This window comes from Gymnogyps californianus, chromosome 15 (assembly GCF_018139145.2).
Source record: "Gymnogyps californianus isolate 813 chromosome 15, ASM1813914v2, whole genome shotgun sequence".
Classification (NCBI taxonomy): domain Eukaryota; kingdom Metazoa; phylum Chordata; class Aves; order Accipitriformes; family Cathartidae; genus Gymnogyps; species Gymnogyps californianus.
In genome coordinates, this window is record NC_059485.1 from 19,025,935 (window position 1) to 19,086,882 (window position 60,948).

The 60,948-nt window shown below is 47.3% G+C and overlaps 1 protein-coding gene across 3 annotated transcripts; it reads left to right on the plus strand.

The window, feature by feature from the left end:
* Positions 1 to 25,402: 25,402 nt before the first annotated feature.
* On the plus strand, positions 25,403 to 53,787 carry TBC1D24 (TBC1 domain family member 24). Of its 3 annotated transcripts, XM_050905904.1 has the most exons (9): positions 25,403 to 25,444; positions 29,152 to 29,205; positions 38,825 to 39,859; positions 42,168 to 42,185; positions 46,685 to 46,843; positions 47,816 to 47,879; positions 50,003 to 50,098; positions 50,533 to 50,767; positions 52,247 to 53,787. In XM_050905904.1, the coding sequence occupies exons 3-9, from the start codon at positions 38,901 to 38,903 to the stop codon at positions 52,399 to 52,401; spliced, it is 1,686 nt and encodes a 561-aa protein (XP_050761861.1). In that variant the 5' UTR covers positions 25,403 to 25,444; positions 29,152 to 29,205; positions 38,825 to 38,900; the 3' UTR covers positions 52,402 to 53,787. The 3 variants fall into 3 exon arrangements, with proteins under 3 accessions (XP_050761861.1, XP_050761859.1, XP_050761860.1); XM_050905902.1 differs by lacking the exon at positions 42,168 to 42,185; XM_050905903.1 differs by lacking the exons at positions 25,403 to 25,444; positions 29,152 to 29,205; positions 42,168 to 42,185 and adding an exon at positions 37,015 to 37,070.
* Positions 53,788 to 60,948: the final 7,161 nt, after the last annotated feature.

Sequence of the window (60,948 nt, forward strand, 5' to 3'; positions counted from 1 at the left end):
GCTTATCCTAGAGCAGGCGGGAGGCGCCAGGGATGGACAGCCATCGGAGCGTGCAAGAGGAGCAACTTCTGACAGCAAACCCTGACCAAGAGAGGAGCACAGCAAGGGCCAAGCAACATTTTCTAGAGTGTTTCTGGGCAGAGGTCCTGGGGTTCACAATGGAGGAGGGCAGTGTGGCACCCAGATGGCTGCGCAGGGCAAATCCCAAGCCCCATGGCAAACCAGCTCCAGTGGCTGCAGGGTTTACACCCAGGAGCTCAAACAGGCATGCAGGTGCCTTTCTCCTTGTCTTTGTTGAGCCCCTGGTCTTTGCCCAGCCCCAACTCTGCTCCCATTAGCACATGCCTCCTCAGCAGGCTGCCCTGGGGTGGGATGATGCCATCATCCCACAGCAAGAAACAGAACCCAGAGAGCCAAAACGCCCTGAGCCTCCTAGGCTGCTCGCAGCAGGCTGAAGACCACATCTCCCAGGCATGAGCACGAACTCCTCGGCCATCCTCCATGCCCCTGGAGGCATCGCACAGCCTGGAGGCACTGAGGGGCTTTGCTCCCCCCAGGGGAACCAAGACCCAGCATGGGACAGGATCTGGGAGTCCCATGGGAGTGGAGAGCGGGGCCATGGGAGCGAGCTCACAAATGAACTCCCTGGACCCCAAGCCACCATGCAGCAGGAGGGCCCCGTGAGAGCACCGGAGCCAGCCGGGCTCTCCCATGGCACGCTGACAGCTCTTCAGCCACTGGGAGAGTAGTTGACGCCAAACGGAGCAAAGCAACACCCCACAGAGCCGAGGGGTCAACGTAACCTCCGGCTGTCCTGGGCAGCCTCACGGGGACACCGCCAAGAGTGGCCACAGTCACCCTTGCACCCTGGGAAGCGTCCCCCATCTGTGGACCACGGCACCCCCGGTGTGGCCCCAGGGATGGGCACAACACTGCCCGCTCCCCTGGGACCCCAACCCTCCCCGACTTCGACAGCTCCCAGCTCTTTTTCTCCCAGCACAAGGAGTCCTCAGAAAGGGTCCAGGGCATCCAGTCTGGAGGGGAGCTACAGCCAAGCGCCTCGGGCAGGCCACGAGGATGCTGAAGCATTTTGGAGTGCGGGGGCAGGCCAGCGGGACCTGGCAGGCGATGAGACGGGAGGACAATACAACGGCCTGTTTGTGCTCCCAGCCCCCTCCACCCTGCCCCATGCCATAGTAAGGCTGGTATTCAGGAATTAATTGATGTAATTAAAGTGTGGCATGACTTTGCCACAGCCTCTGAAGGCAGTGGCGGCAGGCCAGGGTCTGCGGGTGGAGGAGGAGCCCCTCGCGTGCTATTCTCCCTATAGAAAAAGGGCAGATCTTGGGCAGATCCAAGGCATGAAATTGGTATAAAGAGATTGTCAGGGATGCATAACAGTGCCGGTCTTGCTGCCATCAGCAGCTGCAGGGTGATAATTCATCCCGGCAAGCTGCTGCATCCTGTCCCACCACAGCAGCACCTCTGGCAGGAGGTGCCGGCCTTGACACCGAGCGGTGTCCGGGGATGTGCCAACCTGGCTGGGCTCCGTGGTTGCTCCGCTCCAGTTCTGCACCATGGCTCCTGAGCACGGACAGGGCTTGGATATGGGGCTGGGGGCTGCACTGGCAGGTTGGGGTCCCCTTGCCTCACCCCAGAGCATGCACTACAGGACAGGGACGTCTCCAGCCTTCCCCCTTCCCCTGCCCTGGCTCTCAAAGGCGGCGCGATTCAAGCAGTGACAGTAACAATATCCAAACACTGAGCACACAGGGCGAGCGAACAGAGCCTGGCCCTGATTTCTGACCGCTTGCCCGGGTGGGAATAATTTTCCCACTGGGGTTCCTGTGTCAGAGGGCTGCTGAGCCTGGGGTTAACCGCAGCACGCCAGCTGGAGCCTTCCCAGCTCACTGCCAGCCTGGCAAAGTTGTAAGCAAACCCCCTGGTACTTTCAGCAGCCGGGGGAGAATGGAGTGGCGTGGCCCGGGGAGAGCGAGATCCCACATGGGGCTCTGCAGCAAGCTGGTGACAGGGGACGCCTTGTTGTTAATGAGGTGCAGAAGAGGACGCAGACATCCACCCCCTTGCCTCCCCAAGGGCGCTGGCTCCGCAGCCGCCCCAGCAGCTTTCTCTGGGTATTGGAGCAGCAGCAGGCCAACCCCAGCGCTCCTCCGCATCTCCCCATCCAAGCACCGAGCATGTCCGTGCCTGCTGGAGGGAAGGCAAGGTGCAGGTTGGGGTGCTGGGCCACAGGCAATTGGCCTGACCCTGCTAGCACCGGGCTCTGGTTACTGCAGGACGGAGGAGTCCATCCCCATCCCTACAGCACAGTGACAGCATCAGGACCAACCTCTGTCCCCTCCCGAGACCTCCATGGCTCTTGCACTGCAGTGTCCCCTCCATCCGCCCTCCTCAGCATGGTCCAGGCAACAGCCCGATCTCCTGGCCAGGAAGAAGGACAAACCAGGAAGCCAGGAGACGAACGGCTCTGGTGTAATCATCTCCCCAGGGTCTCCATCGCAGCGCCGCTGCACCCCCTGCAGCCTCAGGCGATGGGCTGCGCTCTGGTTTCCCCCGAGAAAGGGAGAAACGAGCCGTGTGCCAGCTTATTTCAGACAGCCATAGAGGGGTGATGGTTGTCCCTGTGCCAGAGTGGCATCTCCAGCCAGCCACTCCATCCCGTGTGGGCCCTGGGATGGCAGAGCAGGATCGTGGAGCAGTACACACGGCTGCATCCACTGGGCTCACTGGGCTGGGGACGAGCCGGGAGGGCAGCACCTCTGGGGACCCTCCCAGCCCCTCGTCCAGAGCAGCAGGAGCCACTGGGTTCCCACCTCCACTCCACCAGTGTGGAGCAGGAGGGAGAACAGACGTGAGATCAACCTCCAGAGCAGCCGCTGGAAACCCAAACAGAGCAATGCAGCTGTGCCACAGAGAGCTGGGGCTCTCCTCATCCCTCCTTTCCAAACCCAAGGGCCACTTCTCCTGTGAGCCACCACCAAAGCCATGCACCGGCTCCTCTGCCTGCAGAAACCACAGCTCCCACGCCTTGTGTGCTCCATCCTCTTGCGGTCATTTGCCAGACACTGCGGCTTGGCCCGTGCCCCGCGGACTCGGCACGAGCGCGCCTGTGGCCCAGTTTAAACAAACAGCCTTTCCTCCAGGGCTGTTGCCTCTTGCCACCACAGCCGCCTTCAGCTGGCCCGCCTGTGCCAGCAGCACGGCTGAGAGGTTTAGCAAGGTCCACCCCTGTAGTCGCTGTGGGCTCAGCTGCCGGCACTGCCTGCCACCACGGCTGGCGGAGAGCAGGACTGAAACAACAAACAAACAAGAAACATGCACGGCTTGGCTAGGCCTGCACATTGGAAACAGAGATAAGCTGCTCCGAAAGCCGAATCCCCGCGAGGCGGTGGAGCAGGAAGGAGAGGGTGGCAGAGCTGCCATGCACTGGCCGGGGAGCAGACAGCCCTGGCAAATGCCAGCTCCCACCTCTGGGTGCTGGGGAGGGGAAGCACCCTGAGGTGCGAGCAGGAGCGCCCAGCCATGCTGCAGCTACAGCCATGCTGTACAGCACCCAGCGCTGGCCGTGGGATGGAGGGAGGTCAGGCTGGGCTGGAGAGCGCAGTCCTGTCCCCTTGCACCGCAGCCAGCCCTGCCAGAGGCCTCGTGGCTGAGCGCACGCGGTGACGGTGGCAAAACGAAGGGCAGTAAATCATTAAGCTGCTGTGGCTGTGCTGTTAGCGCTGGAAGCCTCCAGGCAGCTCGACTTGCCTGCGACCGCACGAGGGCTGGAGTCAGGGTCTCTGCACCCGGCTCACCACCCTCTCCACTGCGCAAACACCCTTGTGCTCTGCCCTGGCAGGAGCAGCTGCCTTGCTCCTTGGGCTCATGATATTTTTCGAAACAACCAATCTTGCAAGTGCAGTTTGGAGCAGAGCATCTGCTGTGAAACGGGGACTGGGTTATTTCCACAGCCCTGATTCTTTGGAAACTGCTGAAGCAGGCGAGAGAATAGTTCACGGTCCCCTCGAACGCACCCGACCTCCCCGGAGGAGCTGGCTGAGTTAGCGGTTTGAGCAGGAGAAGACTTGTGCTTTATTCCCAGCTCTGCCACTGACTCACTGGGTGGCTTTGAGTGAATCACTTCCCTCCGTGTGTGTTTTCAGCTGGGAAGTGCCGGCTGGGGCAGCTGCTGCTCCCCACGCACCAGGCGGACGTACCTGGCTGTCTGCAGGACGGGCAGCAAGGGCACAACATGGTGGAGAAGAGCAGCTCTCGGCTGTCAGGACCAGCCTCTGCCCTGAGGACCTGTCATCCCCGTTAACAGGCACAAGGTAAAGCAGGCTGACACTCCGAGCTGTACCCAGCCTGCCTGAAGTACAGCCTGCTGCAGGCAGAGCAGGGACAACACCGCCTGTGCCACCAAAGTGGTTTACCTCCTCTCTTTGCTGTGCTCTGGTCTGCCATGCCCGCATCCTTGGAGCCCGTCTTTGCCTCAGAAAGCCTCTCATGCTCCACCAGTCCAGGGCAGATGGGGCTCCCATACTCCCTCCCCAGTGCCATGTGCCTGGCTGGAAAGATCCAGGTCAGACCCAGCAGCGGTGTCCCCAGGATTTCAGATGCTTTGGGAAAAAGAGGCTTGTTGCTAGAAATAAAACTTTAAATGTTCTGGACCGTCATGATGACTCAGTGCTGTTAATGCTGTGCAAGCTCTGCATCTTCTGGGCTTGCACCAGTACAGATGCACACCAGTTGGACGGCTGCACCCACAGGCCGTGCAGTGTTGCTCCCATGCCCATCGTGGCACTGGGCTGCGCAATTGCAGCCATCAGGCATTTGGGGTAGAGATCACCAGGTTCCTGCAAGAGCTTCCAGAAGAGTGGCCTCCGGGACGTTACGAGGGGATGAAACAAAGGTAAGAAATGCAGAAACTGGTGGGGAATGTGGACGGGTGTCCCAGGCCAGATGTCTGGGGGAGGTCGGGAGGTGCAGTAGGCAGCGTTGCGGTTGTTTGGAGGAGAACAAGGGTCAGTCCATGAACACGAATCCCCCTGATGATATTGGCTCACAGTTTCCTTCCACACGGCATTGCCCAGGGACGTGATGTTCTCTGCATCTTACCAAAGAGAAAATTGTGGCAGCGAGAGGCAAGTCAGCTACGGAGGTCAGCAACAGTGTGAACTTGGAGAGAAAGCTTGGAGCACCCTGCCCAGCACCTCCACCACGCACAGCCTTCCCATGAGGGCACTGTTCCGCTCCGCAGGGCGCGTGGGTGCCCCGGGCGTGCAGCCAGGCGCCAGTCCCTCCACGGCACAGGATGAACAGCCACAGAGACAGAGAGAGGAAAAATACATGCATCAGAACACAGGTATCTTCCACAGATAATGCAGCTACTGGGGTCCAAGGGCAGAAACAGAGAGGACGGGGAGGGACCCGCCAAAGGGAACACGCAGCGGTCCCCAGCGGCCAGCTTTGTCCCCAGGGCTGTGGAGGTTTGAGATCAGCTCTCCTCTGCCACAGACTGTGCTGTGGCCCTGGGCACATCAGTCCCAGTCCCCACAAGGGCACTCCCCAGGGAGCCCCCAGGGATGCTCCCACAGACCGTGGCAGCTGAGCTCTGCTGGCGAGTCTGCGTGCAGCTCCTGGCACAGCCGGGTCACAGCAGAGCCAACTGAAGGCACAGGGGCTCCTCTCAGGGCTCCACGGGCCTCCCCTGCCACCTCCAGCAGATCCACTCCCAAAGCCTGAACAGTTTGTTCCCCTCCACTTCCCAGCTGGCTCCAGGCAAGGCAGGGCTGCATGTGTTTTGGGCAGGCAGCTCTGCCCGCCTGCCTGCAGCCGGCTCCGGGCAGGGGAAGAGCACCCTCTGCCGCTGCTCCGGCGGGCGCTGCTGCAAATCCAGCACCCAGCTCCCAGCCTGAAAAATGAGGGAAACTCCAAGGCCCTGGCTTGTCACCGGTTTAATAGGCACAGCAAAAGGAAATTTATAAATCCGGTTCACTTCTCTAAATGGATTTGCATTTGGCATCTCTTTCAACAAGGGCAATGAAAACAGACTTTGATATCATATGTTATCATTTTACTAATAAAAACAGACCACAGTTGCCAAATACATCTGAGCATCTTAAAAGTGCTCCTTGAATTAAAGAGACATTGGCAAATTTGAAGTGCATGTTCTTAGTTTAGAAACTAGACTGCATCAATTAGACATGAGTATACCAGCAGAGACGAAGGATGCAGACAGAGTACAACCACTATGTTCCTACACACATCTATACGTGCAGACAGCTGCTTGCATATAGACGTGTCTGGCCTCTGCTTTGCTTCTTCAGCGGTAGCATCCCCGGGCGCAGAGCGGGCGTCCTGGGCCCGCTCCCCTCACGCACACCTGCCTGGGAGAGCCGGGCTCCCACAGGAACCGGGAAAGCAGCGCTGCAGGAAGCCGCAGCAGTGCGGCAGGCTCCCGGCAGCCAGCGCGGGCTGCAGCTGGCCGTGTGCGGAGCAGCGCGCCTCGCCGGGAGCCAGCGCCTTGCTGCCGCTCTCCCACGGCTGCGTGGCCTTCCGGGCTGCTCCCACCTGCAGAAAAACCTGGTGGGTGAGATCACCTCGGGGATCGGCCGGCCGCTGAGGTGAGTTCACGCCACATAGCTGAGAGCCCTCAGGTTTGAATCAGAGGGGACCCGCACTCGGGTGGGAGCCAGCAGCTTTCCAGCCCTGTAGCATCTCCTCCAGCATGGCTGCCTACAGCAAGACACGAGCGAAGGAGAGCAGCCCTCAGGCTGCTCTAGCCTTCACCAGCTGCCTGGTCCGGGTTTCAGCATGCCCGCAGGGTTGTTGATCAGAGTACGGGGGCCCTGCTTTTGGGGGAGAATGGGGGACCAGCAGCTGCGATGGTTACAGAGCCTGTCCCTGCAGATTTCTGTCTGAGTCACTGCCTGATGCTGGCTAACAATACAGGGAGTTATCAAAAAAGCAGTTGTCGAAAGGGATAAGTCTGATTGTTCTTGTCCCTGTCTGCCTAAACCTGTCTGCATACCTTCACGCCATGTTGACACAGTCCCCAAAGCTTGGAAAGGCTCCCACTTCCCAAAAGTCAGCAGTTCAGAGAGACGCTTTGAGGAGTCCCAGCCTCCACTCAGCATGCAGGAGGATGCAGGGGGACCAGCCGTCACTCCTGCTGGTCATGTCCCCTGGGGAGACGGGACCTCTGTACTGGCTCCCCTCTGGAGATGCCCAACTCTCTCCATCCTAGGGCTCCCAATCTCAGCTCCTCACACAGGGGCCTAAAATTGGGAGAGGTGAATCACCCTCTTCCTCGCCCCTAGGGCAAAGCTCGTCAGGAATTTTCTGTCATTGTAATTTTCCTAAAGGAAAATCCACTTGTGCCCAGGCGCGCTTCTCAGCTCTGTGACCTTTAAGACTGACTGTCTGCTGGGAAAGCAGGAAACAAACAGATTTGTTTGGTTCAGTTTGATCCGACTCGAAATATTTTTGGTTGTGGTCCTGATCCAAAGTGTTTCATCTCAGATCAGTTCCACATTAATCCGTAATTCCCTGGCAGGCTGCGCTGCCAGCAGCACTGTAGCTGGGATGCTGCTCCCTCCTAGGGCCCTGCTCCTACGCCAGAGTGGATCTCTGCGGCTGCTCTGACCAGCCCTGGCCAGGTGTGCCGTGAGGGTCGCACGCAGCTCGGCAGGAGCCGTTTTCGGAGGTTGCGGGCCCCCAGCTGCGAGTGCAGGTCTGTGACAGCCTCCCTCACCGCTGTCCCCAAGCAGTTCAGTGCCTGCATCTGTGCGCTGGCTGAGAACTTGGCCTATAAAGCATCAGACGGGCCTTCGTGGCTCAGCAGGAGGCTCCTCTGAAGCAGCTCCTCACTGTCTTCTCTGCAACTTTTATTCAATTCTCTCTGCTCTGGGACCATCCCATTTCTTTCCAGCATTTGCCCCATCACCAGTGATCCTTGTCTTCTTGACACTGTACCCCTGCCCTGCTCATAATGCCATGTGTGAGCACGGTGGGAACCCGAGCCCTGCGTGAACAGACAAAAAAACCTTTGCTGACTCTTGCTGCTGATCTGGTCTCATCGGTGTAAGTCAGTTAATGTTTCAGGACATGGAGACATGGGGGCGGAGGCCAGTGCTGCTGGTAGCAAAGAGAGGGCATCGTGTCAGGGACGGCGGCGAACAGGGGCTGCAGACAACCAGTGGCTGTGTGTGCTTGTCCCACGCCAGCTCCCCCAGGCAAGCCCGGCTCCAGGCAGACGCACTCCCAGTGCAGGAGGTGTTGATGGAGCCGCAGGCCTGCGTGGGGGCCTGCTCACAGGCGGTCATGTCTGAGACAGAGCAGGGTTGCTGCGACCAGGGGAGTGGCCACGTGCAGGCAGAGAGCTCAGCCAGGAAGGCAGGGTCAGGTCCTGATGCAGCATGAAGTTGGGGTGCCACATGGCACAACTGTGCCGTCCCTCTTTTTCAGCCCTGGTTGTCCTCAGCCCCAAGCAGAAAGGGTTTGCAGAGCACAAGGATACTGTCCTTCCCTTTGGTAGGATGCACCTGCAGGCGTGCATATGCAGAGAGCTGGTCTGCTGCAGGGTCAGCTCCAAGGGTATCTCTGTTGGACATGCACGCAGCTTGCTGTGCTCTGCCCTGAAATCGCAAGGGAGGACTCAAGCATCACTCACCTCACCTTGCCACTCACTCCAGAAGTTTGTCCAAACACCAAAACATCCCAGCCAGCCTCAGTGGCTTTATCTGGAGGGTGGGAAGGAGCATCTCAGTGAACCTCTGCCCCATTAGTTACAGTCTCCTTCCTCTGCCTCTTACAGAGCAACTGCAGGTGATGTAGGAGCCAGCTAGTGCATGTCCTCAGATGGGAGGCAGCAAAAGGCATGCTGAAGCTGAGGGCAAGTCAAGACAGTGGCCTTGAGTGGAGCCACTGAAGAGCAAGGATCCTGATGAGCACCATGAACTTCTGTGGTCCAGCACAGCCTGCAGCCCACAGCCAGGGCAGTGTTTTCACAGGGGGAACATGTTTCCTCCAGCAATACCTGTGAGTTACCTCAGCATCTCTGTTTCCCACTGTCCTGCAAAATGGTTTTATAAATGGACAGTTCTCGGCCATGGGAGGCTGGTGTACACATGGCCTCCAAGAAAGATTTTCAGGTTGGTTCTGCAGAAATATCTTACAGCGTCTGGGTGTCTCAGCCTGCCCGGCTGAGATAACAGCACATGCTATCATCTCAAGCAGCCAAGGCTCCCAGGAGCAGCATTACAAAGGCAAATGTTTGGATGCTCGAGATTGTGCTCCATGGCCCCTAGGCACATCTTTGCTGTCTTGTTTGTTTCTAAAGCGCTCCTGGTCTCCGGGCCAGCTCCTGCACAGGGGCACAAGACTCACCGCTACACACTCGAACAATTTATCACTTGAGTACCCAGTTCCCTGAGCTCATTTCCCGGTAAAAGAGTCGCTTCACTTCTCCTCTTTGACTCTCAATATTTAAGACTGCCAGCCACACCAGGGGAGCATCACCTCACAGATACCGATCCCATGTGCCTTCCCACCTCTGTACAGGCACATCCTGCCCTGCGGAGGGGCAATTCTTACTTCATAGAATCAGAGAATGGTCGATGTTGGAAAGGACCTCTGGAGGTCACCTTGTCCAACCCCCTCAGGGTGGGCACTTGGGACGAGGGAGACCCACATGGAAAAGCACATGGCTCTAGGGCAAGGCTATTCTGACACGTTCACAGGCAACCACCACAAGACTATGCTGACATGCTCACAAGCGACCGCATTACTGCTGCGGTCACAGCACATGACTGACAGCTGCCATCCACGACTGTGTGGGTGCTGCAAGCAGCGGCAAATGCATGGAGAGCTGCGGCCATGAGTTGGCTCCAGAAAAAGCTGCATGACTACAGTGCATGGAGCCGCCATGCAGGGACTTGTGCCAGGAAATGCACAAGGAACCAGAGAGCTCACAGACAGCATCGGCGTAGCAGGAACCACCTCCATCCCTGGCAGCATATCTGCTCTCTTGGCATCACAGCACCAGGGAGGCTACAGGAGGGGTGTGAAGGATGGGGCAGAAGGGCAATGGGTGGGTACAGAGGGTGGGAGAGGAACTGGGAAAGGGAGACAGGCGGTGTGACCGGCCATGCTAGAAAACAAGGAGCCAGAAAGAGTATTCTTGGTAATCTAAAAATAAGGTCTTTCAGTTCTTCATCTTTGCTACCTCCGAGGGTTTCAGTGCTGAGGACTGAGAAGCATGAGATAGTCCAGAGAGACAGTAACTGTGCCGACACTGCAGGACCCGGGAACACCTTTCAGCACCAGTATTTGGTGGGAATCAAGTCACATCACAGCTCCACAGCAGAAGAATAACACGGTCATCCCTCCCACTCTTGATGCCAAAGTAAGTCCAGGCAGCAGGAGCTGAGCAGTCAGCACGCTGTCCTGGACTCACATACAGCCCTAAGCAGCAATACACGCTGCCTTTAGCAAGACTTTAAGGTGCTGGGCAGACATTTGCAGAGCATCAGGAACACGGAGATGATGTGCTGGGGAGCTCTGCCAACTCTCCTCCTTCAGGCTCAGTGGAGGTCACAGCCTGCCCGGTTGCTCACGGTTTCTTTATTCTGGCTCCCTTTTAAAATTTTTGCAGTTCTTTGTCTAGAAACACCTATGCTGCTCTCAGCAGTTGTTGTTCTTCCTAACTCAACTGTAACTTGCTTTGTTTTATTCTGTTTATCTTTCCAAGGACACTTTGCCTGGTTTTCCTTATCGCCTCTGTTCTTCTTAAAGAGCCTTGAATCACACCAGAGCAGCTACTCTGCTCACCGTTTTTGTGGTTCATAATATGTTGCTTGTGCTAACCATCACTCACACCAGCTACAGACTGTCTGACCTGCCTTCTCCCTCGCTGAGTTTTGCGGGAAGGAAAGCTGGACACACAGCCTGGAAGGGAACTGTGACATGCTCTAATCCTGCAGATTAGGCATAATTTATTGATGTAGGGTGAAGAACCAAAGCATAGTACCGTGCTGCAGGGGTAGGCTGGCCTCCAACTTGTAATTTACTGCCACAAACCGAAATCCCAGGTAGCCAGGAAAGCCGAGCAGACCAAAAACTACTTGGGTCACCTCTCCCAGCATCTTCATCCTCCTGCTGGTTGGAGTCCAGTGGGAAGGACCTGTCTCGAGCAAGCCCACTCCACCAGGGCCAGCATACCTCAGGCCACTCTGCTCTGCTGTGACTCGCTTTGAAAGACTCCAGCATCTGGGAAAACCACTGGTCTCACTTCTGTGTCTCCATCGTGTTCAGTGGGGCTTGCTCTCTGTTGGCAGAAGCCCAAGACCAAAATCAAGCATTTCTTAACCCAGTTTTCTCCTCTGGCTACCTGTGCATGCCTTAGCAAAGTTCTTTGAAACCCTGGCACAGCAGGATCCGCAGTTTCAGGCCAGCTGCTGCAGATCAGCATCTGTCAGCTGGTTCCAATGGCACAGAACTAGTTTACACCAACAAAAGATCCTGTCCAGGAACCGGGAAGCATTGTTCTCATTACCTCTGCAATGCTTTTGGTCGCAAGCTATCCCATAGGGAATGGTGGAGCTGGCTGTTTCAGCCTGGTTCCCAATAGAAACAAAACTTAAGCAATCATGCCGTTTGTGTTTGTTCATCCATCTCCAACAGCTTGGGAACCCATCGGCAAGTTTCACCAAATCTGACAGAGGGGTCAAGAAGCTAACGGTCTGACTCGATTTGTGACATGAGGTCCCTCTCTTCTACCAATTGCATAGGAGGAACCCACACAGAAAGCTGCTGTGAGAGCTTAACTTCTATCAGACACCAGGAAACAGTACACAGAGCTTCCCCAAACGCCCTCCTCATGCAGAAGCTTTAGGCAGGATTCACACTTTCCAGGACACCAGAGGATCCACCAGAGAAGACAGAGCCCTGGGAGAGGAGGTTTCCTCGAGCTGGCTGCTCAGACTTGCTGCCTCTGGTTTTGCACTGAGGCTGCCACCGCCATAAAACAGAGAGGTTAACGCTGAGAAACAGAATGACCAAGAACACCAGTTCTTCAATGGAAAGAAGCAGTTCCCTGCCTTGGGAGACCAGCACCCAAAAATGCCAGGATGCATCAACCATACCCAGGCCCCAGAACAGCAGGAAGGGCCATGATTTTCTCACCCTTCCAGGCAGGTTTTAAAGATAATGGTGTCTTTTCTCCAGGCTTCACCAAACACTAAGAACAAAATCCAGGGGAAACAATTGATGTCAGTGACTGATGCACCCACTACAGCGGTTGAGCTGTTCATAGGAAGAAGCACAAAAATAATACAAGTTCACTGTTTATCTAACACCGGCCAAGGGCAAAGTCAACAAACAGCCTTGGTATCTCTTAGGAGACACAAAGCTGACAGCCCCAGCCTGCCCTAAACGGACACGGGATGCATTGACTTTGGCAGCGCTGACTGCTGCATGCTGTCGTGTCAATAAACATCCCCATACAGATATCTGAAGGAGGTGAATGGTTGTGGGACGTGGAGAGGAAGTGTTTGCTATAAAGAGACAAGGGAGAGTGAAAAATCAGTCTTCTAAGTAATAACACTTCACTCTATTATATGCCCATGAACAAGGAAAAGTAGGAGCGCTAATGGGGGAGGCTGTCCCAGATACTGCCTGGAAGACACAGTATTGCTTATACTGCTGTGCAGCTGTGTACAGCTAAGGAGGTGGTGGTGCTGATGATGTGCTCCCACCATCCTTGCTGCTGCTTTCCTGTGTGCTTCCAGAAAGACCTTTACCTCGCCACACAGTGTGGACCTCTCTGGTTACTTCTCTCCCAGAACACAGTCCCCATGTGCCAGTTTGCATGGAGAGGGATGCAGCTCTGTGCCAGGCTGTGGCTGGAAAGCTAACCTGGGGCAGGGTTCCTCCAAGCCCACACCTCCTCTCAGATCCAGCCCCTTTCCCACCTCACAGCCTGTAGGCAAGTCATACATTAGGCTGATACAGTAGCTTATACGTGGCTCCTGGCGATGCTGTTACTGTGGGAAACCCACAAGCACAAAACTATGGCTCACAGTGCAAATTTCACTCACTGAGATGTGACTAGTCTAACACAATTCAGCTGCTTACTTTGAGAAGGGAAGCTTGTTTCCACCATCTTCAGAGAAAGAGGGTTCCTGAAATGGAACCAAGAAGCAAACGAGCAGCCCAGGCAGCAGAGAAAAGCCAGGCCATCAGCCCTGAAATGCACATCACAGCCTAAAAGAGACGACAGCTTGTGAAGGTCCCTCTGAATAGCAGCTGTGCCCTCCAGTGTATCAACTGTTTGCCCCCAATCTGGTATCGTCCACAAGCTCGCTGAGTGTGCACTCTAAGCCATTAATAAAGGCACTAAATATTATTGGTCCCAGTGTCAAAAAAGCATTGAGTATCTCTGCCTTTTCCATGTCCTTTGTTTCTAGGTCCTCTGCCCCAGTAAGCAGCAAGCCCACACTTTCCTTAGCTCTCATTTTGCTGCTGGCATACTTGAAAGAGGCCCTTCTTGGTGTCTTTCACATCTGCTGGCTCCAGCACTGCTGAGCTTTGGCCTTTCTCACTCCATTCCTGAAAGCTCAGGCAATGCCTCGATGTCCACTGCAGGCAGCCTGTCCCTGCTTCCGCTGCCTGTTCAGGAGTCTCCTCTTGGGCTCCTCTCCAAAGCACCGCTCTTACCTCAAGGAAGCTGGTCCCTGTCCAAGATGCTGCTATTTCAGTAGATCCAGGATGAAACGGAAGGCAAAGTTGCAGCCCATTCTATCCAGGTGGAATCAAGGGTGAAATTCCACCCTTCCCAAAACACCTAAGCTGCACGTACAGTACAGAATCATTTTAAGAGCAACAATGCCCCCTGCCTGTCTCCACCCCAGCGCTCTCTTCCCATTCCTTTGAATCTTCTGACTGCAAATCAGTTGATTTAGATTTGTCCCCTCTCTCATACCACAGCTAGGACATGCAACTCCAGGTTTAGGGGAGATCGGACTTTCAGGACTGGATTCTGCTTCAAAATGGCTTAGAATAAGGGTGGCTTCACCAAAGTCTCTGCTGTTCAGCCTGAGCCAGGGATTGCTCATGGACAAGTCAGGTCACTTTCAGAGGCCCACATCCTCAGAAGCATCCAGAAACTCAGCTCCTTCTGTTTTCAGTTTCATAATCCACACTGGTAACTTCATCTTGCCTCTCCTTTCAGCTCCTTCACCTTTTCCAAACTCCCACTGTGCCAGAGAGAGGATATTGCCCAGATCTTCCCACTGACCTCACTAAGGTGCTCCGCATCTTCTTGCTCTCTAAGCGTAGCACCTTGTCTTGACTCACGGCTTTCTCCAAATGGAGAGAACAAGCAAAGATGGAGGAGAGGCAGGTCATGGTGCCAAAGGAGGCCTGCTGGGCTGGAAAGGGACAGGCATTTGTGGAGTGAGGTGATATGCTCTGAGCCGTGACCTGGGTCCCCACGGGGAGCTGGTTGCCTGAGTACCCTGGCTGTGAAGAGGACTAGGAGAGCCTGTCCCTGGAGGAGATCGTTGTGACTCCACGGAGCAGGGCAGGAGAGCTGCCAAAACTACTCTCTGGAGAGACAAGGGGCTGGGGTAGGATCACAGACATCCCTGACGCAGAGGAAACCGGGCACTGGGAACCTGGAACAAGGGACTGAGAAGCACAGCAAGGGAAGAGTTTGGGGCGATGAGTCACAGACTGAACGCAAACACAGGAACAGGCTATCACGCGGTAACCAGTTACTGCGTGTCAGCATTACAGTCCATGTGCATTCGCTTAGTCCATGCAAATAAGGTCATTTCAGCCAGCTTAGTGCGGTTCTGTCACGTTGGCTAACTCAAATTGACTTGCATGTGCCATGGATTAAGGGTGTGCACATAGATGCCCCCCACCGTCAGCGGATGTACAGCAGCGTATTCCTCTGTGATAACTTGTCCAGTCTGTCCGCGCCTCCAGCTTCATAAAAGCTTCATCAGTGGGACAGGGAAGCCTCAAGAAAAAGTACCTGGGATATGGTAAGGTAGCTAAGGAGGTCACACAAACCAGGTTGCCAGTGGGGTTATGTTCAAGCACAATGAGGACCCATCCCATGCCATTTCTGCCTTCCATCTTGGGCATGCCTTCTCCAGGACCACAGCCTCCCATGTTCCTCTCCTAGGCTGGAGCCTCCTGGGTTCGGAGATGGCTGCTTGACAGAACTGCCTCGTTAGGAGGTTTCGCAACAAGCTCCCTGTGACTGTATTAAGCGGCCTGCATCATCTGTTTTGACTTTGCTGGATTTGTCTGTGTTCAATATATTTCTCGCAAGGGTCCCAGTTCAGCCCTCATTGACGTCAATGGGAGTCGGTCCATTCCCTTCAGTGAGAGCGAGAGCTGTCCCTTGGTGCTTGTATCTCGGCTGTTTCATTTCAATGCCCAGCTCCGTACACCCTCCTACCTTTCCCATCCCTTTGACATGGCTGGCGGCTCTAGCCTGTCCCTTCTGGCTGACTAGCGGATCCTGTCCCGAACTCGCTCCTTGTTCCCTGACGCTGTACCGCTCTCATTTGTTGTTCACCACATATCTTGATTTTCTGAGCACCTTCAGCATCGTATTTCCTCAGCTGGACCCTCAGCAACGTTTCCATTTCTTAAACATAGACAAAGCACGTTCTGTTGGTTGGCCTCTCCACCTGGGCCATATCCTCCTTCTACAGCACAGTCATCCACCTTGACTGTAAGGAAGGCTTTCACTTCAGTTAGTTTTATTTCTGCTCTAGCTCCTCAACGATCATTTCCCATCCTAACTTAGATCTCTGTGTGGGTGATTATCAAAGAGGAAGGCTGGACAGTCACAGGAGTCCGAGCATCTGGTTTCAACACCACACTCTGTTAAGGATTCCCACTGAGATTTCGGATAAGCCGTTTAAGTTCTTTGCTCCCTCCTGTAAAACCGGGAATCATGCTCCCCTCTCTCCAATGTTGTTTGATGGTGAGATGTCCTCACAGTACTTTTGAGACCACTGCTAAATCTCATGCAGAGAACTTCACATCCCCAAGCCTTTCTGAGTTAGCACCATCGCTGCTTCTAAAACACTTCAAAAATGGTCAAACAAAGATGCCAAATACTAGCTGATCACCCACTAGATAAACCTTTCATCACATCCATGGACTGCCAGAGAAGAGGCAGGACAACACACACCATGTATGCATTGTTTTAAGCCCTTTCCTAGAGCACTCACTCCAGCTGGGGAGAGGATCCTGCACTAAACAACTCCGCGGTGTGACCCAGTACAGCCTTGCTTACGTTCACACGTTCAGCCTGGAGCCAAACTGTCTGTCTGATTTACGTTATCCTAAGGAAGATCTTGAGTTAATGGCACTAAAGTTCTTCAGAGAAGACCCATCTCATGGAAGAGGGAAAAAGACAAGGAAAGAGGGAACAACGGGAACTCTTCTCCTTCCACGTCCCAGCTGGGCTTGGCTGGAGCTTGCTCCAATTACGCTGGTGGAGCCCAGCACTGCGTGCACTTCTGAGGCTGCCACAATATCTCCCAGTGCCAGAGACGCGCTCTCAGGCAAAGCGGAAAGCAGATGGGCTAAATGCAGCACCCCCACCTCCTTGCGGCAGGCACAATTTGAGAGAAGGGGATCGTTTTTATCAATAACAGATATTCTGCTGGAAGGGGGTAGGCTTCCTGTGAGCTTCGGCAGTGAGGAGGGAATGGCAAAGCACTCAAACAGCAGTCAGCCACGGTTCCAGGGGAACGCTTTCAAGATGTGGTCTGTCCCACTGATATGCAATCACAGAGAATTCAGCCTCAGGAGCAACCCTATATCCCACCGGATTTAGAGATGAGAAGGAGGAGAGACAATGCTTCAAAGCTGATGGTGTCCAGGGTACTCCTGCACATCATCTCCCTGAGGATCTGCTGAAGCCCATTAACTCTGCCACAGGGAAAGCCACTGTGACTAAAGCGCTCATGCCCGGCTCCCATCTCGCAGGCAAATCATGGGGAATGAATTGTCAAAGCCAAGGCCAGCCAGCATCGCACTCCCTCAGCGTTTCACCTGCACAGCACTGGTACCAGAGACAGGCAGGGGATGGGGACATGCAGTGACACTGCTGTTGGACTAAGGAGGAACCAGGGATGTGAGGAAGGGGAAGGAGGAGGGATGGAAAAGGTGAACATGGGCTGCCAGAGCCTTGCTCAGGTGGGAGCTGGGCAGAAATGGCAGCGAATCCACTATTTACGAGGAGTAAAGTGTTACAGAGCACAGCTGGGCCTGGACTACCTTCACCGACACCACGGCCTGCCAAGCTCCTAATAAAACCCAACACAGGTTGACTTGGGTTCTCATGGTGCTCCAGAGCAGCAGCTTCCTCCTCCCCACCTGGGGCCCACATGCGCTCTGAAGCAAGCGCTTCCCCAGCATCTCACCACATCCAGGGCCTCCAGGGCTTCCCCACCCACTTCCACAGCCAAGCGGAGCAGCCCAGGAGCGGGTCCATGCCCTCACTGCTTAACCTGCCCTCCGCAGCCCCACCTCGCCACACATGCCTCCCCGCTCCGAGCAGGGCTGGAGTACGCCCACGGTCTGTTGTTGTTGGTTTTGGCTCAGCAGTAGCAGGCTGCTTCCAGCAAGAGTGGTATGAATAATTGCCCAATTAACTGGAGGAACTTCCAGATGTGTGTTTGCTTTCATACCCATCCAGCCCCCCTCAATCCCACGTGCCTAACGCCGCGGAGAGCGGTGGGGGTGGGAGAGCCAAGGCTAGCTTGCGCAGCAGCGTGGGCAGGGCTAGCCCGCTGCCTGGCTCAGCTCCCCTTTCCATCCCCACCTCCCTCCCGCTCTTTAAATGGGGAAATGGTCTTTTTTTAACGACCCCGGGGAGAAGGAAATTTGCCCTGCCTGCCAGAGCTTGGTTACGCATGCCAAAAGCCGAGCAAGCAGAGAAGAAAGCTGATCCCATGTTATGATTTTTATCAGGTGCACATACAGTGAACCCTCTTAAGACAGGTATTTTTTGCCATTCCCCCCCCCCCTTTCTCATTGAATAATCTCGCACTCAGCAGAGGTTTTATTATCAGCCAAACTGCTTTCACCCTGCGGGATGCACTGAAGCATTTCAAGATTGTGGTTCTTCTCTGTTATCAGTGGGATCCAGTCCTAGCATTGCCACCCATCCGCTTCAGACCGTCTGAGAAAGGGGGGCTCTCTCTAGGATCCGAGTGGAGATTTTGACCTTGGCACAGCGTGTCTGGAACTCAGTCAACAGAACAAGGACAAAAGGTGGCTTAGACTCCACAGACAACATGAGCTTCCCACCATCCCTCGCTCACACAAAAAGTGCAAGGGGTGGCTGTCATCTCCTCTGATTTTAGCACCCAGTTCGGCACCTGAATATCTAAGCTCCAGTGAGAAGAAATAGAAGCAGCTCCAGAGCAACCTGCTCCATCCGATAGTGCTTAAGACAAATGAGCTGATTCACTCGCAGGAGGCTTCGGTCTCTCCCCACTGCATAGCACAGATGGAGCTTAAAGGACAAAATTACACCAGATGGCAAACTTCTAGACAGCTACTGTTTGGGGAAATGAATGCCATCCAAAACATGCGCTCTGCCCAACCACAGCACGAGTGAAGCAACTCCAGCTCAAGGCATTCTCCCAGACCAAAACCTCAGCCTTGGGACCCTTCGGACAGGATGTCCAGAAATAACAGCAGCTAGGGGTGATGACTCTGTTTGGAAGTGGCATCAGCTTGGTACTGTGTGCATCACACGACTCCTTCTGTCATCCGACTGCCGAGGTTTTGTCTTGCAAACCTTCAGACGGCAACTAGCAGAGAGCACCTGGGATTTACACACCAACACAACCACAGCCAGAACATCTCCTTTAGCATGAGCACACGGATGCACGTACGGCACTGTTGAAGCAGAAGGCTCATAAGACCTGCTTTTCACGCAGCAGCTGGCAAAGACAGAACCCGAAGAAAGAGGACAAACTGCCATGTGATTCTTCCCCAAGGTGTACAGAGAGCCTGGCTCACTGCAGGCCAAGCAAATGCTCTCTCTAACTAAGCAGCTTCAGGGAAAGTGTGCTCCTGAAGCTGGTGAAATGGTTTGGACAATGCTCTGCTTCCCCATCCTTTGAATCAGGACAACTGGACAGGGCAGACAGCCAAGCTCCAAACACCTTTAAAAGATAAATGATGATGTTTTCCTGAGAGAAGCTCAACAGCCAACATTAGCTTTTCAGTAATCAGCAAATAGCCCAGTGTCAAATACACTTTTCCATACTGAATTTCCATACCACACATCGCAAGACTGGGGTATAAAGTCCCATTTCTCACAAGTCTCTCCGATCACTGGAAAAGTCACTGCTGCCAGGAATGACTTTCCCTTGCCCCCTGGATTGCTATTCAAATCCAGCCCACCTACAGCAATGACGATTCATTTGTCCCCTTCTCTCCACAGCACATTTCCAGGTCAAATCCAGACATGGCGAACTAAATGATCGGGTTGTTTGCTTCAGACAGAGCATGAACCTCGTTGCTAGAGAGCAGCTGACCTGCTGTAATGCCTTCCTTTAGGAGGAGTTATTCACGGCTCCTGTGCTCAGTCTGCTGCACATGGGGCAGCTTCTGCAGGCTGGCAGTTGTTCTTCCACAAGAGGACAGGGCGCTGGAGCCTGGGGAGGAAGGAGGAGGTGCCACATGTATGAGGAACATGAGAAAGGCAAGGTCTGATATCCTGGCGTGAGGGGTGAGACTGTACAGGACCAGAAGCAGTAAAGATGGGGAATTCGATAAATGCCCAAAGGGAGACAAAACCATGTGTTTCCTAAGGACAACAAGGCATTATGTCTGTCCTGGGCACTGGTGTCTCAACCTGGTCTGACATCCATGGGGCAGGGGCGCTGAGCCTGCCCGCCCACAGTGTTGCTGTCAGAAGGCAGAGGAAGCTTTTGGGCTGTTGCAGTATTTTGCAAGGGTGGAACAACTGGCTTCCCCTCCACAGTCGTCGCCCTCCCCACCACCCCGCAGGACTCTAAGTGGGCCATAAATGTTTTCAGCATGGCACTTTACCAAGCATACGCCATAAATTACAGTCCCGTGCCGATAATAAGTCAGGTAATAGCGCCACTTTTTTGTCCTGCCAACTGCACAAAAGGTGGCAGAGGGGAGGGAGGAAGGCGGAGGGAGACGCCTATTAGCACCAGGCTGGGTTTTACACGCGATGGAAAGTGTTTGTTCAGCTGGAAGTGAGAACGGTCCTTAACCCAAGAGCACGCACTAATGAAAACAGACTGTGCAGAGGGGGTGAGGGGCACCGGCACAGAGTAGCAATTCACGCTCCGGCGCAGGTGCGAGGGCTGCGAGGACCAGGCCTGGGTCAGAGCACCCACCGAGCGTGCTTTTGCTCTGGCTCCATTTCACACCTTTTGGAAACACTAATTGCAGGTTCTGCTTTGCCCTAGGGGAGAACACAGACAGGTCTGAGAGCACTCAGTGCCATGGATTTTGGTGCAAAGCCCACTTGACAGGCTGAGCGAGGGACCTGCCCTGACTGTTTGGCTGGGACAGCGAGGAACCCACTCCAGGCAGAGGCCCTCTGGACACCATGCCCTCTCCTCATCCTTCATCCAGGTGGGTTCAGCCCATTCTCAGGTCTCCAGAAAGCAAAGCCATGGGATGGCAGCCTGGTTTTGCACTTGCTTGTCCAGCCACCTCTGCTGTGAACTCTGCAGGCCCCTCGCGGCTCCCACTCCATCACGCTATGTGGTAAATGCACCCAAGACCCAGAGCCAGCTACCCAGGCAGAGGCACAATGCTATGAGGGAGATCACTGCCCGAAAAACCAGATCCTGCTTTGCCTGGTGAAAGGCAGTAAGTCCTCTGAGAAGAGGCAGTCCTGCATTTGGGCTGGTGCAGAGGAGTACAGGGGGAAGGAAGGGACCAAGACAACATCAAAGACAGTGCAGGGCATAAATCAAGCAACATTTAGTTATCCGTCCATGTCTGTAGCATGTGACTCACCAACAGTCCCTGGAGCTTATACGATACACCTGCACTTGAGAATAAACCAAACTCCTTCAAAATCACCTTCTCAGGAAAAGCCCTGGGAAAATAAGCCATTCCCTGAGACCCCGCAGGTCATCAGGCAGGCACTCCATGGGTGGAGGCAAAAACTGCCACATGCCAGATCCTTCTGCAATGAACTCTCTTCCTCCAGATAGTCAGGAGCTGGAAAGCGTGCCCCAAAGGTGCCCAACAGCCAGAGGGATCTCTCTGGACCTGACCCTACCAGGTATCCAATGCAACACCAGTACCTGCAGCCAAAGCCAGATGCTAACAGGCAATCATCACACGTTGGAATACCTGATGCAATATGCTGAGAGCGTACTACACACGTCGCCACACAGCTATGTCCTGGTCCTCTCATGGAGGAGGCGGACTAAAGTCATCCAGAAGGGAGGCTGCTAATTCCCTAACGAATCCCCTGTCCACGCCAAGAGGATCACCCAGTACCAAAAGCTAACCCTTCCCATGACGTTCACGGTACAAAAAGATGACCGCCCAGCCCTAGAAGGCAGGAGGTACCATAGCTGGGGAGAGGGAAGGGACAAAGAAACAGGAAAAGCTGGCTGCAACCCATCCAACCAAACAGAAAACGTAGCATCTGCAGAGCGCTTCTTAGAGCCACAGAGAAATGCGTGCCCACCTTCGCAACAGTGTCCCTTTTAGCGTCATTAAAACATCCACCAGCACTCTCCCAATTTTGGCACCTTTGGCTTCAGCCTCACCCTCATTGCCAGGAGGAACATCAGCAGCTCATCCAGAGGCGGGGAACCAGGTCTGGCTGCTGCAGGTGGAAGGGAAGGTGATCCACACCACTGGGCAAACCTCCCATTAAGATGCTGGCACGTGATATGAAAAGGATTTGCTTAATTATCGCATGGTAATTCCCAGTTTTACCCACAGGAGGTCACACTTTGCCAGGCTTATCAGCTTTCCATGCAAGCAGCCCTGCGCAAACAGCTTTGCTGTGGGACCAGCAAAGCCACAGTTTTACTAGCCCAGTTCAGGTTTTGGCCTTAGTCCCTTCTGCACATCCCGGCATTCGCTGCCGATGCTCCCAGCTGCTCTCCTGCCCACCCTACGAGAGCTAGCCCCCTCTCCAAGGCTGTTGGACACCCCTATGGACAGCTTTCCTGTGTGATGGTCCACGCCACCCACCCAGCCATTCCTCTCTTTCTTTTCTCTTCTTGCTTTCGTGTCCTTTCCCAATCCAGCCTTCCAGTCCCTCCATTGCCCCTGCCAAAAAGACTCCATTACATCCAGTGCCTAGACCGTAACTCTAGCCTGGTTTCATAAGAAAATGAGAGATATACAACTGCACACACTGGAGAAATTTCCGTTCCAATACACTTCAGGAAAATAAATGCTCAAGTGGAATAGCATCCCCACACAAAGAAATGGTTCAGTATGAGCTCACCCCTTATTAGTCTTTGGAGAATAGAGAGAGAGAAGCCACCCTCAAGACACAAACCCATAGGAAAACAGGCTTCACCGAACACTGCACTTGAGGAACTACTTATTTCATGCCATGTGGAAGTTCTCCAAAACTCAGGGAAGTTGTTGATTGGCAGCCCTATAAACAAATATCCTTCATTTATCCCTAGAAAGCCCTTGCAGGCTCATTGCCCTCAGTGCCCAGGGGGGTCACCGAGTCTTGCTCTTTATTTGAGCTGCTGCAGGGTTTAGTACTCAGAGCCTTAGCATTCCTTGGCTTCTGTGAAACTGCCAGCAATGAACACCTTTCTCCAGGAAGAAAAGTAGGTGCATTCAAACATGTTTTCCATCAGCCATCAACCAACTAGTCAAGCATGGTTTTCACCCTCTCTCTCACATAGTCACAGACAGCCCAACAGCCTGAGTACAGGCTAATGAAGATTATTCATATAGCCATGCAGTCTCCAAAGTTTTAAGACAGCACACAGCATCCACTCTGTCCACATCGTCTGCCATTTTTTCAACTTCTACTAGTCCACAGGCTGCTGTCTCCTTTTATCCTGCCATCACATAGGCCCCCCTTCTAAAAGATCTCCCTGCGTTGATCTTACCTCTGTGCAGGGCTCTGCCTCCTTGAACACTATCCTCTGTGGCACCTGGGTTACTGGAATGGTAAAACCATCGGGCAATGCAGAGACTTTGGTGACAAAAGTGTCACCATTATACTCCTAAAATATCTCTTGACAGTGCACTGCTGAGCATCAGTACAGACGTTTGGAGAGAACCTTCAATTACTTCTTCTTTCTGAACACTGAGAGCAACTCCTTGGCTAAAGGGTATGTTCAGTTCAAATCATGGTTCACATTTCAGCAGAGAAATTCCTGAAGTCCAACCCATCTCCCTGTGCCTGGTCTTGCTTTTCTAAAGCCTGTCAACCCCCAGCTTTGTTCGCACCATGTGAACACCTTCTCTCTGCCACAGTTTCCCTGGAGAAATATGGGAATACCACCACTGCTTTACCCCAGAGGAGCACCATGAGCCCAAATATACAGACTACCTAGGACCCATGTACTACAGTGAAAGGATGCTATAAATACCGAAGACAGATGGAAGCTTTTCATCCTCCTACAAAATCTTATCAAATACTGCCCGTACTTATCTCTGTTCCCACACCTCTCCATCTACTTTCACCCTCTTCTAAACCTGCTTTCCTTGCTAGCTCAACTTCATTTAGCATAGGGAACATAATCCTTTCCATGTGTGTAAGTGCCCTCTAGGACCCTACAGAACCAAACACAAGTGAATGTAAAATAATGCATTATATTTCCAACTTACATTTGGATAAACAAATGATTTCTCCACACAGCTTCTGGAAATGGCTCTGTCACGTGCTTCTGTGACATTCACGGAGTTCATTGCTCTTCACAGCAGTTATCAGCCAGTCACAAGGAAGCCCTGAAGGAAGCGCATATTAAGAGGTCTGCTTAGTGCTGTCAACCAGTTATGAGCTTAGCCATTCTTTGAAACAGTGGGACTGCCCTGCCTTCTGAAGCACTAGCCACCATCAGAGGCGGGGTACCCAGCACTGCCCGTCACCGCAATGCTCGAGACCCTACTAACCATTTGTCCCTGGCACGATGGATGCTGTGTCTATCTTGCTTCTGATCACTGCCCAGCAGCTTTAAGATAAATCTGAAAAACCCTCTTAAGACCCCATTTAAAATCCAGCTGCAATGGCTACAACTCTTCTTTGTGTTTTATGTTTCATTATCATGTCTTGTACTTTCCTTGTGGTCCTTTGTGGTTTCTTTTAGATTGTAAACCTTCCGGGTAAGGGATTTGTTATCTGTTTGGCAAGAACCGGCATTACCAAGCTGTGTACATTTACAACGCCATATAAAAGATTAGTACTTTATTGGTCACTTAAGCATTCCCAGTTAATAATCTTTAATGTGGCAGTTATTTATCCAGTCGTAAACAGAACACTGCTGCCAAGTCAAGTCAAATAAACACTATGGAAGTCCTTCATCTTTGAAATGAACCCATTTCTGTCCCGCCCATTTCAGGCTTTGCAAAAAAACAGTCACATTGTTACTGAGCACAAAACTATTCAGATCTTAAAGTGTTCTTAAAGCAACAATTGTATCTAGTATTTGCACTGAGCTTTTCACCTGAAGCCTCGGCAAGGCCGGTAAATAGTGCAGCCTCCAGTGCAGAACCACAAGCCCGAGGCCTCCTTACCCACCGCTGCTGTGCCCAGCAGCCCTGCCTGCCTGTCTGCAGCACCAGCACTGCCCCTCACCACCACCCCGTCACCCCTCACAATCCCCCAACGCCCTTCACAGCCCCTCATCGTTGCCCCTCACCCCCTTGACACCTCACAGCCCCCCATCATCCCTCACCCCCCTGACACCTCACAGCCCCCCATCACCCCTCACAGCCCCTGTCACCCCTCACCGCCTCCTGACACCTCACAGCCCCCCATCACCCCTCACCACCCCCTGACACCTCACAGCCCCCCCATCACCCATCACGCCTCACAGCCCCTCACTGTCACCCCTCACCGCCCCCGACCCTTCAAAGCCCCCCGTCACCCCTCACAGCCCCTCACGGCCCCCCGACACCTCACCGCCCCTCACCGCCCCCCGCTCGAGGCCCGCGGCCCGGCCCGGCCCGGCCCGGCCCGGCCCCGCCCCGCCCCGCCCCGGCCCCTCTCTCCGCCGCGGCGCCGCCCGCTCGGCCTCAACACCGCAGACGCCGCGCACGTGCCCGCGCCGCCCGGCGGAGCGCATGCGCGCTCCCGTCCCGCCGCGTCCTTTGCGCATGCGCGCGGCGGCCGCTGGCTCGCTCTCCCGGTCCCGCCGGCGGCGGCGGCCTGAGAGGCGCGGCGGCGCTGAGGGCGGTGGCGGTAAGGGCGGCCCCAGCGCGGCCGGGATGCGGCGGGCGCGCCTCCGGCGGCACCGGGAGCCGGCTGGGGAGGGGGTTGGAATTCGGTGCCGGGCGGCGGGACCTCGGCGGCGCCTTCCCGGCGAGAGGCCGGGCAGGACCGGGAGGGGGCCTGCCCCGAGCCCGGCCTTCGTCGGGCCCCTTTTCGCGGGCGCCGCGCTGGGACTCGCTCCCGGTGCCGGGCCGTGGGTCGCTGGCCGTGCCCGTGCGAGATCGGTGTGGCTGGGGCGGAGCCGCCGGGGGAGGGTCGGGCCGCGGCCCCGAGCCGCTGTTTCCCTGGGCTCTGGTGCCCGCGGTGGCACCGGCGGCAGCCCCGGGAGCTGTCGGTGTCCGAAGGAGCTGGCGCTCTCCCCTCCTCTCTGCTGCGAGCCGGCCTTGGGAGGCTTTGGATTTAGCCTTTGAGTTAGCTCCAGTGCGTGGAGACTGTGGAAGGCAGTTAAATGGCTTGTGGGTGCCTCTTGGCGTGAATGCGCAGGGTAATACTCACTGCTGGTCCGCTTGCTTTTTCTGCAAAATAAGTCAAGACCCGGGGATGAGGCAAAGACAGATCCTCTCATTACTGGTGATGCTCACCCAAATACTCACAGTTTACACTTATTCTGCCAGCTGGTCCCAATTGAAGGGGCAGTTTATATTCACATGCAGAGCTCCCTAAACCAAAAGCTTGTGATCTGCAGCTTCTTCCTTGAACATTTTAAAATTTCTATCACGAAAGTAAAATTTTGTTATGAGTTTATTTTCATGTTGGTCTTCATCTAGGAACTGCTCTCTGCAACGTATGTTTGTATATACAGCACATCCTTAAGTGGACGGTTGCTGTTGGGATATTGGGGCTGCCGGAATGTTACCCAACTGAACACCGGATTTAGGGTGCCCACTAGAACTTGCCAAAATGTTCCTTGGCCTTTCTGGGCCTACGAACAGGAGAGCAAATAACCAAGCGGGTGCAGTATGCTTAGCTGACTCCAGCCCCAGGTGGTGTCCGAGGGCAGCAGGAGGGGTGATACCTTACAGGTGCTGTGTAGCTGTGATGAGAGGGAAGTGGATGGTTCTGTATTGAACTGTATTCTCTTAAAACCTTGCATTTTTATGTCCAATTCCTACAGGAAGCTGGAGCATCTGAAAGCTTTTCCGGCTTACAGGAAGTCCCAGTAGGATTGTCAGAGCATCCAGGAATACCCAGAGCACAGAAATTACATGGATCACATCTAGGGCTCTGTATTACCAGAAAAGGGAATTCCCTGTTGTTAGAATTTCCTTCTTTGTGCAATGGCTAGCAGTTAGACCGTGTTGCAAAAGACTTCTCTCTAAGATAGTTAGTTTGCAGGAACAGCACTGATAACTCGAATCCAAGGAGTCCAGCAGCATTCTATGTTAGCTCTTTATTGCTTCCAAGCAATACATGATACTTATGTCCTTTGTAATTTGCAAAATGGCTGTGGATAGTATTGCACAGTAATGAGCTATTGGGAATCTTTGTACTGAATGTCTTTTCTGTCATTAATATTTGAAAGTTTGCAGGTGTTCCTGCAGCTAGAATTTGAATGCAAGGGAAGGCAGCTTTCTGCTTCTCTTTTTTTTTGCTGTTAATTATTAAGTGCTGCAAAGTAAATGTTTCTAACAGGCTATCTGTGGACCCATCACGTATTTAAGCACCTCTGCTCTTCCCAGCTCTCTCATTTTATTGCAACCTTTGTTTTCTCCCCTTGGTTGTCTTTGCTTCTTCATTCTGTTAATATGAAATCTTGAAAGAGCCTCCTTCCCGTGATCAGCCTTGTCATTTGGACTGTAAAGAAAACTGAAAAAGAAGCTATTCCTGCTCTAAAATTACCCTGTCCATAAATTTAAGGCAGGCAAGCAAAGCAAACCAGTCCACACTGCACATGTCTCTCACCATCTCCAACACCAAGGTTATTGCAATCTGATAATACTACCCTGGCATTTGTTTAGATCATAAGTGCCTTTGCTTCAGTGCTGAAGCAGTTAGAGTTAGTGACAAGCAAATTATTGGCAACAGACCGTGAATTTAGTCCTTGCTATTCTTCTAGCTCTTTAGCATACACCCTGCCCTGCCTGTAAGGTTGGAGAGGCCATTAAAACTGCTTGTGTTAGGCTGTATGGATGCGTGCTCAGAAGCAGATAGATGTATGTTAATACTCAAAATAGATAAACTGTGTTAATGGTCTGAAAGAAAAATAGCTATTTATATTCCATCTATACATAGCTTTGAATTGTAACTGAGAACTAAAGAACTAAAATTTCTTTTAAATGTCTGCTCATTTGGGGATGCCTTTATTGTCGGGTTTAATTGCAATATTCTGACACGTTTGCATGGGGTGTGATGTTTTTTGGGGGGTGGGGTGGGAGGGTGCAGTGGAGTTTGGCTATGTAATGCTTGTCTTTAGCCATTTACTCCTTTTGTACTTGACCAGGCAGCCATGTGACCTTTCTGATATAAAAATAGACAGACCTAATTGCACTATATTAATGATTGACTTGCTTGGAGTCCATGTGTATTGGTGGGAGTACGTGCTGGAGATGTCCAGCTGTGGAATCAACTGTTTTAAATTCTCTAAAATTAATATATGAAAGTGCTCATATCTGTGGTGTTCACACTCTTAGGCTTTACCATATCTCGTTTGTTCTCCTCTTGCTTAAACTTCTAAAGTTAGAGGACAATTACCTGAGCTTTCAGACATGTTGCAGAAGACCATGTGTTGTTGATTCCCACTGTCTCAGGAAAGAGACTCAGAAGAAACCTCAGACTGCCAATGTCTGTATTAATGAGCATGCTTAATTGTCCTTGGGGTGTACACAGCTACATTATGTTAGCAAATAGGTGTAACTTTGGTGTAGCTACACCAATGCTGGATTATTTTGTTACGTTTTTCAGGGGAAAACAACTTAAGGGAGAAATAAGTTGTACAAAAAGTTGTTGTAATACTGTGTTTTGCAGGAAACTAGAACTCGGTTATTTCAAAATCTGCTAGGCTGAATATCATTCATTTGAAAAGAAAAATAATGTTCATCAGATTAGTTCAAACTTTTCTACCTAATAGGACAAGGGCCTCGTATATCAACCCTCAGCAAGTCAGCTGAGCTAAACCCATACTCCATTGCATATATTCAGAATATAGTTATTTTTGTTTCAGAACTGGGGATCCAAATACTGTAAGCTGCAGAGCTGATATTCTAAAATCCCCTACCTGTGCAGCAAATACCTCTGTTAGTCGTAGGAAGGGAGACGCTCTCCAGAGATTGCCTGTTTAATGCAGAATTTTGTACTTCCTGTAGAGAAAGGAGGGGCGGGGGAACACAGCAGTAAGCTACAATGAGAATATTAGCTAAGAGTATTTATGACAAAGGTGTCACAAGTAGTAATGCTGCTTGGGGTTTTAGAGACTGAAATGAGTTGCTTATGCTGTAAGCACTTTAATAATGTGGTTAATTACCTGCTCTTCTCTATTGTGAGGGTATTTGTCGCCTTATTCTCTATACTGCAGTTGCAAGTATGAAGGTTGGAAGCCATGCAGAAGTGCAGGCAAATACCTTTTTGGTTTTTTTAAAAGGTATGGAGGTCAATGGTGCACCTGATGCACGTGGATGTTGCCCAATGCATTGTTTAAAAAACAGTCTAATTTTTAAATTCCCCCTCCCCCCCCCCAACAGGCCCAGCAGAAGGGAGTAAGTCATAAGACGATCTATACAAGGACGAGTTCTAAGGTAAGGACTAATAAAAGCTCTTCAGTCTGGGGGTGGAAGAGTGTTGGGATTCTTTGGTTTGTTTGGGTTTTTTTTGGTAATATCTTCACTGTATACAGAAAATGTTTGCTTTATAATCTGGTTCCATGCGGAGACAAGATTCCTGGTTCTGCTTTACTTTTCAATAAGCCTGTAAGCCCTCTTCTCCAGTTGAGAGACTTTGAATCAATTGGCCAATGCAGTGACACTTGACAGAGGAGTAGGCATGTCAGGTATGCTAAGTCCCTTTAGGTTTGTTTGCTCAGAACAAGCACATGGGTAAAGAACACCACCGACAGCAAGGCCTCTTCTTATACATCCTGTGCTCTGGCCCCTTAACTATCTTGATGGCCTTCTAACAGGCCTAGTCTTCCTAAAGTTTTTCCCCTCTAGTAAGACTAGAGATTACCAATATGCACTAATAGTAAGATTATAAACTCAGCAGCTGATCTGTTGTTATAAATGCCCTTTGATTTTAAAATCAAAGTCAAAATAACAGAGGACTAGTTTGGGATTCTACATTGATTAGTTTTTCATTATGAAATGCTGTTTCTGTACCTTTGCTGCTGCAGAGGAGGTGTTTGTTGCTACTCTTTGACTTTTAATAGAGCATAACTTTGGAAAGACTACAGAAATAAGTATCAAAATGAAGCGATATATTGTTCAAGTTCCCTGAAATGCAACTGTTGGCATTCTGCCTGAGATTAGGTCCTCCTTTAATTGTAAAGTGTATTTGGAACTGGCTTGATGTTGGTGTCTGAACTCTCTCCGTGTGTAGGATAATCTGCCCTTTTTTTCAGGAAGTGGGTAATCCATTATCAGGGATATGAGATTATTGAAGCTCCTCTTCTGAGCAGTCTTTGGGGAAAGGGAGAACATCTGTAGGGTTTTGCAGAGCTAGAAGAAAATAAATTCTGTATAAAATGATAGCTTTAACTTCGTAATTTTTATATGCTCATCTTACTGTAAATCGGCTTTTGTTTTCCAAGAGAAAACTTCTACACCCTTAGCACTTAGTGCGGAGAATAATGAAATAGGCTGAGATGATAAAATTTTCCTACCCTGTTTTTAGCTGCTGGCTGAAATTATGGGAGCACAAAACTTACCCTGGAATAAACAAGACCTAGTGATAACTGCTGGTGTGCATAGAGTGTCCCTCCCCATTTGCTTACTACAGAGGCAAGGAGTACATGCAGCAATTTCTGTAGGCTCACTAAGAGAGTAAGGACTTGTGTGCTCGATTAGCCCGGGGTTACTGGTTCACCTGCTCATTTCCTGATTTAGGTATCCCTTAAGCTCTCCAGCACTGCCAGATTAAGGCTCTATATATTCATATATTGCACTGGGAGGTCTTAAATAATAAACATGTCCTATTAGTTAATTTAACAGAAGAATTAACTTGGCATAAGTAGCCACACTGATACTTGTACTGCTTTGATTAAATTGTCTTTTTGTTTTGTTTTAAAGATGATGTGGGGAATTGGGGCGTTGGCCTGTTTCCTTCACAGACTTTAAATGGCACAGTTCATATTTTGAACCTTTTGCAAGAGAGAATGTACAATGTTTATCTGTGTGGACATATTTTTGATAAATGTGAATATTGTAAACAAACTGAATTTGAGCATTAGTTTTAAAATATATAGGTACAATGCAATGTATGTTTTGTGTGTATATGTATATATATTTGAATGGAAAGTATATTTGAATTAACAAGAGACAGGCTGAGACTGTGATGAGCTAGTTCTGCTCGTACATCGCTTGAACAACAAAGGCTTCCCTGTAGCCTGCAGACAAGGCTCCTGATTCTACCTGGCCCAGCCTAGCGGACGTATTGTTAAATCCTACACGGAAAAGGCTACTATTTTATGGAACAGAAGGATAAAACCAAAAAAAACCAGTTACAGTATGGTGTAGATCGTGACTTGGAGAGTGCTAAGGTTGTCTGTAGGAAAGTAAGTGTATGGGGCTTTGTAAAAAGGTGTGTCCTTCTCCATAAAGCAGCTTGCATTCTCTTTCTCAGTGCGATACTAACCATGGCAGTCTGAGGCCAGGGGGTTCCTGTTAGCTGGGAGGCTTCTTATGTTGTAGTCAGGCTGCATTAGTTTTGGGACCTGCACCCGCTGCAGTTTGGGATGCCAAGTGTTGAAGCAGCTTAGTGGTTGCACAGGTGCACTGTCATGTAAAGACTGGCCCAGAGCAGAAACCAAATGCTTCATAGAGAAAACTCCTGGACACGCTGTCGTGATACTTGGTCACAAAAACTATTGAAAAGGTATAATCACGTATTGTTGAAACCGGTCAGATAGTGGGAGGAACAGGTTTAGGAGGTATGTGCTCTTTAACCTCTGAATGGTTTTCTTATACTAATAAACCCATAAACATTGCCATTGTCTCTGAAATGCTTCTTGGCAAAACTTTTCTCTTAGATACCAGAAAAGGTCACACCTAAGATTGTGTCTTCTGCTTGTAAAAATCTACGTTGTGTTTCCATTCATGCTGTCAGCTGCTGTTCTGGACCTAAAGAAACTCTAAACACATAAGAAATAAAACATGGTTACATATACTCCTGTAGAGAAAGTTTAGATGGGAGAAAAAGAAATAAATCTGTGTTCAATATAAACAAATGCAGACATTATGTCTAAGAGGAGAATATTTCAAAGCACAGATATTTAAAGATATTTTTCTGCCAGTAAATGTTTGTAATGGAGAGAGATCTAGAGGTGATAGCTGTCAAACTGACAGAGCATTCAGTGCAAGAGAGCAGGAAAATGGATTGGTTTATTGCATATGGATTTGCTACCATGTCAGAGCTTTTCACTGGCAGTTACACTGCATCTTTAGTTGTACATAGTAGACTGTACTTCCAAACAGAGAAAGATATAAACTGAGGTGTTTAGGGGAAAAAAGAAAACAAAATTTGAAGACTGAAGTTTGCATGTTTGGTGTAAAATTTTTATCAGAGCCAGAGTTCGCTGTTGGAGGGAGTCCTGTTTCTAGTTACTTCAGTTTTTGAAACAAAGGGAAGAAGAATAATTAGCACAATGTGAGGGATTTTTTCATTCTTACAATTTGAAAGAAACCAAAAGGAAAACACAGTCAATATGGCAGGAAAATTGTATTGATTTTTCTGCGCTACTTTGACAGATTTTTTTTTTTTTTAAATGGGTCATTTTTAATACATTGTGTAAAATAGTTTTGCTGCTTAAATGCAGTTTTCTTTTGGTTTGGAGTGGGGAAAGATAGGAATTCTCCTCTCCAATTTTGCTAGTTGTTCCTTGTTTTTTTATGAAGTAGGCAGGACAGAAACCTCCTCATCTATGTCTTTGGTAACATTTACCATCCGGTATCCTCTTACAATGCTCTGTTCTTTAGCTTTTTTCACCCTTCGTGGAACCATTAACCATTTCTTTTCTCTTCCATTTTTTCAGCAAGAGTGTTTTGGGTTTTTTTCCAGAGTTACCTTGTTTGGTTTTTGTGTATTTATTTTGTACCTCTATGGTATCTTAATGATCAGTACAGCTCACAGTATCAACAGTGATTGAGCATTAGAATGCTTGTGTCATCCCAGGGCAGGGGATGGGAAGGAGGGGGTGCTGCTTTCTATCGAAGTGCTTGCAGATATAAGGCATACACATTCTCCTAAATATAAGCTACTGTCATTTATCTGGCCAGCAGTGAAGAGCTCACTGTGTGTCTGAACTTTTGACTGTAATAAAGTACACGATAGATTAATCACAGGTCATTTAAAGACCCTGTTTAAGAAGACAGTAGTACTTTCCTAAGAATGAAAGCATGGGATTCTAGGACAAACCTTCTGTGACTGTGCTTCGTATGCAACGGTGACATCCCAAGAGAAATTATCTAGATGCCTAAAATGATTTGCCCTGTAGTGTACTCTTATATCAGGTCTTTACCAGTTACCTAGGAAAGTGAGAGGTTTCTAGACTTTGTCCCAACATAATATCAAAAAACAGCAGGGAGCAGCTAACTAATCCCCTATTGTTATTGATAAACTAGTAGTAGAACATTATCCAGAATTGTATTCCTGGAGCTCAGCTTGTGCTGTACGCAGCGCCCAGGGCAAATCGTAAAGAGATCGAACTGCATTTAACCTCATTAAAGCAATCCATCGAACTCTGTGTACTCTACCGAAAAGGATCATCACTCCAGAATGCATCAGCATGGCCCAAATTGCTGTCCTACACAAGCTGAGCTAGTTGTGTTCAGCTTGTTCTAGTGCTAAATGGAGTGCTTAATTTTGGCTCTGATGCATACATCTTCCTGAATGATGTGATGGCATAGGAAGTAACTGAAGCTGTAAACGTGACAAAACATGCTTCTAAGCAGGAGGTGTTTGGGGGAAGCGGGGACGGCACTGTGGTGTCCAGTCTTGTTTCCAGATCCATGTAGCAGAGATGTCAAGGTGTGCTGCTGTAAGTCTGGGCTTGGGGAAAGCTGCAGGATGCGCCCAAGTACTGGAGGAGGAGAGAGTAACTGTCTGCTAGTTGTCTTTTATTCTGCTTGCTGTGTTGCTTTGTTCTTCTGTCAGATTCTTTGGTGTATGAAGCAAATATCTCAGACGTGATTGAGTATTCCTCAAGGATGGGAAATCATCTACTCAGAGTTTTGGGTTTAATTTTCTCTTAACTGGGATGAGGACTAATAGATAGCAGTCTTGAGGAAGCAGTTCTCATTATCTCTTCATGTGCCTCCTGCACAGATTAGTTTAACAAGGTTATGAAAGAGAGCAGATTTGAGTCTTTTCTCTGGCTACATCACTACTCAACAGTATAAACAGCAAACAATATGCTGCAGGTCTGGGAGTTTAGCATTAGTCTTGATTTGTACGGCAGCAAAAGAAAATATTTGCTTTCTGTTAGCACGTTATAAAAATGCGTGCCAAAATTTTGGTCGACGGTATCTAGCTGTATCTGTACAGTACACAGTAAATAGCTGAATCAAAGGTGGTGTAACTGTCCATGGTTAAGATGAAAAGTGTTATTTTCAAAGTTTGAGTTTCTTGCTATAGAGCAGCTGCACTAGATTTGAGTGAAGTGTTTTAATAAGCTATTAATCTGTAGTCACACTTTCAGAACAACAAAGTTGCAAGAATACCTAAATGGAATAGGGGACAAGGTTTTCCTGATTAATTCTAATTAGGTTTTTTTTTTAGGAAACTTTCCTGTGTTTATTGAAAGCAGTATCAAATCATGTAATCTCAGGTTTTAACCAAAGCTGGAATTTATTTTTATGAAGTTTAGAATGTAAATATTTCACTACTGTTGAGTACTGTGTGTACTCTGGATTTGAAAGAAATAATTGTCCTCTGGGTTAGATGTACTTCAGATATTTCAGTTTCCTAATTCCTGCATTTTGGAAAGCAAAAAAAATTATTAAAGTTGACCCTAGCCATGTTATCTTTAGTTAAATTGTAGTCTTATATTCCCCTTAATGAAGCTAAGTCATAATTCAAATCTTCTCTTTTCCTGCTGATGTATTTTTAGACACTTTCATAGAATTTTTCTTCACAGGCAGTATCAGAATTTTGACTGTCACGCTTGGCTTTGCTGCTGTAGATTTTATACAAATTCAGCGTGGTTTTCAGCTGTCTTCTGAAAGTAGCCCAAATGACAATGGGAAGAACTAAGGGAATGGAATGGAAAATGTGGCTAGACTAGCAAGCTAAATATTTCCTAAAAATTTAGTCACTGACTTGAAATCATGCCAGTTCCAGTTACCATAGTCATTGCTTGGTTTTGAATTGTAATGATTACTTGCTTGCTTCATAGTTCAAACTTAACCTTGAAAAATCTTTTGCCTGTTCTGCAGCCATTTTTGGCATATCTTCAACATGCATTTTTCTAGTTCTACTTCTCACTTGTATGTTGGGGTTTTTTTATATTGCACTTAACTGAAGAGCTCCACTATAGACTGACAGATCTAACAATCTCAAAATTGTGTGGCAGTTACTAAGAAAAAAGCTTTTTTCTCCTGGTTCTGTTCTTCTGTGTTAGTTCCTACTGTTTTGTAAAAGTCAGTCTGATTAGAAAGAATAATGGCTGCTTCCCCTTAAATAAGGTATACATATCTTTCAAGCTGTGTCATTGTTATGAATAATGTAATTTTTTTGCTAATTTTTACAATCCCCTTGTAGTTCTGCTCTAACAGGTACTTGAAAGCATTTCAGTTCTGTGCAGTTCAGGTCCTGATCCATCCTGTTGTCCCCATGGCCAGTTAGAGGATACTTACCACAACACAATGCTAACTTCTCTAAAGTTACTTTAGCAAGAGGGAAAGAGGTTTGTTGCAATAAGGGGGTTTAAATGGGTCTCTCTGTCTGCCTTTAACCGTATCTTTATATAAACATTACATTCTGAAATGTTTTTTCTCTTCTGCTTGTGTCTTACCCCCTCTGTATATGTGAAAGCTAGGTAGTTTAGGTGAAGATGGGACTTTTTGACACAGACATGCACTCTTACACAGCCATCTTCCTCTATTTTTACTCCTTAACTGACACTCCAGCCTTCCATCCCTCCAAATATAACAGTCTGTACTGCCTGCTTGCTTGCTTGTGGTAGGAGAGGTGGGTAGGAGACAGCCACAGCCAGCTAGCCCTTTGCTACTGAACGCGAGACAGCTTTTGTCTCCTCACCAGCTTAAAGTTAAACGTTGCTCTTTACATGGTTGCCAGAAGAGAGACAACTTGCCCAGAGGGAGGGAGGAAATTTTGGAAGCAGTGGGAGGAGAGGATGAAGGCTGGCTGGAATTTTCCTGAGATTTCTTGGGCTCTTCTCCTTTGGCAAGTAAATACTCCCCATTTGAGGCCTGCTGGCTTACAGTAGCTGTTGGCACAGTGTCAGGAGCTATGCACCATTACACTGAAGCACACTAATTCTGTTGGTTTTGCAAGCACAGTTAAGAGCTGGTCATGCTCTGGCAACCTTGACAATGCCCATTTGCTTTGCTGTCATTTTTTCTTGCAGCATCTAGAGCTTTTAAAAGGTTAAGCAGCCAAACCTACTCACAGACCCAGCAGATTTATCCCAGCCAAAGTATGTATAAGACTGTAAGCTCAGATCAAAAGTTCTGGCAGTCTGACTTCCATCCTCTAGCCACGGACTTCAGTGAGCTTGCTGAGGAGCACATACTCATCGAATTCATTAGTTTCTGGAATGGGCAGTAACTTCCGGAGGGGAAAAATTACTCTTTGGTGCAACCTCTAAATATCCCTGTGCCTCTGAACGATAGAAAATGAGACAGGAAAGAGTCAAGAGGAGGGAGAAGAAAGTTTACAGGAAAAAGGACAGCCGAGATGTAATTCTGAGTATCTTAGGAGGTGTCTCATATGATGGACATTTTACTTAACCCTAATACAAATATAAGCAGCTCCCAAGGGATGATGGCAGAAGGGGGAAGCTGTTGCATAGTGGAGACTCCAGCAAGCACAGGATAGTAATAGTTTCTGTACTGAAGTGACCATGAACAGAATGGTTCATCTCTCCGTGCTTTGGTCACTGCTAAATAGGATTAAATTTCTCTTCTCCACAGGGATCTTATTCTAGGATTTGAATTAAAGATAATGAGTTTCCCTATGATTCCCAGGTAGAGAATGACAGAAAAATGTTAACTTCCACGGAGCTGACATTGACTCTGCGATGGACTGGTATCCTACCGTTACTGTCTTTGCATATCCTGAAGGCATGCTCTCAGCTCACACTGAGAGACATCATTTCCGAACATTGTAAGATATCTCGCTTTCAGAACTGAAGTCGGGACAATGTGTTGCCTCCTTTTATTACAGTCTGAGAATTAGTGTCAGGTGTGCAAGAATACAACAAAAAGAAATGGTGAGCATTTCTGTATTGCTCTTACATTCTACAAAGGTGACTCAAAAAGAATCTTTTTTTTATTTAAAAAAAAAAAACAACTGAAGTAAATATTTGGTAGAGAAGAGCCATCCAAAAGCCTTCTCTGAAAGGCTCCTGTGTGTTGCTGCCAGCCTTTTAAAAGAGGAGTTAAATTCTGGAGTTTCAGCATGTGATTCCAAAATACCCAGATGAATATTTAGTCAGAATCTAAAATGGTGAATTAAATGTATGGCTGTCCAAGCTAATGCTAATTGTATGTTTACAAACTTCTGTCTACTTGAGGCAAAATGTTTGTTTTACTTTCCTGTAGTAAAGTAGGGAGGATGAGTTTTCTGTTTTGATGACTTATCTACCTTATGAGTTTCAAATCATTTTAATGCACCTGTTGTATGAAAGACCATGCTGATAAATGTCAAGTTCCATGCGTTCTCCAGTCTGTTGACACAGGAATGACTAAGGGTTCTTTGGAAGCATTTCAATAACTGTTTTAGTTGATTTAACCTTGCTACATAATGTCTTAATTGTACAAAACAGTTTTATACGCCTGTTGCGTTTTATAGGGATTATCTGCCTTTGCAGAGTGTGCGGTGTCAACGGCCATGCACTTCCTAGCTTTAATCGGGCACTGAGGACATATCTGCAGAGACGTTTCAGCACTGGGCAAACCTGTTGCCTGCTGTTATTAGTGCATTTTATTGTATCTCTCCTCCTAGTTTTGCACTGATGTGACTAAAGCTGAATCAGGTACGGCCATTAGCGGTTGCAGTCATGCTGTCTGCTGGGACACAGGTGTACTTTAAAGCTGGAGTTAACTGGTAGGTCATGTAAACATGTGGTTTGAGGAACTAGAGGCCACAACCTGGTCTTTCAGCTCCTGGTGCTATTGCAGTGGTGTGCGTTTTTAAAATCTCCTAACGTTGGTGATAGCAGGCCCTCTAGAGGGTGGTTTGGTCATGGAAGTGTGTGCAAGGTCAGGACCAGAAGTCCAGTGCAGCACTCGAGAGAATTAAGAAGCAGTTTCATGAAGCTGTTTTAAGCTGACTTGAGCCTCTGCTGCAGTCAGAGAGTGGTTCTGTCCTGCGCTCATCTTTGTTCTGGCACTAATCTGGCTGACCATACAGCTGCGCATCTTATCCAATGGAAAAGAAAAATTGTACCAGATTAACAAGCTAATCTCAGTGACTGTGTGGCCACAGGAGTGCTGGTACCAGCATGAAGAAATGACTAAGAACGCATGGCTGTGGCTAGCAGGAGGTCAGCATCTCTTGTCACTGGCCACACAGTCTTAGAACAGTGTAAGCTGCTAGTGAGACTGCATCCTTGTAGTATAAATAACAGTTACTTGCCCAGAGAATTAGAAAGAGAGATTGCAAATTGAACAGACTTTACAATGGATATTTTTGAAGTGGGAGGCTTCTGTTCTCTAAGTGAGAAGTTAACATAAAGGTCCATGCCTCAGCTTGGACCTTCAGTTAGGGAGATTAACTTCCTGTGGAGATGTCCTCAGAATCAACGTCTTGGCTGGCCATTGATAAATTACTTCAGTATGAGTTATTGACAGAATGGAAGTAAAGTTTGGCTTAAAAATAAAAAGACATGTATCTTTAACTTTCTTTGCTTTAGAAAACAGTTTTGGCATTGCAGGAACACGTTGAATGTACATGTGTGTTCCTAATGAAAATGGGAGATTACCTGTTACTCAAACCTCTATTTTTTTACTTTTCCTTTTGCAGAAAAAGCTGCAAGTCATTTAATGACCAAATAAGGTCTCCATTCTCATGATTTATCTGATATGCTTCTCCTGGAGCCATGGATGAATACAACCGCTTTGTGGATTGGGATAAAATGGATGTTACTGTCCAGAGCCAGGATGCGAAGGAGCTAACGTGCACAGAGTTCCAGGAGCTCAAGCAGCTGGCCCGGCAGGGCTACTGGGCCAAGAACCACTCTCTGAGAGCCAAAGTGTACCACAAACTAATTAGCAATATCCCGTGCCGCACAGTGACCCCAGATGCAAATGTGTACCGGGACATTGTTGTGAAGATTGTTGGAAAACGTAACAGTAGCTCCCTTCCACTACCAGAGTTTGTGGATAACAGCCTGGTCCCCACGTACTGCTTGAATGCAGAAGGCATCGGGGCAGTCAGGAAGATTATACTGTGCATTGCGAATCAGTTCCCAGACATATCATTTTGCCCAGCGCTGCCTTCCGTCATAGCTTTGCTCCTCCACTACAGCAAAGATGAGGCAGAGTGCTTTGAACAGGTTTGTCGCATCCTTGCTTGCAATGACCCGTCTAAGCGGCTCATCGATCAGACGTTCTTAGCTTTTGAGTCCTCCTGCATGACCTTTGGTGACCTGGTTAACAAGTACTGTCAGGCGGCACATAAGCTGATGGTGGCAGTGTCCGAGGATGTGTTGGAGGTGTACTCCGACTGGCAACGGTGGCTCTTCGGAGAACTGCCTATGGTGTACGTTGCGCGGGTCTTTGATGTGTTTCTGGTGGAGGGCTACAAAGTTCTGTATCGTGTTGCGCTGGCTCTTCTGAAATTTTTTCACAAAGTCAGAGCTGGGCAGCCCATGGAGTCTGACAGCATACAGCAGGACATTCGAGCTTTTGTGAGAGACATTGCCAAGTCAGTGTCTCCGGAGAGGCTTCTGGAAAAAGCCTTTGCTATCCGCCTTTTCTCACGGAAGGAGATCCAGCTTCTGCAGATGGCCAATGAGAAGGCTTTGCAACAGAAGGGCATCACTGTCAAACAGAAAAGGTAGGGCTCTCGCTACAGGTAGCCTGAGTGATCTCGTGAGTTTTCACAGCGTGATGAGCAGTCGGTTAGTCCTGGGTGACTGGGGGGGAAGCTCTACTGGTACATGCTGGTATCTCTGCTGATTCTTTTTTTTTCTCTGCAGAAAAAGTCAGCAGCCCCAAAATTAAGCATTGCTGGGATTGTAACGAGAAGTGTAAATGAAATGTTGTGATACAAGAGAAACAAAGCAGTTTCTCGTAGCTTACTCAGTGATGAATTTATAATTACTTTTTACAGGTACATGTTAATTGCAAGTATTGTATCTCAAAAGCGTCTTTCACAAGCTGTTTTTAAACTAAAAGGCATTTTAGCAAAGCTGGAAAAAACACTGATAAATTACTTGGAAGAAAAGTACCCAAACAAATGTGAAAATTAATTCTTAAATATGAGATTATTTGTATAAAATGTCGATTTCATGCTGCCCAGTACTGTGAATTCAGCTGTTTCTGTAGTGTAAGTAGGCAAACACTGTCCCAGCTGGGAGCATTTTGCTTAACTGGGGAGTTATTTTAACAGAGCAAGGAAGAAATAAGTCTTTTTTACAGGTTACTTTTAGTTTGACTGCAAGTCTCCTGGAAGTCAAGAGTACAGTAGTAATAGGTAGGAGTTGACCTATTTTGTGACAGGTTCATGTACTATTAAAGAACCGTGGAAGAGAGGAGTGAGGATACTGATCCAAAAGATGATTGCACAATCACAGTTTCTTTTCAGAAATGAGGGGAGGAAAAAACAACTGTGAAACTAGTAAATGAAATCCTGCTCCAATGTGATAGTAAAACCCACAATAATAAAAAGCTTAGCTGAAAGACCTCTCCATGTATATCGAAAAGGCAGAAATATATTAATCTAAACAAAATTAGCGTCTTGCCAAGTGCAGATGTATATGCAGGTAAATACTGGTGTTGTAGACATGTTCTGTTTCTCCTAAGGCCTTCTGTGACCGCAGAAAACTTCTCCCAACCATTTTTGAAATCTGAATTTAAGTGTTGAATGGTTTTATCAGCTGTCCTGACCTCTGAAGGGAGGATGACTTCTAGAAGTCTACTGGGGTCAGTAAGTGTAATATCTAGAACTTGGTATTCTAGAGGGACAGTCTTTCATTTTCACTAAATCTTCAAAAATCAAAAGGTACCAGCCGCTGATATGTTAGGATCTTACAGCCAATTGTGTTGCTGAGTTAGTTACAGTAGTTGCAGATATCATTCCATGGTATTGAAATATATACTTAGTAGATTTCAGCCTACAAAATAATGTAAATGTTAGCTGAACCTCTTTCATGTGCCTAAATACATGTAAAGTTCCCTCCAGTCTTTTCCAAGGATTTATTTTTAGACTTACAGTTTGGTTTACAATTAGCTTGTGCTTTATTTTGCTCATATCTTGGAAGAGACTGCTCTGTTAGTCTCAAATATTTCAAGGCCTTTAGCCACTGGAATGTCATGTTGCTAGAGTTCAGACCATTGTATTTGGGACTCGCAACCAGAAGTATTAACTCTTCCAATGTGTATCTTTTCTTCCTGGACTGAAGTTCAGGAGAGTTGTAATATTGTTTCTGAGTATATTCTTCAGCAACAGAATGAGAGCTTTAAATAAAAAATTAAAAAACAACAACCAAAAAAAAACCCAAGCAAAACCCAAGCAATCACAAAAAACCCAGAAGCTCCTGCTGTATTAAATGTTGTAGAGGTATTCTTGCGCAGAACAACAGTGATGCCTTCAAAGCAAAATACAGTAAATTCATACCCAAATAATGCCAGCAGTTACTGCCTTACCAGGCAGAGTTGCTAGTGAAAAACTGTTACCCTCTCTCGGCTACTTTTGTAAACATACTGAAACTTCTCAGTATCCCCTGGCACGGTACTGCTGTGAACTTGGCTCAGTTTGGATCCCGGTGTGGGCAGATGTGGGTGCTGGAGAAGTGAGCTTTTCTCCAGTGCTCAATAGGATGTGAGTGAGTTCTCCTGTCCAGGTGTGTTTGGCCTCTGCAAGGAGATGATGAATTATTTTCCAATCAGATAAATACAAGCAGGTAGCAAAAAAGGAAAAAAAAAAATAGAAATAGGAAATATTTTAACCTGTCTGTTTGTTTGTTTGTTTTTCTCATGCTTGGTGATTCGAATCAAACCTTACTTTGTTTCTCTCCAGGCTCCTTTCATTCACTTTGTCGCAGATGTAGGAAATCACTGATCTTTTCTATCTTTTTTTGTCTTTCTCCTTATACGTTCTCCTTCTGTCAATTCCATACCCACTGCACCCCTCCTGTCTGCAGTGTTGCATCTCCCAAAAGGTAGGTTAAAACACTTGAATCTTTGCACTTTGCTCATTTCTTCTCTCTTTGGCCGGTTATTTTTTCCGAGGCTGTCGTTATTGCTAATGCTGGGGCAGGAGAAGCAGGGAAGCAATTATAGCATCTGATTGCTGTGTAACATCTCCTGCATACTCTCTTGCAAAGTTAGTTCAAAGCACCTGCAAAATTGTAAGATAAGGGATCGTAGGCCCAGCTAGTCAACATAGCACTTCCATACAGCAATACAAGCCTGTGTTTTCCAGAGTGGAAAAGAGTAATGTTAATGGTAGGATATAAGTCCTTTCTACAGTGGAAGAAAAAGTGTCATTTTTTTAAAACATCTCAAGTAACATGTCTTCAGAACTGTTAGGTATTGTCCCACATCCAAGCCTGGTATATGCTGTTGCAATACATGTGAGACATACTCAACTTTTTTTCTTCTTTGCAAGCTTTCTGCAGTTAATTGGAAAGATGTTGGACTGAACCCAACTTGGCACACTCCTAGAAGTGACTTGTCTCTATTCATACTAGATTATATTTATTTTTAAGTAGGTAGGGTTTTTTAGAGGCAAGAAGACAAGACTATTTTCCTGTGTCAAGGAGGTCAGAGTTACTCAGCCATATAGCATTAATGGTTAATGAAGTCATTCATCAAGTCGTGGCCTGAAAAGCAAATCTTAAAGAACAAAACCCAGTGGATTGTGATACCTGATAAGCGGAGAACTTGGAAAGGAGAAAGACTGCCCTGTGAGTATTAAATACCACAGAGGTATGGGTTTGAATTAATGCCTTTGAGAATCTCCTGGCCTTGTTGCAGGTGCCCTGAGTTAACTTTAGTGAGTGATGCACACTAACATTTGTACTAATTTATAAAATCAAAATTGGAATTAATTTCCTCATGTTTTCATGTTTGAAAGAACACCTTAAGAGACTTATCAAAGCATGTTTCCTATCATATCCTGTGTGTTGAGGATTTTACCTCTAATGAATCAGCAGGCTGTTAATTCCAGCCAAGCAAATCTTCAACGTCCGTGTATTATTCTACTGTAGTTACAGTGTTCTGAAAGCAGCAGAAAGCCTGATTTCTGCTAGGAAGCACATAGTTTGGGTTTGAGGGGACTTGGGTAGATGCAGGGTGTCTGTTGACACTGATCTCAACACAGGATTGGGTTTCATGCTTATATGCCACATATGGCTTATTGCCATTTATGACTGAGAAACAACATACCACTTCTACCACGCATTTATGCCGTAACTGAAATTATAATGGATTTTAAAGATAATGCAGACCCTGTAGGATTTGACCCAAAACAAAGTAGAGCAGGAAGATGTAATTCAGTGAGTCATACCTTGGAGTGTGGTATTTGTTGTCTTGGAATACATACAGAGCATATCCGCTGTGACAGCTGCTACCGCATGTTGTCAGCGTTGGCTTTATCTTCAGGAACTTTGAGGTCTCTGAAGCACATTAATGATATAACTGTAAAAACAACAGTCCTATGAAAATAGCAAATAAGCTACTTTAATAAACATTTAAATTGTGCTACTTTTCTAAATATTATTTCCTTTGGGATAATAACAGTTGAACATGTCTTTCCAACATCAGCAATCAGTAGAAAGTTGTCATGCTGATCCCAATAAGCCAACATGAAGAACTGAGGAAAACACTAATGCAGGGTAAAATCTTAATGAATTTGTTCAGTTCTAGTGGTAGACTTTAATGCAGTGCCAGTCCAAATTTAGAGTTCTCTCAAACTGCTGATTTTTTACCGGATAACCTTGAAAGACCTGTGGTGTGGTGAAGGCTAAACTTAATTGTCATCAATCAGTATAGACCAAAACGTGTCTTTTTTTCTTAGCTAACTTGTGTGCTGTTCGTTTTCATTCATTTACTACTTTGAAAAGCAACTACCCAACTGAAGTAGATGATTTTCAGTGTCATTAGAGAAATACTGTCAAAAATGAGAGGATGAGTACAGGTTAGATACTTGTAATTCTAGTTGCAATTTTCTGAAACATCCCCCCCCCCCCCAAAAAAAAAGCTTGGATTTTTGTTAAGCAGCACGGAGTTTGGTTTGATGTAGGTGCAGGCTGTGTATTGACACTGGTCTCAACACAGGATCAGGTTTCAGTCTTAAGCACCTGCAACTGTGATTTATGACTGGGAAATAGCAGGTCATTTTATTCCAATCCTTTGGTCAAGCTGTGGTCTAGGTTTTACTAACTGAATGGCGACATTAAATATAAAATGATTCGCCATGATATTCAAGGGGCAGGAACGGCATGCCTGGAATAGTTTTAAATGGCCGATACAATGGTAAATGCTTTCTAGTAAATCAGAAGGATCTCTTCGTAAAGGTGATATTCTACCTATGTGGAAAAGTTGTAGGAAGACACAGGGTACTGAAAGTGATGTATTACTGTGAATGCTGCTGAACACAGGCTTCGAGTGGGGTCTGGGTAGGAAAGTCCTTAAATCAGCAGTTCATAGTAGCCAGGAGAAGGAACAGAGGCAAAAGAAAAGGTGCACTGAGGTTGAGAGCCTTTTGGGAACAAGTACTTAAGTTTAGTTGCCCAAACAGATCACATAAGTGTGAAAAACGTACAGACCAAGCATACAAATAATTATGAGGCTTCCTTGCTTGAGGTTTAGTAAGTTTAAAACTGTTTTGATATTTGCTACTAACTCTTAGCCTATTTATCATCATTACTTTTCCTCCAGAAATTCGCTGTAATAAACTAGTTGACTGCCCTGAATATTTTTTAATTCCTTGAATGTGAGAAAAATCTAATTTCTGATGAACTGAAACCAAGGCTTTGTTTCTCAGCTCTGTTCCATAGTGCCACCAGTCTTTAGCTGCAGACCAGACAGGACCGGGAGGGCTGAGACCTGCAGTAAGATTCTGAAGATGGGGGTTCAAGTCTTGGCTCATACTTTGCTTCAGTTGATCTCTCCTGTGCCTCAGCTTGCTGTGTTTAAAAGCACAAATAATGTTCTAGTCAGTGATACTGTAAGTTTTAAAACCCATTAATAGTTGCAGCTTGCTTAAATAGGTGTCTATATAAGTTCCTTGCTAATTAAATAATGCAGGGTAGCAATGCAAGTAGTGATTTGGTTCATTTTGCTAGAGGAAGCAGTAATTTTTTTTTTTTGTGACCTATGGAGTCACTTCATTAGAAATGCTGATACTAAGGCAGCTACAAGAAATTTCAGAAAGCATTTCCCAGTGTCTCCAAGCAAGCACTGCTCTAAAGTACAGTGCAAATGCTGCTGATTTCTTGGTACTACAAGCAAGAAGAATAATTTAAAAAATGTATAGTTTGTGTGGTTTAGGGAGTGAGCTAAGCTATTCAGATACATGCAGCTATGCAGTATTGAGGTCCTCTTTATGTTTCATGAAACTGAGAGGAAAGAAATGTGTAATTGTCAAAAAAAAGAAAAACCAAAAAACCAAAAAAACCACAATTGGCAAATACTTGCAACTAAACCCTTGCATGCAGAGCAAACTGCCTAAAGCTTCATTTAACTAATGGCTACCCAGTAATTTAGTATCTTGTGTAAGTTCCTATGTCACTTCCACCATGTACTTGGCTGTCACCCTTGCATTTTAAAAGTCTTTAATGTCGGCCACGGATGCCCTAACACTTGTTTAATCCCCAGGCTCTGAGTTTGTGTGCTTATTTAATCTGAGAAATGAAGGCTGGTTAAGATGATGATGATTAGTATTATTACTGTCAAGTGTTTAAAAGCCATGAATCAGTTCTTATAATTGTATCAGAACCCTCTGGGGGGCATGGGGGTTTGCTTTCTGGCATGAGTGTCTAGCGTTCCTTCATGTTTTCAGGCTCCGTCTGTAACCATGAACCTAGGAACTTCTTTGGTCCTTAATGAAGTGGAAGTCATTGGTAATGACATGTTTCCAAGAGGTGGAACCTTCCAAAAGCTTTAAATACTTGCCTTGGATTAAAATTGCTTAGCCTGGTAGTACTGATTCCTCTAAGATCTCTGAGGGTTTTAGGAATTCCCTAATTCCATGATACAGGCACGACCTCAGAGGGGGAAAAAGTACTACCTCTTCCTTTCAGACCCTGGCTGTTTCTTTAGGTATTCTGTTCTCTATGCTTAAATACTAGCACCAGTGAGACTGTCTCAAACAGCAAATATAATTTGATATATTTAAGGTCATGGTCATCCTAGCTGGCTCAACGTTATGTCCTCTATAGATAAAGGTGCAGGCCACAGCTGCCATACAGAGGAATTGCTCCAGGTATTTCAGTAAGGCCAGATCACTGCCTCCTGAGGATTATGTTAAACTGCAGTAGTTTAGTATCTTCACTAAGTCATGGCCTTCTAATCTCATGGGCTGGAGCTTTGAACAATAGCATATCTACTAGGGTCTTTTAGTGTTCAGCTGTCTTTGCATGTTACTGTCCAGTAATCCGAAACTTGGTTTGTTGTTAAAGTATTGTTTCTCAATGTTTTGTATTGTATTTCTCAGGCAGAATGTGCACTTAGCAGTTCATGCTGAGAACTTCAAGTCTGAAATTGTCAGTGTGAAAGAGATGCGAGATATCTGGTCATGGATCCCAGAGCGATTTGCACTTTGCCAGCCCCTCTTGCTTTTCACCACCTTGGAACATGGCTGTAGTCTGAGCAGGTAAGGAAAACCTTCCCCGCTCTTCTCTACCGTAGGGCGAAAAAGAGCAACTAGTGAACTGTTTGCTGCATTGACAAAAAGGCTGTGCCTAGTCAGAACTTGATCTGAAGAATATTATTAGCGACGGGATGTAAATGTGACAAATTCCTGTCGGCTACAGCATTTGACCGAGATACTTCATATGCCAGAACATGGCAAGCCATTTTAAACTGTCCAAGACCAATTGGAAAAGTCAAACTTGCATCAGTTCATGGAATATGCTGGTCTGAGACTGGTTCATTCCCCACTGGGGGAATGGTTTAACTCAGTGGCTGCTCTGCAGGCTCTTTTGATAGATAACCACATTCAAACTGATCCAAAGAATAAGGGAACTGGAAACCAAAGATTCCTCTACCTATGAATCTGATTGTTGTTATTTTTAAAGTGGGATAAACTAGATATGAGTTCTCCTTGCACTTGATACAGAAGGCTATAATCCTGTAGCTTCTAATAATGACTTCAACATCTGCAGTTGAGGTACTGAGGTGGGGAGTGGTCTGCTGTCCCAGCCCCATGTGCCTATGAGGAAAAGCAAAAGCAGGCAAAGAGAATGCATCATAATTATCTTCTATGAAAACCGAAAGCTCTTCAGACACAGCCGTCAGTCCTCAGGACACAACTTCCTTTAGGTTGTCTTAATTCAAAATGCTGTAAAATGCCATTGTTGTGATAGGTAGTCTTCTAGTTATTCTGCAGAGGCATAAACAACTGTACAGAGAAATGAGTAGAGAAGAGCTGCTTGATAATACTTGTTTACACTCAACTGTTATTTACAATGGACTGTAGAAAGCATTTGCAGGATTATGCTTAGTCTTCAGATGTCTTTTTTGCCATGCCATCAGTTGGAGGAGGAGGTGGTGCCTGATGTTAAGGAGGAAAAGAACTGCAGCTGGTGGTAGTTGAGTGCTCATTTTTGTGTACTCTGCGCTTCAGGTTCTATTCTCACAGCGAGGGACATGAACCAACTCTTCTCCTCATCAAGACCACAGCAAAAGAGGTGAGTGAGGTGAAAGGCAACTGATTTAATTAGGTTTTAGGCAGTTATGTAATGCTGTATTGCAACACACAACTGTTTATAATGAAATGAAGAAGCAAGGGACCTGAAATTGCTTGGGGTTTTGTTTTGGTTTTTCAACAATGCATGCTTTAAATGGTTCCATTTGTTGATTATGGGACTATGCATTCTTGGGTAAATCTTGTAAATTAGGTCTTGGTCAGCTTTCTTTCTCCTGTAAGTAGTGTGGGATAATGGACTAGAGTAACTTGTTGAGCTCTTGGACAGACTCTTGTAACTGCAGAATCAGAGGGAGAGGCTGAGGAATTGTGTTAAGAAACTCATGATTCATAGAAGATATTTTCATTTTCTCCAGCATGTGAGGAGAGAAAGTAGCAGAATTGAAATGGTATGAATAATATTGGACTGCATAATGTGGAAGCAAAACCTTTAGCTTCATCTCATTCTTGTTTGGAAAAAAAAAAATAAAACAAGAAAGCTCTGAGAACCTGAGGAGGAGTGCACACAGGTGCCTTATCTAATGAGTTTCGGTTCTCTGCTCTACTGTGTATGACAGTATTGGACAACATAATGTGAAAACAGAAACATTAGCTTCATCTCATGCTTGTTTAAAAAAAGATAATGCATAAAAAAGAAAGCTTCCCCAGAACCTCTGAAGGAGGGCACACAGGTGCTTCCTGTAATGAGCCTTGGTTGTCTGCACCACTGTGCATGACTTCACATATTCTGTGTATGGCATTAAGCTGTTATTGCAAGCTGTGGGCTTATATTTCTGCTTATGTTCCTGCAGGATGACTGTCCATGAAGCAAGCCCATTTCTACTCTTATTTGCATCTGCCTAATGCTAATGCTCCAGGCTATTTCGTAGTTCTGCGTATGGTTTCTGGCCATCCCAGGCCTGCATTGACATGCCAGTGGCTTGTAGAATGGCCGTGGTATTGAAAGAGAAGAGGGAAAATATTTATCATTTTGCTTCTTGTCCTGGAGCATGTCAAAAGTCTAGCTTTGTAAGTGATGCTGGGTTTTATAGTATGGTTCATTTTTTTACCCCTCAAAAAAAAAAAAAAAAGATAGTCCAAACAAAAAAGTAGAAGATAAATTATGGAGTTTTTTGTTTGGTGGTTGTGGGTTTTGTTTTTTTGCAAAGGATTACGGTCATCCTTTATTCGTATGTCTATAGTTACATTTTAGAAAGAAGAAAACTTACCTTCTGATTTTCTGGCTCTCAGGTACTTCAGGCATATCAGATGAAACAGAGTTCTGGGACATCTTTTTGTTTGTGCACATGATTTATCTATATAAAAAAACTACTTCTCGGTAATTTTGTTCTAGGAGCCCAGCTTGTAATGCTGGTGGAGGCTAAACAGCAAATGTACCTTAGAACAATTCTGTTTAACCATAGTTTCGGGGGAAAAAAAAATGCAGGGTTGCTTTCATCCCATTCTCAGAGCTTCATTGTTCAGTCTATGTCCACTTGGCAGTGATGCTTATTGCTGGTAGCAAGAAATTCCTCTAGTGCAAACAAAAGACTCCACAGAAAAGCTCAGCCCTCTAAGGCTATGTTTTTCTTTATTGGAAACTAGTGAACCCCATGCTGTTTGAATAGGCTGCTTTAAATATCTGAGCTAGTTCAGCATTGGCGTAGCTGTAAGCTGATTTTAACCTACAGTTTGAAATGGAGAAAGCCACCAAGGCTACTGTTTATGACTAGAAAATGTTCAGGCAGAACTACTCATACTGTAACCTGTGACAGTACTGTTACTTTGGATGCCAAAATGAGGAAGCAGAAGTCGGGCTTTACAAGTTTCGAGTGATTTGTGTTTTGGTACCCAGGGTTATGTTGGAACATTTCTCCTTTCAGGCCTCAGGGATGTGAAATGATTTATGAAACTCTTAGGATTTAAGGGTACCCACCAGTGGATTAAAGCAGTTTAAATCTATCTTTAGATAGAAGTTCTTGTGCTGCCTTGATCCACTGACATAGAGATTTTGAAAATCAAACTAAAATAAAACCTTCAGTTCTGATCTCTGAAATGTTGGTATCAATTGGTTTAACACACTTTCTTCTTCAATGGAAAGCCTCCTGACGGTGCTGTTTGTGCTAGGTCTGTGGTGCTTACCTGTCAACTGACTGGAGCGAGCGCAGACGAGGAGGGAACAAGCTGAGTTTCTTTGGAACTGGGGAGTGCTTTGTATTTAGGGTGAGTAAAATTTTATTGTCGCTACCCAGTAGCAAGGCAGAGCCGCTGTACTGGTGTAACTCTTACTTCCCTTCCACTTGAAGAGGCTGGATTATATGCCCTCCTAGTTTATAAAGTCTACTGAACTCTTAATGTGGAGGAGAAAATTTTACTTTTCAGTTCTGTGGTAACCCTTTTTGTCCCGTTGCACGGAATATTTTCTTAAAAGATGTAATAAGGTAACTCAGAAAACACTGCATCATTTCTTCAATCACCTAAAAAGCAAAGGTATAAAGAAAGAAAATAACATCTGGCCTAAAAGACAGTTTGATCCAGTCTTTACCGCTAATCGTGCGGGTGGAGTCTGAGGGGCTTGAATGTTCTTTGCTGTGCAGAGCTCTCTGTGTAGTGCATGTGCACTAACTAAACCTTTGCTCTTCTCTGCCCCTGTGCAGCTGCAGCCAGAAGTGGAACGCTACGAGTGGGTGATCATAAAACACCCAGAACTGGCCACAACTGGTTCAGAGCCAGAAAATCATGCCTCACCAGCTTCCAGCACCCTCTCTTCTGGCAGTGTCCCATCAGACCCCTCAGATCGCCTTTCTCCCTTCTTAGCGGCTCGGCACTTCAACTTGCCTTCCAAAACAGCCTCCATGTTCATGGCTGGCAGCAGCGAGTGCATCATTATAGGTAAGTCAGTGTGAGAATTTGAGCGTATATCCTACCAGCTCTTCCTATCCGCCTTAGATAAGAGAGTCACCTGTATTTACCACGTATGTATTTCAGTATCACTACAGTTAGAGGTAAAAGTGGCCAAAACCTGGTATTATTACCCAACAAAAATTTTCTGTGGGAAAACTTGCATATCAAGCATTTTAGAGTAAGATAGTAACTCATAGCTTTAAGCACAGGCATACCTTCCTACTGCCTAATTCCTTATGAGAAATAGTTCTTGAAGAGGAACTTACTTTGCACTGAGGCTTTTGAAACACAGGGTAAACTATAAAACATGTTAATTCTCCTGGAACTTTATTGGATCTATGGTGCTGCTGACTTTGGCAAAAGCCTGCTTAGTAAAGTTGTCGCCTAAATGGGAGTTACAAGGAACAGGTATAAAATCGTAGTTGTCCTTTTCCCAAAAAGCTTTACTTGACACTTGTTAAGAGAGCAACTAGCCTGGTGATTTCCTCTGTAACATCAAGTATTGGCTGATTTCCCACTTAGCAGCATGTGCTCTAATCGACCATAAGTTGGGCTGCTCCAGTATCAGCTAGGCTGGTGAGAGCTTCAGTGCATGTGTAACTGAATTAGAGATCACTGTTAATGATGTATCACAGATATTTCAGAGATCTTTACTGTTGAGCGTATATCCCACCAGCTCTTCCTATCAGTCTTAGATAAGACAGTCACTTATGTTTACCATATATTACACTATGGGTAGTAATAAGGGAAATACAAGCTTGGGTAGTAGATATATAGAAATGAATGTTGTACACAATTCCAGCTGTAGACCAGAATTTCCACCCTTTTGATTCTTCAGATGTTTTTGGTAGCTATTCTTAGATGGTTGCCCTGTAAGCAATAGGGGAATCTTCCTTTTTGTTTTCCTAACACATTTCTGTCTAAGTTTATTTACTTCATTCTCTGACTGTAAGCTCTGTGAATCTTGACACGGACCCACAGATATCAAAATGCTTTTAACTCTGACGTGTTTTATAATGATTTAGAAGACCAAGCCAGTGCTGTTACTTATTGATCTTGTTCTTCTCCCAGCTTTGATTTTTGACTGCTAACAGAATTATTTGGTTTTTTTTTACTGGGGGGAAAATATGCAGTTGGTAGCTTCCAAGATCCTCCAGCACTGAAAAACAAATCTTAAATGCAGGCATTTGAGTCAGGCTTCTTGTTCTTCCTGACTTGCATTACTGGTGTGTTTTAAATTTAAAAAAAAAAAAAAAATCCGTTTTTGATAGTGTCATTTAAAAGTTATGCATTTGATCATACTCTGTTACACCTGAAGACAGCAAGCAAACATCCCTTAGGGCTTCCAGTTGTTCCCATGAGAAAAGCCCTTAAGTCTCTCTTTTTTTTTTTTTTTTTTTTGATATAGCAGTTTCCCATACTGAGAAATGCAAAGACACCCTTACACTTGTCTTTGTCTCTTCACAGGAGGTGGTGATGGCCAGGCTCTTTACCTCGATGCAGATCTGAACCACGGAAGAACCAGCCACTGCGATACTTTCAATAATCAGCCACTGTGCTCTGAAAGCTTCCAGATCTCTGTCTTGGAGGTGTGGGGCTTCAGGGACACCATGAATGGTTGACTTGACTATCAACTAGTTTTCCAGTTGTCCTAGGATTCCCAAGGCAACCTCTAATGCAGGAGCCAAGTTAAACGTAATTTCTGCTGGACTCAGTGCTTTTTAGTAATTACTAAGTGGTGCACTTGAATGCAGGGCTTAGTTGTTTACTCTTATTTTATTTAAGACAGGTCAAGTAAAAGTAATGAATCTGATTAACTCCTTAGCTCTTTACCTCTAGAGATCTGGATTCAGGTCCTGTTATAAGGTAAAAATGAAAATGTAATGATTTCAAACCATCCTAAATGGATACAAGTCCGTATTACAGGATAGGTTTGCAGTTTGATGGAATTCCTCAGAGGCACAGAGCTGGCTGAGGTGCACTGTAGACCTGTGTGTCACTGGCACCAGTATCTGGCTTGAGCCAGTAATACCAAATGTCTGCTCACAGGGAACATTGATGACCTCAGATTTGACATAGAACAGTAGTTCATAAAATCATTGCCCTACTATAAGCAGACGTTGCGCAGACAAATCAGTACCATTTTGTAAGTTATGAAAGCCCTCAATTCACACAAGAACCATGATTGCTAGTTATCCTTCGCTTTGTACCTGAACCCTTGACACATTCCAGTTGCGTCTGTTTGAGGAGTCTGCCTCTGAGAAAGGCATCCAGACTGGACAACGATATCTCAAAGGCTTGATTTTGTTTACATTCCTATTCCATATCAGTATAATGACTTCAAACCGACTCCTGTTTCAGGCAGCTGAAAGCCAGAGCATGTACGCAGTGCTCAGAAACTTCCCTTGCTTCATCTTTCCTGGAAGCTGAAATGAAGCTTTAAATCTGAGAATAACTGTGCTGATATCACTACATGTTTGGGGAATTAGACATTGCGATACAGAAGCTTAATGCTCTCCCTACAAGTAAATGAAGGGAGGTGGGAGGGAAAGTCTTCTGTGTAGTAGTATTCTGGGAGTGGACGAGTTTCCCAGGAGAACTCTAGGTGACACTGTTTCTCCATATCATGAGTCTTCCCAGTGATGAGATCCTGAAAAAGGTAGCGCTTTTTTGCCAGCAGTGTTCTGGTAGGGTTTGGATGATGCCAAGAGGCTTTTGCTTCCTCCTGAGAATTCATACAGTTCTCTGCAAGCATACCTTGTGGCATGTGATGTCTGGAGGCAATTGCCTGGTGTCTTTATCTAAAACTTGCAGCATCTGCTGTAGAACGTCTCCCACATGAAGCACAAGTATATAAACATCGATGGATAGTCCAGAGCATATGACAGGATGCTCTCAAAGCTTCAGTGGGTAATTTGCTTAGTAAGAAGACTTACCACAACAAGTAAAATGAGGGGAAAGAGGAATTGCTGGTTTTTTCAGCAGTTCCATCTAAAAAATTGCTTTAGAGTGGGGGAAATGTGGGGAGTGTGCTTTAGAGTGGGGGAAAAAGTACTTAAACTTGAAGTTCACTAAAAGGAAAATTAAAAATTTATAATGATGAAATATCAGCTAGGCTGGACAGGGTCATGTTAATATTCAGAGGTCGCAGGTGAGTTGTTGGTAACGTTGGCTTCTTTAGCTTGCCGTCAATGAAAATACTATGTGTCTTGGTAAAGTGTTGCCTCCTGCACAGTACGTGAACAAACTTGGCAAAAATGTGATTTGCTTCTTAAGGTGCCATTTTGAATTTTTGTCAAAATAACTCTTTGAAATATTAGACTTCATATACAACAGTTCAAGATGTCTTTTGCACCATTTATATTTGCAATTAGATTATTTCACCCTGTTTGAGAGTCAGTACTGGGCCTCTCTCTCTTTCCCACTTCCCACTCAGGGAGTTCTGTCCAGCTGTCTTTTCATAGGTTTACCAGTAAGCTTGATTGAACTAGAAGGGAAGATGTAATTCAGTTATACTTACGTATTTTGATGGGGAGGAACTTGAACAGTCATATCTGGCTTTTTAGAAATACTGGCTGATGCTGCCTTCTATTATTTTTTTCAAAGCTAGCTCTATCACTTTGCACTTGCGAGTATCCCACAAGCTTCCTCAGCCAAAACAAATCACTCAAAAAATGCATCCCATTTACTAGGTTCTCTTAAATATAGATGGGATTTCAGTTTTGTCCCTATCTCCTCTCTTTCGAGCTTGTTTGAGGTGCCCTTGAAAAAAAAAAAAACACAACAAAACAGAATAGCATTAATTTTCAGCTTGTTAACTTGTCAGAAATTCCCTCGAGCTGTGTGTTGGCAGGATTTGTGGGACTTTAGTATTACACTCAGAATGAATAGGTTTTATCTAGAAAATCTTTCCTGCAGCTGGCAGTGGTGATGTGATTTTCTTGCTCCCCATCCCTGCTGGATGCAACTGTGTCAGCAAAACCCAAGTACCACACCATGTCTTAAGCCATATCTAAGAAACACTGTTCCTTTCCCTGCTCTGTTCTTAGTGCACAGGGATTTGGGTGTTTAAAATCAGAAATAATTCCTAGTTGCTCAGAAATTCATCATGGGATATTAGTGTGAGAATCCAAGGAGCAGTACTGAAAATCAGTGAGGTTTAGGCATCTGAGTCTTGAGTGTCTTTCAAAAGTCAATCACAGGCCTCAGCTCAGCTTCCCTTGTGCCAGATGAGTACAACTTCTGACCCCTCCGGCAGCGAAGGTCCACAAAAGACCCCTTTTTGGTAGCTCATCTAGATGGCCAACCAGTCTCTCAGATGGGACTACAGGTAAATCTTCTTTCTTAAAGTAAGAGGTTAGGCTGGGTGGCTGGCAGCATCTAACAGCTCTGTGTCTGTGCGTTTGCAGCTGGTGTGGCTGTGCTTGGAGCACAGCGCTATGCCCAGAGCAGTTTGAGCGACGACCTGTATGAGTTTGTGTCGTGGTTTAACCCCAGCCGGCAGCTCAGCACCACGCAGCCGCTCGTTCGCTCCCCCCACCCAGGGGGATGGGGGAGAGAATCGAAAAAAAGTAAAGCTCGTGGGTTGAGATAAAGACAGTTGAATAGGACAGAAAGGAAGGGAAAATAATTATTATTATAAAAAAAGAATTAGAATATACAAAACAAGTGATGCACAATGCCATTGCTCACCACTCGCCGACTGATGCCCAGTTTGTTCCCAGCAGCGATCCGCCCCTCCCGGCCAACTCCCCCCACATTATATACTGGGCATGACGTCATATGGTCTGGAATATCCCTTTGGTCAGTTGGGTCAGCTGTCCTGGCTGTGTCCCCTCCCAGCTTCTTGTGCCCCTCCAGCCTTCTTGCTGGCTGGGCATGGGAAGCTGAAAAATCCTTGACTTGGTATAAACACTACTTAGCAACAACTGAAAACATCAGTGTGTTATCAACATTATTCTCCTACTAAATCCAAACCACTGCACTCTACCAGCTACTAGGAAGAAAATTAACTCTGTCCCAGCTGAAAACAGGACAGTTTGCAAATCACAGCAGGAGGTAAAAGGATTAACAGGTCATCCTCCTTCTGCTGACTACTTGTATTCATATCAATCTTGAGGCACACCTTGCAGGGACGGTTTATTTTGTTACAGCATTACGCTGCTGCAGACATCCTGCAGGACCAGTATGTGTGTTTTAAATTTGAATAGCCTGAATAAGCAAGAGGCCGCAATAATCTAGCAAGAGGAATTATACAATGCTGTGTCATCTTCACGCAATCCTTTTGTTCAGTAAAAATGAATGTTCCTTTTCATGTGCAAATCCTCACGTGTAATTCTCGTTATGGTTGTGAGACACCTTGGAGGAATAGTGTGTTGGCTTGGTTTTCTTTCCAGTAGTGAAGAGGCATTTTTTTTGCCTGTGTAGTTAATGGTTGTTGCTGACCAAGTGTATATCAAAGTTCAGGTAATTAAGCCGACAGTTTGTGTTACATGCAAAACTCTTGAGGTGGAGACCACAGCCTGGTTTTTAAGACAATTGCTACAATGGGCGCCCTATCAGAAAGTTAAGATTATCTGAAGTACCCGAGCTGTGAAGTGCTTTGGTCACGCTGTAACTCTGAACAACTGTTGATGTAGTTTGTAGTCCTTGTTTGTAGTCCTGCTGGCAGCAGTGACAGCGCGAGCACCAGCGTCGCTTGATGAGCTGTTCGGTGTGGAGCTGGAGAGCTGAAGGCTGGGCGTCAGCTACCACAGTTCTTCAAGAGCGTATTTGCTTTCCCGAGAAGCCATTTTTGCTTTGTAATATGCTCTTGAAGGCAGAAAAGACTAGAAACTCCTGACATCAGAAACTTGAATTTATTGTAAATGGCGTCTAAGCTGCTTCCAGGCCACAGGAACTATTTCCAGCTGTCAGCCAGGCTGGACAGACTTCATCACTGCACCCAAACTGTCATTCCTACAGATCATGCATTTTGACACGCTCCCTTTTCTGATGAAGCACGTTAATCGGCCTCCTATTAATAGAGGCCAATTAACAAAGGGAAGGGAAAAACCTCCCCTTCCCTCTGTGGTGAGGTAACTGAAGACAAATTGGAGGGGCAGGCAGTGCTGTTCTTTAAAGAGTTAAACCTCATGCCAATAGAGATCTGTGTTTAGCCATGGAGTGGTGGCACGTGCAGATCGATCAACTGCTATTCATGTGTGTGTGCTGGAATTGTGTACTTTGTCCTTGGGAATCCGTCCTCATTTTTGATGGGGAGCGAGCTCCTCTGCCTGCTGACCCCGCAGCCGCCATAGAGCCACTGCTGCCACGGCCAGCGGGGACCGAGAGCTCGCCTACAGCCGCGGCGCTGGAAGAGCTCGGCTCCTGCGACTGACACCTGGAGTCCGGTTGTTGGATGGATTGGAGGTTTGGGCGCCCAGCTGTTAACGTTGAGATGCCTTTCTGCCAGCTCTCTGTCATGAATTTCAGGCTATTCATAGTTGAGATGAGTGTGCGTATTTTTGGGGGTGATGTTTTTCTTCAGATGAGTGCTGCTGAATTGGTTTTCTACCCTATCGTTGGAATCGCTGCCCTGCGTTGATGGTATTTTTGTCACTGTGCAGAATCTTGGGTTATATTAAAAGGTGTTTGACTGTGGAGGCTACTGACTTTGTCCTTCATTCGGTTATTTTCCTTCCTGTAGACCTCATAGCAAATGGCATGCTGAAACTGAGAAATAAACCTTGGAGCGTGTGTTCTCTCACATGAACTCTTCACTACAGTGAAGCGATTACACAGTTCCTGACCGTTTTAGGAGATCTCACAAGGCTTCCACCAAGATCAGGTGCCGAACTGACTGTAACATTAGATTGGCAAATTCTGAAATGAGCCGCCTTCCCTTTGGCGGGGCCAGACAGCGTGTTTTGCCCCAGCCCAGCCTGGGTTTAAAATGGAGCTTAGCAGTGTCTTCTGGCCACCGACACTTGGAAGCTGTAGATCAGACCAACGGTGCCGTTGCATCCTCTGCATGTGAACGCCATCATCGACTGGGCTACAGTCCTGCAGCCACTGTAAGCCAGCGCTGCCCTCGCTAGAGGCTGTGTGCCTTCCTTGGGGCAGCCCAAACGTGACGGTTGGCAGCAGGCGGGCAGCTCGGTCGGGGAGCTGCTTGTTTAAAACTAGTGGGTTTGTTCCTCTTGATGGCTTGGTTTTAACCTGGACCTCTTCCCTGCCCGCGTCCCTGATAACAGCGCGGATGCTTTGTGCCATGGTTGAAAGGAGTGTTTCTAGTTGGCAGCACTGGTTTAAACAAAGCTTCCTGTTAAGCCTAGTCTTTGCCAATGCCTGAAACTTAAATGTGAGACTTGTGGGAACTACAGGAATTTATTGGTATAGTTGGAGGATATCAAGATCCTCTGTGCAAAATGCCTTTGGAAACTCCCCGCAGGCGATGACCAATGAAGTAGAAAAAGCTGTTTGAGTTTCCAGTGAAATTCCACTAAATTCTTGGCGTTTGAGTGAAACTCCTGGCAGGCAGGAGGAAAAAAAAAAAAACAAACCCCAACATATACACCTCCTACACAACACGGGGGCCTCCCGTGCTGCTGTACACGGGTGTTTCCAAGAGCAAAGCTGTGGTCTAAGGCGATGCAATGTGGAAAAGAGGGATTGCTGAGCTTGCAGAAACAATTCACAGATTATTTTCATGCCAGCTCTCTGCACTGCCATGATGAGGGTTTGCTGCACAGAAAGCCTGTGGCCACTAGAGGTTTCCCTTCGCCTGGTCGTCAGCTTCTTTCTCCCTCCATTACAAATAAATCCATTCTTGCAAGCCAGCAGTCCCGGAATTTAGTAAACGTTATCAGGCTGCGTACTTCTTTCAAAAAAGAGATGGGAGTAGGGAAAAGGGGTATGAATAGGCTTACTCCACCTGATTTCCTAAAAGTGAGCTTAGCATTAAATACCATAAATAACAATTTTACAACTCCCTTAAAGACCTTAATAACAAAGGTGCTCAGTAGCAGGGAAATGTAACTGAGGGATCTTGAGGAGCTGAGCAATGCAGGCTGCTGGTTTTGAACCTTACAGCTACTTTAAACTACGTGACTGAGGACCTGAAAGGAAAATGGCATGCTTGATTGCATCAAGTAGCGGGAGCCCTTTATCATGCCTGGAGGGCTTGGTGATGGGAAAATTATGGGTGATGTCTCACGGGGCTGGTAGTTCATAATGAAGCTGGAGGAGCTTAACTCCTGGAAAAGGAAGGCTGTTCTCTGTCTTGCCGTGGTGCTGTGGTATGAGAAGAGCGTGACGCTTGCTGGTTCTGCCTTTTTTTCTGGATTTTCTACGCATGGTCTTTTCTGTAAATGTGACACGGATACCTGCTTCCTTGGGAGGTGTTCTGTAACCAGCTGATGGCACAAGGCTGCTTCTGGCAGCAAACTTAAAGGCTTTCCTGCCTTTTAAAGCACCCCGCTGGGTGTTTCCAGACCTGCCTTGCTATCACTCTTCCCAAGCACCGCTTTGGGTTGCAGAGCCTCTGCCTGAGCAGCTGGGAGGGTTGTGGCTCGACTCCTCAGCTGTGCTCTGGTGTTGTAGGCTGCTTCTGACTCTGTTTTCAAATCACACAAATGGCTGCTCAGTGGAACTGGATCCAGACTTTAGCTGGGCGATATTTGAGAGCGTTCAGCTCCTGTTTTGCTAACCTGGTGCTGGCTTCTCTTGTGCAAATGTAGATAAGGCGCTAGGACTGTCTACGCTGTCCCTGAACCTGGATACACACCTCCCAGTTGCTGACACAGCTTCAGTTCATTGCTTGCTTGGTGAGTCACCTCCCTTTTTGTGGTTAAGTTGTCCCCCAAAGTTAAGGGCTGTGCCCTCCGTCTGCCATTGACTGGCAGGGTTTCTGACTGGACTTCTCCTCCTCCTGATCTCTCGCAGCCGCAAGGTGAAGGAGGCAGCTTTGGAAACCCGTAGGGACGAGTGCAAGTCCAGCGAGCCAGTGATCAGTGCCTCGTTCTCCCAGCCCGTGCGATGCTGGATCCTCTGTGCCATAAACGACTGGCAGTCCGTGTTTTTGACCTGTGGGTGTTGCAGATGGAGCAGTGCCAGCGTTGGCTCCACCAGCTCAGCAGGGCCAGCTGGCTGCAACCAGCGCTCTCCCGCTCACGGTGGCTGGGGCGCAGTCTGTTTCTCTTCCTCAAAGGTTCCTCCTCGTGCTGCGAAATCCTGCTTTCTTAAAGCCCTCTGGCTTAATGTGAAGACCCACTTTTGCCCCTTGCACTGTGAAGCTCTCTGCTGTGCTGCAGGGATTGCCTCAGGCAGCCAGTCCCTTTCGAGAACCATTGCACGTGGGCTTCTGCATCGCCTACCTTCTGCAGGGGTCTAAGTATGCCGTGCTTTGGTAGACTCTTCTTGCTGAGGCTCTGAATTCAAGCCCAACACAGACCACAACTAGAACGAGGTTGGTTGCTCGCTATGAATCCTGCAGAGCAACGACTTGTCCAGTTTTGTTCAAGGGAGGTTTAGGACTGAAACTTCAAGAGTTGCCACTGTTTGTTGAGCTGGGGAGAGGTATACATCCAGGCTGGTATTTTGTCCCTTGACCTCTTGCGTGCTGAACCATATATGCTCGATGGAGATGGCCCTGGGCAGCGAGAGGGCCACTTCTGCCTGCTCAAGCAGCACAAGGCCAGTGGCCACAGGAGTCTCGCCGAGCTGTGGTGCCCTGCAGCCAGAGTCGTGGCAGGCAGCTGGCGGTTGAGCTGGCAGGATAGGTACATCTCCATCAGTCCTTTCTGTCAGCTCAGCACCCACAGAAGCTTTGCCACATGCCAGCCGTGTCTTCACGAGCGATGCAGCATGCCGCGGCCACCTGCTCCCCTCACTTGGAGGAAGGTATGTAGAGATAACCCTTGGGGACGGTGGAACAGGGGAGTCCAGGCTTCCTCACTGCCGCCACAGCCCAAGTGCTGCAGGACCTTCCTCGTGGCCACACTCACGCAAATTTAATGGGGGGAAGAGGCAGCAAAGTCTCAGAGATGTTGAGTTTCTCCAGGTTTGGCTGCCTGTTTTCGCAGAACAGGGAAGAGAGCCTCTAATGCTGCCTCCCAGAGGGAAGGGCTGCAGTGTGGGTATCACCCTTGTTGGGTAGCAGTCCCCCCAGTTACCCACCCTTGAGACAA

Coding starts and splice junctions, on each gene's coding strand:
- TBC1D24 (XM_050905904.1), top strand. CDS start 38,901: ATGGATGAATACAACCGCTTTGTGGATTGGGATAAAATGGATGTTACT. Junction 46,844..47,815: donor CATGGCTGTAGTCTGAGCAG/GTAAGGAAAACC, acceptor TCTGCGCTTCAG/GTTCTATTCTCACAGCGAGG. Junction 50,768..52,246: donor CAGCGAGTGCATCATTATAG/GTAAGTCAGTGT, acceptor GTCTCTTCACAG/GAGGTGGTGATGGCCAGGCT.